This window comes from Herpailurus yagouaroundi, unplaced genomic scaffold (genome assembly GCF_014898765.1).
Source record: "Herpailurus yagouaroundi ecotype Mexico unplaced genomic scaffold, PumYag 308, whole genome shotgun sequence".
NCBI classification, from domain to species: Eukaryota; Metazoa; Chordata; class Mammalia; order Carnivora; family Felidae; genus Herpailurus; species Herpailurus yagouaroundi.
Window position 1 is genome coordinate 560,815 of NW_024412525.1, and position 72,089 is coordinate 632,903.

At 36.7% G+C, this 72,089-nt stretch overlaps 1 long non-coding RNA gene across 1 annotated transcript; it reads right to left on the minus strand.

Moving 5' to 3' along the window:
* Window positions 1-7,666: 7,666 nt before the first annotated feature.
* LOC121021675 (uncharacterized) lies at window positions 7,667-24,273 on the minus strand. The gene is made up of 3 exons (XR_005786644.1): window positions 24,238-24,273; window positions 16,170-16,172; window positions 7,667-7,678 (listed from the first exon to the last, which is right to left on the minus strand). It is a non-coding gene; the product is annotated as an uncharacterized LOC121021675 (long non-coding RNA).
* Window positions 24,274-72,089: the final 47,816 nt, after the last annotated feature.

Here is a 72,089-nt window from a genome sequence, read left to right on the forward strand (position 1 = left end):
TGGATTTATCAAAACTAATCCCTCAGAAACACAAGTAATTATCAGAGCATACTATGAAAAATTATATGCCAACAAACTGGACAACGTGGAAGAAATGGACAAATTCCTAGACACCCACACACTACCAAAACTCAAACAGGAAGAAATAGAAAATTTGAATAGACCCATAATTGTGAAGAAATTAAATCAGTTATCAAAAATCTCCCAACAAATAAGAGTCCTGGTGGGATGGTTTCCCTGGGGAATTCTACCAGGGATTTAAAGTAGTTAGAACCTATCCTTCTCAAGCTGTTCCAAAAAACAGAAAGGGAAGGAAAGCTTCCAGAGTCATTTTATGAAGCCAGCATTACTTTGATTCCCAAACCAGAGAGAGACCCCACAAAAAAAGGAGAATTATAGGACAATATCCCTGATGAACATGAATGAAAAAATTCTCAACAAGTAAATTGAATTCAACAGCATATAAAAAAATATTCACCATGATCAAATGGGATTCATTCCTGGGCTGCAGGGCTAGTTCAATATTCACAAATCAATCAATGTGATACATCACATTAATAAAATAAAGAATAAGAAGTGTATGATCCTATCAATAGATGCAGAAAAAAACATTTGACAAAATATGGCATCCTTTCTTAATAAAAACCCTCAAGAAAGTCAGGATAGAAGAAATATACATAAACACCATAAAAGCCATAATGAAAAGCCCACAGCTAATATCATCCTCAATGGGGAAAAACTGAACATGATAGGGATGTCCACTCTCACCACTGTTGTTTAACACAGTGTTAGAAGTCCTACCATCAGCAATCAGGCAACAAAATGAAATAAAAGGCATCAAAATTGGCAAAGAAGAAGTCAAACTTTCACTTTTCACAGATGACATGACACTCTACATGGAAAACCCAAAAGACTCCACCAAAAGGCTGCAAGAACTGATACATGAATTCACCTAAGTCACGGGGTACAAAATCAATGTACAGAAATTGGTTGAATTTTTATACACCAATAATAAAGCAACAGAAAGAGAAATCAAGAATTTGATTCTCTTGACAATTTCATGAAGAACCATAAAATACTTAGAAATAAACCTACCCAAAGATACAATAGATCTGTATGCTGAAAACTATAGAAAACTTATGAAAGAAATTGAAGAAGACAAAAAGAAATGGAAAAACATTCCGTGCTCATGGATTGGAAGAATGAATATTGTTAAAATGCCAATACTACCAAAGCAATCTACACATTCAATGCAATCCCAATCAAAACTTCACCGGCATTCTTCCCAAAGCTAGAACAAACAATTGTAAAATTGGTATGAAACCACAAAAGACCATGAATAGCCAAAGTAATATTGAAAAAGAAAACCAAAGCTGGAGACATCACAATCCCAGACTTTAGCCTCTACTACAAAACTGTAATCACACTCGATCTTAGCCAAAAGGCTAAGAAGCGATACAACAAAACTGTAATCATCATAACAGTATGGTATTGCATAAAAACAGACACATAGACCAGTGGAATAGAATAGAGAACCCAGAATTGGACCCACAAATGTATGGCCAACTAATCTTTGACAAAGCAGGAAAGAGTAACCAATGGAAAAAGGTCAGTCTCTTTAGCAAATGGTGCTGAGAGAACTGGACAGCAACATGCAAAAAAATGAAACTAGACCACTTTCTTATACCATACACAAAAACAAACTCAAAATGGATGAAAGATCTAAATGTGAGACAGGAAACCATCAAAACCCTAGAGGAGAAAGCAGGCAACAACCTCTTTGACCTCAGCCACAGCCATTTCTTGCTTGACATGTCTCCAAAGGCAAGGGAATTAAAAGTAAAAATGAACTACTGGGACTTCACCAAGAGAAAAAGCTTCTGCACTGCAAAGGAAACAATCAACAAAACTAAAAGGCAACCAATGGAATGGGAAAAGGTATTTGCAAGTAACATGTTGGATAAAGGGTTAGTATCCAAAATCTATAAAGAACTTACCAAACTCAGTATCAGAAAAACAAATAATCCAGTGAAGAAATGGGCAGAAGACATGAATAGACACTTCTCCAAAGAAGACATCCAGATGGCCAACAGACTCATGAAAAGATGCTCAATGTCATTCATCATCAAGGAAATACAAGTCAAAACCACCTCACACCAGACTGGCTAAAATTAACTCAGGAAACAACAGATGCTGGCGAGGATATGGAGAAAAAGGGACCCTCTTGCAATGTTGATGGGAATGCAAACTGGTGCAACCACTCTGGAAAACAGTGTGGAGGTTCCTCAAAAATTTCAAAATAGAAGTACCTTACAACCCAGCAATAGCAGTACTAGGAATTTACCCAAAGGATACAGGAGTGCTGATTCATGGGAGCACATGTACCCTAATGTTTATAGCCACACTTTCAACAATAGCCAAATTACAGAAAGAGACTAAATGTCCATCAACTGATGAATGGATAAACAAGATGTGGTTTATATAGAACTACTTGGCAATGAGAAAGAATGAAATCCTGCCATTTGCATCAATGTTGATGGAACTGGAAGGTATTATGCTCAGTGAAATAATTCAGCCAGAGAAAGACAGATATCATGTGTTTTCATTCTTATGTGGATCTTGAGAAACCTACCAGAAGACCATGGGGGAAGGGAAGGGGGAAAAATAGTTACAAACAGAGCGGGAGGAAGGCAAACCATAAGAGACTCTTAAATACAGAAAACAAACTGAGGGTTGATGGGGGAGGGGGTGGGGGAGAAGGGAAAATGGGTGATGGGCAACGAGGAGGGCACTTGTCAGGATGAGCGTTGGGTGTTATATGTAAGCTATGAACCACAGAAATCTATCCCCAAAACCAAGATTATATAATTGGGGATTATATAATTTACATATTTCATAGAATTTCCTTTTTTTTACCTTCCTGTGGACATTTCTTATCTAAAGCTACATTAAAAGCTGCCCTTCCTCTGGGAAAATCAATGAGGTGGCATTACACCAGGGAGCAAAGAACTCTAGGCTTGCAATGCCTCTCCTTTGGCCTTGTATAATGAGACTAAACAGAGGGTGTTTTCTTGGCATTGGCAGTCTAGCAACTTCTGGAGTAAGATCAGTGAGTAAATTTCATTTTAAAACTTACCACTACTTCTCTTTGACTTTTATAGGCAGAGGCAGATGTGAACTTGTAATAAATCTGAAAGCATAATTCCATTCTCATAGCCACGAACCAAATCTGAATTTTCCATTGCTGTTCTGTACTCGGCCATAATTTTTTGGTATTTAGTGCAATCCAGTCTGATAATCTACTAGAATTCTTCCAATTCAAATTAGTTTAAATACTGCAATTCCATATTTTTACCTTTATTGATATATAATTTAAATACCATAGAATTCACCTGTTAAAATTTTACAATACAATGTTTTTAGTATATTCACAGAATTGTACAGCCATCACTACAATCTAATTTTAGATTTAGATTGTGATATTCTTTATCACCTCCAAAAGAAGCCTCATACCCTTTAGCAGTTATTTTCATTCTATACTCCCACCCTAAGCAACCACTTACTAGTTTCTAGAAATTTGCCTATTCTGGATATTTTACATAGTGGAATTATAAAATTTGTAGTCCTTACTGACATATTTTTTATACTTAGCATAATGTTTTGAAGGTTCACCTATGTTGTAGTATGAATCAGTACTTTGTTTTTTTATGACTGAATAATATCACATTATATGGATACACCATATTTTATGTGTCCATTCTTAAATTAATGAAAATTTGGATTGTTTCACTTTTGGCAATTATGAATAGTAGTACTATAAACACTCAAATACAAAGTTTTGACTGAATGTCAGTTTTCAATTCTCTTGGGTATATATCTAGGAATGAAACTTATGGGTCATGTGGCAACTTTATGTTTAATATTTTGAGGAACCATCAAAATATTTTCCAAAACAGCTGCACAATTTTACACTCTCACCAGCACTGTGTAAGTGTTCTCATTTCTCCATAGTCTCTCCAACGTGTTATTGAGTACCTACTTGATTACCACTATCCTAGTGAGTGCAAAGAGGCATTTCATTGTGGTTTTGGTGTGCATTTCCTTGTTGACTAATGACGCTAAACATCTTCTCAGGTGCTTACATTTAAAATTGTGTTCTATGTCTTTTTATTATTGACTTGTAGTTGTTCCAAATATATTCTAGGTACAAGTACCTTATCAAATAAGTAATTTACATTTTTCCCTATTCTATGATTTTTTTACACTTTCTGCTATTTTCACTATTATGATGTTTTTGGCACTAAATTTTTTTAGTTTGATAAAATCCAGTTTATTTTTTCCCCTTCAGTTCTGTTTTAGTGGTTTGTTTAAAAGGCAATTACCTAACTCGAGGTCATGAAGATTTATTCCTATTTTTTCTAAATATTTTATATTTTTACCTGTTGCATGTAGTCCAATGATCAATTTTGAGTTAATTGTATATATCGTATATGGAACAGGTTCATCTTCATTCTTCTGCATGTGGATATTCGGTAGTTCCAGCATCATTTGTTGAAAATATTATTTTTCCTTCATTGAATAATTTGATACCTTTGTTGAAAATAAATTGCCCATGAAGATAAGAATGTATTTCTGGACTCTAAATTTTGTTCCATTGATCTGTAAGTCTGTCCTTATGCTAGTACCACTCTTCTTTGATTTTTCTAGATTTGTTAAGAGTTTTGAAATCATGAAGTGTAGTGGCTTTACAATTTTGTTCTTTTTCTAGATTGTTTTGAATACTGTGTACCTCTTGTAATTCCATATGGCTTTCAGGACTATGTTGTAAATTTATACAAAAAGGAAGCTGAGATTTTGATAACAGTGAGTTGAATCTATAGATCCACTTGGTGAGTATTGTCATCTTAACATATTAAATCTTCTGATCTATGAATATGGGATGTTTTTCCATTCCTTTAAAATTTTTAAATTTCTTTCAACAATTTCCTGAAGTTTTTTTAGTATAAGATTTGCATTTCTTTGGTTAAATTTATTCCTAAGTATTTTATTCCTTTTGATGCTATTGAAAATAAATTTTTTTATTTTTTTCAGATTGCTTATTGCTAATTTGTAGAAATATAATTAATTTTTATATATTTATATTGTATCCCCAAACCTTGCTTAATATGTTTTTTATTTCTAAAAGTGTGTGTGTGTGTGTGTGTGTGTGTGTGTGTGTGTGTATTCTCTCAATTTTTATATATGCCATCATGTCACCTGCAAGTATAGAGATAGTTTACTTCTTCCTTTCCAACCTTGGTCTTTTCATTTTATTGCTAGCTTAATTGCCTTGGCTAGAACTTCCAGTAAAATATTGAATAGAAGTGCTATGAGTGAACATACTTATTTTGTTCCTGATCTTAGGGAAAAAACATTCAGTCTTTCCCTATTAGGTATTATCTGTCAGTTTTTAGATATTCTTTATTCACTTGAGAAAACTCTATTCCTAGTTTATTGAAAATTTTTATCATGAAAGTATATTGTATTTTCTCAGTTTTTTTCTGTATCTACTAACAATGATTATGTTGTTTGGTCCATTATTCTATTAATATGGCATATTACATTAATTTTCACATTTTTAACCAGCTTGGGATAAGTCTCACTTGGTTATGGTGTGTGTGTGTGTGTGTGTGTGTGTGTGTGTGTGTGTGTTCTTTTTATGTTGCTAGATTCAGTTTGAAAATATTTTGTTGAGAATTTTTGTCTCAACAAACAAGAGATATTGGTGTATAGCTTTCTTTTCTCTGATTGTGGTATCAAAATAATATTGGCCTCACAGAATGAGTGTAGAAGTGTTCCATCCTCTCTCACTTTTCAGAGAGGCTTAGGAAGGATTGACATTGATTTTTAAATTTTTTGGTAGAAATTACCAGTGAGGTCATTTTGGACTAGAATTTTCTTTATAGGAGTTTGAAAATTAATTTTTATGTTTTTATTTAAATTCTAGTTAGCATACAGTATAATATTAGTTTCAGGTGTACAATTCAGGGATTCAATAGCTAGGAGTTTTAAAATTCCTAATACAGCTTCTTCATATTCAGATTATAGGTCTGTTTAAATGGTCTAATTCTTATTAAGTCAGTTTTGGTTGTTCTAGGAACTTGGTCATTTCATCCAAGTTACTAAACTTAATGGCATATAGCTGTTCATAGTTTTTCCTTGTAATTATACTTATTTCTGTAAAGGCACTACTAATATCTACTCTTTCATTCCTGGGCTTAGTAGTTTGAGTCCTCTCTTTTTAGCATGGTCATACTATGCTAAAGGTATGTCAATTTGTTGATTTTTTAAAAAAACACCTTTTTATCTTGTTTATTTTCTCTATTGTTTTATTCACATTTTTTGGCATGCTGTATTTCATTTTCATTTACTTGAAAGTATTCGTGTGTGTGTGTGTGTGTGTGTGTGTGTGTGTGTGATTTCACCTTTGACTGATTGGTTATGTAGGAATGCATTGTTTAATTTTCACATATTTGTGAGTTTCCCAAATTTTCTGTCATTGATTTCCAATTTTATCCCATTGTGTTGAGAGAACATACTTTGTATGATTTCAATACTGTTAAATTTATTCATACTTGTTTTAAAGCCCAGCATGTGGTCTCTCTGGTGAATGTTTCATATGTGCTGAGAAGAACGCATATTCTACAGATTGGAGTGTTCCATATATGTCTGTTAGTTCTAATTGGTTTCTGGCATTTCTAAATTTTGTATTGTCATTGATGTTCTAAAGAATTGTTTTGTCTGTTATTGATAGTGGGCTATTAAAGTCTCCAGATAGGGGGCTGAGTTAAGATGACAGAGTAGTAGAAGTATTTTATGCTTCCCTCAACCCTCGAACATAGGTAGATGATTATCAAATCATTCTGGACACCCAGGAAATTGATCTGAGAGAACAAACTGCACAACTAGAGGGAGAAAAGAGATCAAATAATGGAAGTAGAAGGTGCAGTGATGTGATTTTGGAGAGAAAAGAACCACCAGTGCTGTGGAGGGGAGGGATCCCTGATCATAGACAGAGGAGAGAAAGAAAGAGAGAAAGAGAGGAATAAGGCAGCATGCAGGGGATTGCACAAGAAAAACACGCACAAAACCACTGAATGGGAAAATAAGAGGGGCTGATTATCCCAAGTTTTTACAAGTAGCAGAACTCAAAGTCTGAAGTTTTAGAAGTCCACGCCATTGCTAGGGTCAAACCTGGCAGATGTAGCAATGCTCTTCTGCAGAAGGATGGCAGAGGGACAAGAGAAGACCCTGTGCTCTAAGGATCCCATGGGTTATGCTGGGAGAGACAGTTCATCTTGGAGTGAATTTGGGAGATGTGGCACTGCCTCTCAGGGGACAAGAGCCAGAAGGTTCTATTGAGCTGACCCATTCATTAGCATGAGAGCAGAGATATCTACTGATGGCAGCTAACCTGGATGCTGGATTTTTTCTATGCTTTAGCAAAAAATCCAAGCCCCTGAATGGTCATACTACCGCTTTCGTGGGACAAACTGGTAAAAGCCACAGCATGGCAAGACCCTCCCCCAGAGGATCAGCATGGGTCCACACCAGGTCAATTTGGAGTGTTGAAACCAGCCATGTGTCTGAGATTAAAAAAAAATAAGAAAAAGAAAAAGAAAAAAAAAAAACAGGAGCACTACACTGCTGGGAGGGCAGGGAAGATTGCTTAGACACAGACAGGGTGAAGACGGGGATCTGATAGAAACCTGGGACACAAGAAGGGAGATTGTGTCCTCTTCCGGGAGGCTTCCTGAACAGCAGCAGGCATGAATTGCGCTCTCTGACGTTTTTCACCCCTTCCATCAGTATGAATGGACTTCAGGGAGCTGCACGGTGCTCATAGTGGACGCTGTTTACACCAAGTTCCACTCCCCTGCAATCTGCAGGTGCCTTTTTTTTACTAGGGAAAGTGGGATTGAGAGCCAGGGCAACAGAGGCCTTTCCCCAAGAAGACCAGAACAACTCCCCCTCCCCATGCATACACCAGGTCTACTGATCATAGCTAGTGGAAATAAGACCAGGCACAAGCTTTCCTATCACACAAAAGACAGAGACCTAAAAAAAAAAAATGCCAGTGGAGGAATTCATCTGCAAAGAAAGAATAAGAAGAGGTCATTGCAAGGCGCTAATCAAAATAGATATAGGTAATATGCCTGAACCAGAATTTAAAACAGCAATCATAAGGATACTAGCTGGACTTGAGAAAAGTCTAGAAGAAACCAGAGAGGCCCTTGCTGCAGAAATAAAAGACCTAAAAACTAGTCAGGCTGAAATAAAAAAAAATGCTATAACCAAGATGCAACTGACTGGATGTGATGATCACAAGGATGGAAGAAGCAGAGGAACAAATAAGTGATATAGAAGATACAATTATGGAAAATAATGAAGCTGCAAAGAAGGTGAAATGAAAATATTGGATAACAAGTGTAGACTCAGGGAACTCAGCGACTCCATAAGGCATAAAAACATTTGTATCATAGCAGTCTCAGAAGAAGAACAGAGGGAAAAAGGGACAGAAGGTTTATTCAGCCAATTACAACTGAAACTTCCTTAATCTGGGGAAGGAAATAGACATCCATATCCAGGAAGCACACATAACTCTCATCAAAATCAACAAAAGCTGGACAATACCAAGACATATCATAGTAAGTTTTACAAAATACAGAGATAAGGAAAGAATCGTGAAAGCAGCAAAGAAAAAGAAATCCCTAATATAGAAGAGAAGACAAATCAGGTTACCAGCAGACCTTTTCATAGAAACTGGGAAGGAAAGAAAGGAGTGGCATGATATATTCAACATGCTGAATCGAAAAAATATGCAGCAAAGAATACTCTACCCAGCAAGCCTTTCCTTCAAAATAGAAAGACAGATAAAGAGTTTCCCAAACAAAAACTAAAGAAGTCTGTGACCACTAAACCAGCTCTACCAGGTACATTATTTTTTTAAATATATGAAATTTATTGTCAAATTGGTTTCCATACAACACCCAGTGCTCATCCCAAAAGATGCCCTCTTCAATACCCATCACCCACCCTCCCCTCCTTCCCACGTCCCATCAGCCCTCAGTTTGTTCTCAGTTTTTAAGAGTCTCTTATGCTTTGGCTCTCTCCCACTCTAACCTCGCTTTTTTTTCTTCCCTTCCCCCATGGATTCCTGTTAAGTTTCTCAGGATCCACATAAGAGTGAAAATATATGGTATCTGTCTTTCTCTGTATGGCTTATTTCACTTAGCATCACACTCTCCAGTTCCATCCACGTTGCTACAAAGGGCCATATTTCATTCTTTCTCATTGCCACATAGTACTCCATTGGGTATATAAACCACAATTTCTTCATCCATTCATCAGTTGATGGACATTTAGGCTCTTTCCATAATTTGGCTATTGTTGAGAGTGCTGCTATAAACATTGGGATAAAAGTGCCCCTATGCATCAGCACTCCTGTATCCCTTGGGTAAATTCCTGGCAGTGCTATTGCTGGGTCATAGGGTAGGTCTATTTTTAATTTTTGAGGAACCTCCACACTGTTTTCCGGAGTGGCTGCACCAGTTTGCATTCACACCAACAGTGCAAGAGGGTTCCTGTTTCTCCACGTCCTCGCCAGCATCTATTGTCTCCTGATTTGCTCATTTTGGCCACTCTGACTGGCGTGAGGTGATATCTGAGTGTGGTTTTGATTTGTATTTCCCTGATGAGGAGCGACGTTGAGCATCTTTTCATGTGCCTGTTGGCCATCCAGATGTCTTCTTTAGAGAAGTGTCTATTCATGTTTCTGCCCATTTCTTCACTGGATTATTTGTTTTTTGGGTGTGGAGTTTGTGAGCTCTTTATACATTTTGGATACTAGCCCTTTGTCCGATATGTCATTTGCAAATATCCTTTCCCATTCTGTTGGTTGCCTTTTAGTTTTGTTGGTTGTTTCCTTTGCTGTGCAGAAGTTTTTATCTTCATGAGGTCCCAATAGTTCATTTTTACTTTTAATTCCCTTGCCTTTGGGGATGTGTCAAGTAAGAAATTGCTGCAGCTGAGGTCAGAGAGGTCTTTTCCTGCTATCTCTAGGGTTTTGATGGTTTCCTGTCTAACACTCAGGTCCTTTATCCATTTTGAGTTTATTTTTGTGAATGGTCTAAGAAAGTGGTCTAGTTTCATCCTTCTGCATGTTGCTGTCCAGTTCTCCCAGCACCATTTGTTAAAGAGACTGTCTTTTTCCATTAGATATTCTTTCCTGCTTTGTCAAAGATTAGTTGGCTGTAATTTTGGTGGGTCTAGTTCTGGGGTTTCTATTCTATTCCATTGGTCTATGTGTCTGTTTTTGTGCCAATACCATGGTGTCTTGATGATAACAGCTTTGTAGTAGAGCCTAAAGTCTGGGATTATGATGCCTCCTGCTTTGGTCTTCTCCTTCAAAATTACTTTGGCTATTTGGGGTCCTTTGTGGTTCCATACAAATTTTAGGATTGCTTCTTCTAGCTTCGAGAAGAATGCTGGTGCAATTTTGATTGGGATTGCATTGAATATGTAGATAGCTTTAGGTAGTATTGACATTTTGACAATATTTATTCTTCCAATCCATGAGCACGGAATGTTTTTCCATTTCTTTGTATGTTCTTCAATTTCCTTCATAAGCTTTCTATAGTTTTCAGCAGACAGATCTTTTACATCTTTGGTTAGGTTTATTCCTAGGTATTTATGCTTCTTGGTGCAATTGTGAATGGGATCAGTTTCTTTAATTGTCTTTCTGTTATTTCATTATTAGTGTATAAGAATGCAACTGATTTCTGTACATTGATTTTGTATCCTGCAACTTCACTGAATTCATGGATCAGTTCTAGCAGACTTTTCGGTGGAGTCTATCGGATTTTTCATGTATAATATCATGTCATCTGCAAAAAGTGAAAGCTTAACTTCATCTTTGCCAATTTTGATGCCTTTGATTTCCTTTTGTTGTGTGATTGCTGCTGCTAGAACTTCCAACACTATGTTAAACAACAGTGGTAAGAGTGGACATCCCTGTCGTGTTCCTGATCTCAGGGAAAAAGCTCTCAGTTTTTCCCCATTGAGGATGGTGTTAGCTGTGGGCTTTTCATAAACAGCTTTTATGATATTTAAATATGTTCCTTCTATCCTGACTTTCTTGAGGGTTTTTATTAAGAAATGTTGCTGAATTTTGTCAAAGGCCTTTTCTGCATTGATTGACAGGATCATATGTTTCTTATCTTTTCTTTTATTAATGTGATGTATCACGTTGATTGATTTGCGAATGTTGAACCAGCCCTGCATCCCAGGAATGAATCCCACTTGATCACGGTGAATAATTCTTTTTATACGCTGTTGAATTTGATTTGCTAGTATCTTATTGAGAATTTTTGCATCCATATTCATCAGGGATATTGGCCTGTAGTTCTCTTTTTTTACTGGGTCTCTGTCTGATTCAGGAATCAAAGTAATACTGGCTTCATAGAATGAAGCTGGAAGTTTTCCTTCCCTTTCTATTTTTTGGAATATCTTGAGAATGATAGGTACTATCTCTGCTTTAAACATCTAGTAGAACTCCCCTGGGAAGCCATCTGGTCCTGGACTCTTATTTTTTTGGGAGATTTTTGATAACTGATTCAATTTCTTCACTGCTTATGGGTCTGTTCAAGCATTCTATTTCCTCCTGAGTTTTGGAAGTGTGTGGTTGCTGAGGAATTTGTCCATTTCTTCCAGGTTGTCCAGTTTGTTGGCATATAGTTTTTCATACTATTCCCTGATAATTGCTTGTATTTTTGAGGGATTGGTTGTAATCATTCCATTTTCATTCATGATTTTATCTATTTGGGTCATCTCCCGTTTCTTTTTGAGAAGCCTGGCTAGAGGTTTATCAATTTTGTTTATTTTTTCAAAAAAACAACTCTTGGTTTCATTGATCTGCTCTACAGTTTTTTTAGATTCTATATTGTTTTTTTCTGCTCTAATCTTTATTATTTCTGTTCTTCTGCTGGGATTGGGGTGTCTTTGCTGTTCTGTTTCTATTTCCTTTAGGTGTGCTGTTAGATTCTGTATTTGGGATTTTTCTTGTTTCTTGAGATAGGCCTGGATTGCAATGTATTTTCCTCTCAGGACTGCCTTCGCTGCATCCCAAAGCATTTGGATTGTGTATTTTCATTTTCGTTTGTTTCTATATATTTTTTAATTTCTTCTCTAATTGCCTGGTTGACCCACTCATTCTTTAGTAGGGAGTTCTTTAACCTCCATGCTTTTGGAGGTTTTCCAGACTTTTTCCTGTGGTTGATTTCAAGCTTTATAGCATTGTGGTCTGAAAGTATGCATGGTATGATCTCAATTCTTACATACTTATGAAGGGTTGTTTTGTGACCCAGTATGTGATCTATCTTGGAGAATGTTTCATGTGCACTCGAGAAGAAAGTATATTCTGTTGCTTTGGGATGCAGAGTTCTAAATATATCTGTCAAGTCCATCTGATCCAATGTATCATTCAGGGCCCTTGTTTCTTTATTGATCCTGTGTCTAGATGATCTACCCATGGTTGTAAGCAGGGTATTAAAGTCAGCTGCAATTACCACATTCTTATCAATAAGGTTGTTTATGTTTGTGATTGTTTTATATATTTGGGGGCTCCCATATTCGGTGCATAGATATTTCTAGTTGTTAGCTCTTCCTGATGGATAGAGCCTGTAATTATTATATAATGCCCTTCTTCATCTCTTGTTACAGCCTTTAATTTAAAGTCTAGTTTGTCTGATATAAGTATAGCTACTCCAGCTCTCTTTTGACTTCTAGTAGCATGATAAATAGTTCTCCATCCCCTCACCTTCAATCTGAAGGTGTCCTCAGGTCTAAAATCAGTCTCTTGTAGGCAGCAAGTAGATGGGTCTTGTTTTTTTATCCATTCTGATACCCTAAGTCCTTTGGTGGCGCATTTAGTCCATTTACATTCAGTGTTATTATAGAAAGATATGGGTTTAGAGTCATTGTGATGTCTGTAGGTTTCATGTTTGTAGCGATGTCTCTGGTACTTTGTCTCACAGGATCCCCCTTAGGATCTCTTGTAGGGCTGGTTTAGTGGTGGTGAACTCCTCCAGCTTTTGTTTGTTTGGGAAGACCTTTATCTCTCCTTCTATTCTAAACGACAGACTTGGTGGATAAAGGATTCTCAGCTGCATATTTTTTCTGTTCGTCACATTGAAGATTTCCTGCCATTTCTTTCTGGCCTCTCAAGTTTCAGTAGAGAGATCCGTCACGAGTCTTATCAGTCTCCCTTTATATGTTAGAGCACGTTTATCCCTAGCAGCCTTCAGAATTTTCTCTTCATCCTTGTATATTGCCAGTTTCACTATGATATGTCGTGCAGAAGATCGATTCAAGTTACGTCTGAAGGGAGTTCTCTGTGCCTCTTGGATTTCAATGCCTTTTTCCTTCCCCAGATCAGGGAAGTTCTCAGCTATTATTTCTTCAAGTACCCCTTCAGCACCTTTCCCTCTCTCTTCCTCCTCTGGAATACCAATTATGCATAGATTATTTCTCTTTATTGCATCACTTAGTTCTCTAATTTTCCCCTCATACTCCTGGATTTTTTTATCTCTCTTTTCTCAGTTTCCTCTTTTTCCATAATTTTATCTTCTAGTTCACATATTCTCTCCTCTGCCTCATCAATCCGAGCTATGGTTGTCTCCATTTTATTTTGCAGCTCATTTATAGCATTTTTTAGCTCCTCCTGGCTGTTCCTTAGTCCCTTGATCTCTGTAGCAACAGATTCTCTGCTGTCCTCTATACTGTTTTCAAGTCCAGCAACTAATTTTATGACTATTATTCTAAATTCACTTTCTGTTATATTCTTTAAATTGTTTTTGATCAGTTCGTTAGCTGTCGTTATTTCCTGGAGATTCTTTTGAGGGGAATTCTTCCGTTTCATCATTTTGTATAGTCCCTGGAGTGGTGCGGAACTGCAGGGCACTTCCTCTGTGCTGTCTTGAATAACTTGCATTGGTGGGCAGGGCCACAGCCAGACGTGATGTCTGCCCCCAGCCCTCTACTGGGGCCACATTCAGAATTGTGTGTACCTTCTCTTCCCCTCTCCTAGGGGCGGGATTAACTGTGAGGTGTCATGGCCCATCTGGGCTACTTGCAGACTGCCAGGCTTGTGGTGCTGGGGTGGATTGGCATGGTGCATGGGGGCGGGAGGGGCAGGCTCAGCTCGCTTTTCTTTCAGTGATCTGCTTCAGCAGGGGCCCTGTGGCACCGGGAGAGAGTCAGACCCGCTGAAGGGATGGATCCACAGAAGCACAGCGTTGGGTGTTTGTGAGGTGCAAGCAAGTTCCCTGACAGGAACTGGTTCCCTTTGGAATTTTGGCTGGGGGGTGGGTGAGGGAGATGGCACTGGAGAGTGCCTTTGTTCCCTGCCAAGCTGAGCTGTCATCCGGGGCTCAACAACTCTCCCTCTCATTGTCCTCCAGCCCTCCCGCTCTCTGACCAGAGCTGTTAACTTATAACCTTCCAGATGTTAAGTCCCACTTGCTGTCCGAACACACTCCATCCAGCCCCTTTGCTTTTGCAAGCCAGACTCGGGGACTCTGCTTTGCCAGCGGGCTGCCCCTCCATCCCAGTTCCCTCCTGCCAGTCTGTGTAGTGCGCACTGCCTCTCTGCCATTCCTACCCTCTTCTGTGGGCCTCTCGTCTATGCTTGGCTCCAGATAATCCATTCTGCTAGTCTTCTGGTGGTTTTCTGGGTTATTTAGGCAGGTGTGGGTGGAATCTAAGTGATCAGCAGGACGCGGTAAGCCCAGTGTCCTCCTAGCTGCCATCTTCCTCTCTCATTCCCTACCAGGTACATTAAAGGGGATTCTTTGAGTGGAAAAGAAAGACTAAAAGCAACAAAGACTAGAAGGGAAGAGAGAAAATCTCCAGAAACATCAACTTTACAGGTAATACATTGTCACTAAATTCATACCTATCAATAATCACTCTGAATGTAAGTGGACTAAATGCTCCAGTCAAAAGACATAAAGTATCAGAAAGGATTAAGAAGAAGAAGAAGAAGAAGAACAACAACAACAACAACATCCATCTGTATATAGCCTACAAGACACTCATTTTATTTTTTTTTTAAGTTTTTTTTTAATGTTTATTTATTTTTGAGACAGAGACAGAGCATGAATGGGGGAGGGGCAGAGAGAGAGAGGGAGACACAGAATTGGAAGCAGGCTCCAGGCTCTGAGCCATCAGCCCAGAGCCTGACACGGGGCTCGAACCCACGAGCCGTGAGATCGTGACCTGAGCCGAAGTCGGACGCTCAACCGACTGAGCCACCCAGGCGCCCCAAGACACTCATTTTAGATATCTAAAGACACCTTAAGATTAAATGTAAAGGGAATGGAGAGCCATCTATCATGCTATTTGATGTTAAAGAAAGCTGCAGTACCATACTTATATCAGACAAACTAGATTTTGAACCAAAACTGTAATAAGAGATGGAAGGGAACTATAACATAATAAAGGGGTCTTTCCAAATAGAAGATCTAACAATTGTAAATATTTATGACCTCTACTCATAAACACCCAAATAAATAATTAATAATAAACATAAAGAAACTCATTGACAATAAGACAATAATAGTAGGGGAATTTAACACCCCACTCACAGCAATGGACAGATACTTAAGCAGAAAATCAACAAGGAGACAATGGCTTTGAATGGCACACTGGACTGAATGGACTTAACAGATATATTCAAAACATTTAATCGCAAAGCAGAATACACATTCTTCTTGAGTGCACATGGAATATTGTCCAGAATAGATCCCATACTAGGTCACAAATCAGCCCTCAACAAATACTAAAAGATTGATATCATACCATGAATACTTTCAAACCACAATGCTATCAAACTTGAAATCAATGACAAGAAAAAATTTGGAAAAACCACAGATGTATAAGGTTCAAGAACATCATACTAAAGAATGAATGGGTTAACCAGGAAATTAAAGAATAAATTTAAAAATATGGAAAGAAATTAATATGAGAATACGATGGTCAAGAAATTTTGGATTTGAGTAAAAGAGGTCATTAGATAGAAGTATATAGAAATACAGGCCTACCCCAAGAAGCAAAAAAATTCTTAAATACACAGCCTAAATCTACACCTCAAGGAGCTAGAAAAGGAAGAGCAAATAAAGTCCAAACCAGCAGAAAAAGGGAAATAATAAAAATTAGAGCAGAAATACATGATATAGAAACAAACCAACAGCAACACAAACAACAACAAAAACCCATTAGAACAGATTAACAAAACCAGGAGCTTGTCCTTTGAAGGAATTAATAAAATTTATAAACCCATGGCCAGAGTTATGAAAAAGGAAAGAAGGACCCAAATAAATGAAATCATGATGGAGGAGGAGAGATCACAACCAACACCTCAGAAGTACAAATAATAATAAGAGAATGTTATGAGCAATTATATGCCAACAAATTGGGCAATCTCGAAAAAAAAATGGACAAATTCTTAGAAACATAAAAACTACCAAAACTGAACAAGAAGAAATAGAAAATTTGAACAGATCCATAATCAGCAAAGAAATTGTATCATTAACCAAAAGTCTCCCCACAATCAAAACTCCAGGGCCAGATGGCTTCCCAGGGAAGTTCTACTAGACATTTAAAGAAGAATTAATACCTATTCTTCTCAAACTGTTCCAAAAAATAGAACTGGAAGGAAAACTTCCAAACTCATTCTCTGAGGCCAGCGTTACCTTGATTCCAAAACCAAAGACCCCAATAAAAAGGAAAATTGCAGGACAATATCCCTAATAAACAAGGTGGTAAATATTCTCAACAAGATACTAGCAAATCAAGTCCAACAGTACATTAAAAGAATTATTCATCACGATCAAGTGGATTTATTCCTAGGCTGCAGGGGTGCTTCAATATTTGCAAATAAGTCAACGTGATATGCCACCTTAAGAAAAGTAAGGATAAGAACCATATGATCCTCACAATAGATGCAGAAAACCTATTTGACAAAATACAGCATCCATTCTTGATAAAAACCCACAAGAAAGTAGGGATAGAAGAAATATACCTTAACATCATAAAGGCCATATACAGCTAATATCATCCTCGATGGGGAAAAGCTGAGAGATTTTCCTCTATGGTCAAGAATAAGACAAGGATGTTGAATCTCATGAGCATAGCACTGGAGGTCCTAACCTCAGCAATCAGACAACAACAACAAAAAAATAAAATAAAAAACATCCAAATCAGTAAGGAGGAAGTAAAGCTTTCACTCTTAGCAGATAACAATATACTTTATGTAGAAAATGGAAGACTCTACCAACAAATTGCTGGAAATGATACATGAATTCAGCAAAGTCGCAGGATATAAAAGCAATGCACAGAAATGTACCACGTGTCTATACACCAATAATGAAGTAGCAGAAACAGAAATCAAGGAATTGATCCCATTTACAATTACACCAAAACCCAGAAGATACCTAGGAACAAACCTAACCAAAGAGGTATAAGTTCTGTATGCTGAAAACTATACAAAGTTTATAAGAGAAATTGAAGAAGACACAAAGAAATAGAAAAATATTCCATGCTTATAGATCAGAAGAACAAGTATTGTTAGAATAGCAACACTACCCAAAGCAATCTACACATTCAATGCAATCCCTATCAAAATAAGACCAGCCTCCTTCAACAGAACTAGAACAACAGTCCTAAAATTTGTATGGAACCAGAAAAGACCCTGATTAGCCAAAGCAATCCTGAAAAAGAAAACCAAAGCTGGAGGCATCATAATTCCAGACTTCAAGCTGTATTACAACATTGTAATCATCAAGAAAGTATGGTACCAACACAAAAACAGACACATAGATCAATGGAACTGAATAGAGAACCCAGAAATGGGCCCACAAATGTATGTCCAGCTAATCTTTGACAAAACAGGGAAGAATATTCAATGGAAAAAAGACAATCTCTTCAGCAAACGGTGCTGGGGAAAACAGGCCAGTGACATGCAGAAGAATGAACCTGGACCACTTTCTTACACCATACACAAAAATAAATTCAAAATGGATTAAAGACCTAATGGGACACAGGAAACCATCAAAATCCTACAGGAGAAAACAGCCAGCCACCTCTTTGACCTCTTTGAGCAACTTCTTACTTGCCATGTCTCCAGAGGCCAGGTAACCAAATCACAAAAATGAACTATTGGGACCTCATTAAAAAACTTCTGTATGGGGGCGCCTGGGTGGCGCAGTCGGTTAAGCGTCTGACTTCAGCCAGGTCACGATCTCGCGGTCCGTGAGTTCGAGCCCCGCGTCGGGCTCTGGGCTGATGGCTCGGAGCCTGGAGCCTGTTTCCGATTCTGTGTCTCCCTCTCTCTGCCCCTCCCCCGTTCATGCTCTGTCTCTCTCTGTCCCAAAAATAAATAAAAAACGTTGAAAAAAAAATTAAAAAAAAAAAAACTTCTGTATGGTAAGAGAAACAATCAGCAAAACTAAAAGGCAACCAATGCAATGGGAGAAGATATTTGCAAATGACATATTGGATAAAGGTTTAGTTTCCAAAATCTATAAAGAATTTATCAAACTCAACATCCAAAAAACAAATAATCCAGTGATGAAATGGGCAGAAGTCATGAATAGACACTGAATTTAAATTAAAAAAAATAAATGAATAAAAACTGAAAACTAATGTGTACTTTAAGTTTCAGTTCCTACATATAAAGTGCTTTAAAGTTGCCACCCCAAATGTTACAACATTAAAAAAAAAAAAAGCTAAAAATTTGGCGGCTGAGGAAAATAACTTTCTTGAGGTCATAGGGCACACTGGCATCCAAAAATCTGGAGACACAGGCAAACAGAAGGACGCACAGCTGAGTTTAGCTTACCCGGAGCAGAAACTGCTAGAGCCATAAATTTAAATGGTAAATATACATTTCAATTGTAATTTTGATGAATTGATGAACACGGACTTCCTTGAGAGTGAAAAAACTTCTCAGGACTGTAATCTTGGGGGATTCTCAATACTTTCATTGTTTTTACCTCCAGGAAACCCACCTTTTTGAAGAGCCAACATATATCACCTCCTATCTTGGCAGAGGGATGGGAAAAATAACCATTTTGAAGTATGACCAGTTTGGAGTATGCATACTCCATAACAAAGGCCTACTCTCCAATGAAAAAGACCTTACCAGAACCTTATCTCACATAGGCAAAAAGGTGACTTCAACTCTCTCTAGCTTTCCTGTCTCACCTAAGGGGTAAGGGGTAGGGTAAACAAAAATAAGAAACACTTGAGAAGGTCACAGCTTTGGGACTTATTACAAAGAGGTTCCATGACTCACTTGCTCATGGTCATAGAGCCAGTCAATGCCCAAACTAAGGTGTCAAAGAATTTTTAATAGCTGCAAAAGGGATATTATTGAGACTTTTAATAGAGAATCAAGTTTCAAATAAAAATATTTAAGGTTTGTAAAATAAAAATTTAAAAATTCCATTTATCAGTGTAACTAATAATAGCTCAAAATACTTAACTATATTTTGAAACACAGCAGCAAGTATTTGTAGATTGGCAGAGGTCCCAGGAGCCAAGTCTTCTGGAAGGTGTGGTTGATCAAACTATTTTTATTTGGTCAATGGCCAAAGGTAGCTATAAAGTAGGGCAAGAAATTTTCAAATGTGTGCTATAAATTAGTTGCAAAAGAATATAAATTTTAAAAGTAAGTTAGGTTTCTAATCTGATTGGTATCATTCCATACTGCATTAATCTAGAAGATTGATAAAGGTAAAAACAATGGAACTAATAAGGTCATTGTGATGGAAATAAATTATTCTCATTGGCTCAGCTTTCATCTCCAGAATTGCTGTCCCCATGGACACTCCTACCCTCTGTTCCATTTTTACTAAAAGAGTCTGGAAATCCCAAAAGATGTCTCATATAGTGTCCATCATAGATCTCCAGGCTACTTTCTCTTCAGTATGCTCCTATCTGACCCCCAGGAAAGGCTCCAATGATACCAGGTCACTTCTCACAGTGGCCCCAGTACTGACCCAAGGGGAAATGCCTGTCTACAAAGTTGAAGTGCCTATTTCTTACTCAGAAACCTTAATAATGATGGTATTATTTAAACAGCCACTACTCCTCTCCAAGACACTTGGCCAATATCTCAAATTGTGGGTGACAAATAGAAGAGATGAAAAAGATCAAGACTAAATCTGAGTAATGCACATTGTGATCATCCCATATCTTTCCATCTGTCCTTGGATCAGGTTGCATTTGTCTTGCTTACAATGAATTTCTTCCCATGAAAAGTTTAGCCTTTCCTACAAATAGAGCTGAAACAGTCTTGTAAATATGGCTAGTTATAAAGCTGTATTTTTAGCAGGTTATATGTTGGATCTGGAACTTTTTGATATACCAATACCAATCAAACCGTAAGATCAAAGGATTTTGGATTTTTTCTATCATGAAATGTGTGCTATTATTTTCTTAATAGAAATATTTATATTTAAAATGTGTAAAAACCTGTACAAACAGAAAGGAAATAAAGAAGTTAGTTTTGCTTTAGAAGTTTCTGACTTATCAGCACATACCATGAAAAACATTTTTTTTTTCAGAGCAGGGTAGAAATGATTTGAGGTTTTGAAGATTGTCTTCACAAAGCTTTTTACAAATCATAAATTAATACCCTTCATTAAAATTTTTCTAATGTTTCTTTGCCCAATATTAAGTACCAAACACTCATCTCTTGAAATGAGACATTTTCCTTCAGTCCTAGATTAACCTATAATGTTTACACTTCTTAGGAGACATTTATACTATGACCTCAACCTCAGTCTTCTTTAAAGAGCACACACTGCTTCAAATTTTGTTCCATATCATCTCTGTTGGACATGAATTCACGATGGCTATTAGGTACGAAAAAGCACTTATAGATTCCTCCCATCTCTGAAATTTTGTGTTCCATGACCTGAAGTAAATTTCCTTTGATCAACGAATGCTTTTTGTGTTGCTTTTATTTTTTTTATTTTTTTTTTAATTTTTTTTTCAACGTTTATTTATTTTTGGGACAGAGAGAGACAGAGCATGAACGGGGGAGGGGCAGAGAGAGAGGGAGACACAGAATCGGAAACAGGCTCCAGGCTCTGAGCCATCAGCCCAGAGCCCGACGCGGGGCTCGAACTCACGGACTGCGAGATCGTGACCTGGCTGAAGTCGGACGCCCAACCGACTGCGCCACCCAGGCGCCCCTTGTGTTGCTTTTTCAGTTCTATTTAGTTTAAAACATTTATTCAGCATATACGCTGGGGTCAAATTATTTTTTAAAAAATGTAAAAACTTGGAGATCTTATAGTCAATTTGGAAATAAAAATTCACATGTAGGTAAAATCATTTGAGGCATTGTATCACAATGGGGGGGGGAATGGCCTTTTATTAAGAAATAATAATACCATACACAAATGGGTGGTGAAAATCATACTAAACTTTCTTAAACAATTATGGTGATGTAATAGAGCATATTTCATTTCAAAGGTCAGATTTCTCACTCACATTTTTTGTAAACAATATTTGAAAAGTCCTATTTTTTAAAATATAATTTATTGTCAAGTTAGCTAACATACAGTGTATACAGTGTGCTCTTGGCTTTGGGAGTAGATTACCATGATTCATTGCTCACATACAACACCCAGTGCTCATCCCAACAAGTGCCCTCCTCAATGCACATCACCCATTTTCCCCTCTCCCCAGTTCCCCCCATCAACCTTCAGTTTGAAATTTCATGGAAAATAAATATTACTTCTATTTCCTTTTCATTTTTATCTGTAGTTATTTGCTTGAGAATAGTATCTCATTATCAATTGTTAAGATTAGGTTAACTTTATTAGTACATATAGAAATAAAAAAGCTTAATAGTATCTTAGGTTTAATACTGTGAATGAGACTTTATTTATGCCTCTTATTATTAAAGGTATATCTGTTGCTTTAGCAGTACTGCTCTCCCAATATGGAACCAATTGTTTAGACTGAAGATGTGAACGTCAAATTTTGACCATACTGAAGGTACGTGTCAGAATATGGAATATTCCTCCCTTCTCCTTATTTCTCTAAGTACAGATAAAAACCTTGGGTATTATATATAAAAGAAACATAATAAGACTCTGAAAGTAGAGAGAAAAGACTAAGGACATGGAAACTAAGAAATTAATAATATGGTGGTGAGTTTCCAGAATTTTCTTTTTACTTCATATATTCTGGATTGGATGCTAGGGAATCCAGCAACCCAGAAATGCCATCGGATATAGACAAAAGATGTCACAAGAAAAGCATGCTCTCTCTAACCAAAGGACCAGAAAAGAGGCCTAGCAAAACAGGACACTTTTAGACAACAACCACACAATTCCACTCAAACATCAAAAAACTGACAAAAAATCCTGCAGCCTCACCCCCAACTAATCAGCAAAGGCTAAGAAGGGAGCCTAAACTCTTGGACTATAATAAAGTTCCCAATTCCACAATCATGGTCGTGTCAGAGAAGGCTGAGTGGCAAGGAGTTGGGAATTTTATTCCAGCCCCAAAATAGCATCCCCACCCCTCTGTGGTGTCAGTGGATACCATGTGGAGAGTCTGGACTTACATTCTGACCTGGGAGTCATGGCATACCCAATTCCCTCCTTGCTTAGTGTCAGAAAAGAATGGACAGGGATTAAGGACTTTTGCAACCTCTCAGAATTAATGAGGACTGCTCCCCCTATCCCTGTATCAGTAGAGACAACATGGGAAGCAGTAAAGAAGCACCTCTCCTCCTTCCAGACAGGGTGGTATCATCAGGGGCCAGTGGGAACCTCAACTCCCATCCCTGTTGACTGGTAATAAGGCACCCTTCCCCCTTGGAGTGTCAATGAAGGCCAGATGGTGAACCACTCCCACCCAGCACTAATGATGTAGTGCTACCTTTCTTCTGTCAGAGAAAACTTGCTAAAACAGAAGATTTAAATAAGACCTAGATCTTCATAGCATAATACCACAAATATCCAGAACACAATAGAAAATTATTTTCATACCAAGAACCAGGAAAATCTCAACTTGAATGAGCAAAGGCAATCATTGCCCAAATGAACAGAATCTCAGGGATATGTGAACACCTTTGTTATTAAACAGAGTCCCAGAAGGAGAAAGAAAAAAAAGTGGGACTTAAAATGTACTTAAAGAAATAATGGCCACAAATTTACCAAATTTGGCAAAAGCTATAAATTACAGATTCAAGAAGCATAGAGGAACCTAACCCCCCCCCAAATTCTGTGCCAAGACATACCATAATCATACTTATTAAAACTAAAAAGAAAGAAAAAATATTGAAAGCAGCAAGAATACCTACACTTTAGCTATAGGGGAAAAATTTGAATAACAGATTTCTCATCAGAAATCATAGAGGACAGAAGAAAGTGGTACAATTTCCAAGTGCTAACAGAAAAACTATTGTCAACCAGAAACCAATATCCAGTAAAAATATCTTTCAGGAAATAAAGAGATATCAAGACTTTCATAGATAAAGTAAAACTAAGAGAATTTGGTGCCATCAGTGGTATCTGGAAAAAAATTGCTAAAGGAAAAAAAACTTATTTTTCAAGTTTTAAATTGTAGGGCAACAAAAAGAACAAAAATATGGGTAATAAATGTAATACCCTTTCCTTTTCTTCCTAACTTTTCTAAATAATGTTTGATGTTTGAAGCAAACATTGTAACACTGCATGAAGTGGTTCTCAGTGCATGTAGTGGAAATGTTTAAGGCAATTTTATCACAATCAGAAAAAAATAAAGGAAGATAAAGTTATCGTACTTCACTTTAACTGGTGAAATGTCAATACTAGTAGATGGATAAATTACTTATATATCATGTAATATATCAAAAATAATCACATATATGTATAAATCCATATCTTTTATATTTATATACATATATATTTATCTATACACACAAAGATATAATAAAAAACATAGTCTAAAGAAAAGTTCAAATCATCCACAGGAAGGAAGAAAAAAGAAAATAGAGAAGTGAAAAACAGAGGGAGCAAGCAGAAAACAAGAAAATAAAATGTCAGATGTAACCCCTAACAGATCAATAATTACATCAAATGTAAATTGTCTAATTACATCAATTAAAAGACAGAGATTTGCAAAGTGGATTACTACTGATACAAACAACCACTTGGATGGATTTCAAGGGCATTATGTACCTCAACAGAATGCCAGTGAATGCAGCTGTCACAGTGCCTCAACCACCTGTCCCAGGAAACAGCAGCCTTGGCAATGTCATCAGGAGTCTCACAGAAACCATCAACAGCAGTAGCAGTGATGAAGAATGGCACTCAAATGTCCTCCTAAGTGGTGGACACTAACAAGGGGGCAGAAAAAATGACAAAAATGAGTGAACATAACTGAGACCTTCATGGCTTTCCATATAATGACTGGGATGGAGTCAACATTAATTAAGTTAATGAGGCACAGAAAATCTATGATGAGATGATACTTTACATTTTATCAATATTATTTTTCACTTACCTCTATTAACATTTTTACTGCAAAGGAAAATTCAGAAGAAAAATGCTCAGATAAACATGCCCACACTGGAATCTGAAAACATTTTTTTTAATGCAGAAAAATAACACCTCAATTCAGGAGGTGTTAGCTTACAGACCAATGCTATCCATAAACTAACATATATGCTATGAAAAATAAATTGAAAATGTTAATGAGCAAGTTGATTAAAATAAGTTGAGCTTTAGTTCAGCACAATAATAAACTTCAGAGAGTTCACTGTAACTTGATGTTTGGTTAGACTCCTGATCCATGTGAAATGATAGTAACGTAACTAAGCTCAAACAAGCATAATGAATGGTAGGTGAAACATTATAGTTGCCCAATTAAAGAAATTATGAGTCTATAGTTGAAACCCATGAACCTAAGGGTAGATGAATTTTGCCTGACATTTATGAGGGGAAAAAAAAGAAAAGATGAATAGGACTAATATGCTTCAGGCATATATTATAAACTACAAATCCAGATTCAGAGAATGAAGGGTATTTTCTGGATGAAATGCACTAAATTGACAAACAAATACAATGTTTTAGAGATTCAAAACTAGCTGGAAGATTCTTTTTAGAAAACAATTCAGAACATTTAAAAAATCATTTCCTTGTCTTGCTGAAAATTATAACTACTATGAATTATATTTTAGTGAGGAATGAAGGCAACAGACAGGTAAACAAATTAAAAAAAAAACTATAGTTAATGATAAGTGTCTCTGAAGAGAATAAAGGCATGGTGATGCAAAAAAAAAAAAAAGATATAGCTGCCATCAGTCACTGACAAAAGATGATATAATCTTTTGCTTCCAACTTCTGTGTCAAATAAAATCATTTTTCATAACAAAAAGAACAAAATATTTTGATAGAAGGAATTTATGTCTAAGATTGGTAAGATGATTTTTTAAAATGCAGTTTGATTCTCTTTTAAACCTCCAAAACATATTATAAATGGAATGGGATATATTGTATACCAGATAAGTATGTTGTCATCAGGGTAGACTGATGATCAGTTAAACATAACATGATGTAATCTGATATCAATAAACATAAAAATTTTCACTACCTACCAAAAAACACAACTGTAAAAGTACAAAATAGGGAAAATATGCTGCTTTTTATATCCAATTTCATCACTAGACAAGGTCATCATAATATTTTGAGTGATGAAAGGCTAAGAGCAAAGATGAAAATAGCAACTGTTATGTTGGATCATGGAGAATGGGGTGATGTGGACCTTGATAAGAAGCCAAAATGTTGTCAATGATGAAGCAGAGATTGGTTAGGTCAGATACTGTGGTTACTTAAAAATACATAGCAAACTGAAGCATGGATACACCAGAATCAGAATTGCTAGGAAAATCAATGATCAAACTACAAGAAGACAAAACAGAAGACCCTAAGCAGGCATGCAAATAAATAATCCAGACACATAGTTATGGACAGCATTTCTGTTATGTAAACATCTTCCTTAAGGACACATAGATTTACCCCTGTACCTAAAATTTAATATGACATCAGGTAGATTAGCATGAATGGAATCAAATGTTTATTCTGGAGTAGAGAAACCTCAGCAAAAACAAGGTAGCTGTGTTCAAATACATGCTGATTTGTCATATGTAATCTCAAAGAGAGGATCTAAGACTAGTGGTTGATCTAAAAGAGATGCATATCTTAAATATAAAAATAAACCCTTTGAGAGCTTCCTTTCAAAAGTTGAGTAAGTTAGATCAGTACATATGAGTTGAAAGTATAGATTGTAATAAAAACCTTATTGGTAAAAAACTCAAATCCTGAATAAAGTGATCAGTCACTTCAAGTAGATGACTAAGACTTTTTTGACCCAAAGATCCATAATTTTAGTCATTAAGTGTCAAAGTGACTAGTTTAATTTTTTTTTATTTCATGTCCTTAACTCAGCATTTGAAGAAGTATAGAGTGAGAGACTAAAAAGAAAGTATATGAAAGTCAAAAGTAATTCCAAGAAAAATCACTTCTGTTCTTTTTATCTTATCCATCATTATCACTATTATAATCATGTAATTCTCCTTACAATTCTTCAATGATTCTTGACTTCTCATTCAGTGTAAGTTCTCAGCCTGGTGTTCCAATGTTTCTAATAAGTATCTATAACAACTCTCCAATCCAAGCTTTTAATTCAATTCAAATTCATTCTGATCTTTCAAAGCTTATTTCCTTTCTGTGTCCTCTATTTCTAATTTGTTCCCATTAAAATACATAGCAAAATACCAGTCAGAGAGCAGATTCTTAGCAAATAATTTTTGAGTTGTCAATAGCTGACTATACAGCTTATGGCTCCTTATAAGCTTCATTTTTTTTTTCCTCCAGCTTTAAGAATCCCTAAATAAATATCTACTTAGTTGTGGCATCACTGATGAAGTTATAATGTACTTTTCTAACAGTTGGTACCTGAAGATTCAAGTTTCAATCACAGAAACAAATATTTAGTGAATATCTTAATACCAGAGATACAACAGCACAGGCTCTAAAGGAATGCATAATCAAAGACGGAAGAAAAGAAAACAGAATTTGAAGTGCCTCAACATAAGAAGGTGAACGTGCACTGGGGGAGCTCTTAACAGCAGTGCTTAATCACATTGTTGTGAGAACCAGTCAAGAACTTGTCACAGGGAATAAACCTAAGTTGGTTTGAAGCAAATCTAAGTAAAAATATGTTAACAGGGCAATGAAGTATGGTAAGAGTCTGGAAGCAAATGAAACTGTACGTACAAAGAGCCAGAAGAAAGAAGAAGAGGCATGCTCAGTGATTTGAAAAGTTTTCAGTACATAGGGGAGAAATGAGAGAGAAAACTGAAAAGGTAAAAAGGAGATCATGTAAGATCTTTGATGCCACACTTAAAAGTTTTTTTCTTCTGTAAGTGATAACCCACAAGATAGTATTAATGTAAGAAGAAATGTTTGAGCCATAGAGCAACATGCTGTCTTGGTGTCTTGCTACAAGAGATCTGTGCTTTTAGATCTTTAATATTTTAGTTTAGCTTCTCATATCATGGTGTCACTAGCACTACGCCAATACAGGTAAAACTTCACCCAGTGACTAACGTGGCTGCAAATAAGGCCATGTGGCAACACAACTCAGACCATGTTCCTAGGGGTAATTGATAGCTCTTCCTAAGAGAAATAGGTTAATGAAAGGAAAAATGCATGGATCCATCCTAGATAAAAAGGTATTAATATACTTCTGGTCCCCCAAACAGAAAGAGTGTTGTTCTTAAGCTATTTATACATCATTAGTTGAAATCCATGAAGCATTTCCCCATAGAAACATTGTGGCAAATGGTTAGATCTTCTTCTTATCTTTCAGCCAACAGGAGCCAGGAACTCTGACTTCCCTGACACAGAGTGAGGCTTCATTAATAAAGACAGATAATAACATAGATGAAGGATATGGAGATAGTAGGGTAAGAAATAGAAGGCAGAAGACAGAACAAGTATTCCAGGGAGATATATCTGAAAGCATCCAGAATATGCTTCTTGTGTAATTATCTGGAAAACCTCTCTTTCCATCCTGTTCCCATCTTTGGCTTCTGATCAACCATACTTTCCCATCCAAGCCAATGCAGTAACTGAAACAGTCATCTAGCTTTGTGTGCATCTGAGTGTAGGGGTGTGTGTGTGTGTGTGTGTGTGTGTGTGTGTGTGTGATTTTCTAAGGGTATTGCTATTGTTATCATTCTGCTGTCAGAGAATGAGATAAGGCTAATTCAATAGGCTAAGTCACAGAACATCAACCTTATTCTGTTCCAAGGGTTTTAACCTAAGAAGGAAGTGATGCAAGACATGAATCCTAGGGATGTAAGCAGGGAAATGGTGTGAGGGACATAACTTTGTCATAACTAATCTCCCCCCAGTTCCCTGGCCTGAGTCCTCACCTTGTGGTGAAGTGAGAAATTGGAACTATACTTCTATGAAGGGCAGAATTAGAGAATTGTGCAAACACAGATAGCTAAATAATTAAAACCAGATTTAACAAAATAGATACATAGATCAATGGAACAGAATAGAAAACCCAGAAATGGACCCACAACTATATGGTCAACTCATCTTCAACAAAGCAGGTAAGAATATCCAATGGAAAAAAGTCTCTTCAACAAATGGGGCTGGGAAAACTGGACAGCAACACGCAGAAGAACGAAACTAGACCACTTTCCTACAATACACAAAAATAAACTCAAACTGGATTAAAGACCTAAATGTGAGATTGGAGGGGCCCCTGGGTGGCTCAATTAAGTGTTTGACTTTTGATTTCAGCTCAGGTCATGACCTCACAATTCATGAGTTTGAGCCCCGTATCAGGCTCCATGATAACACTGTGGAGCCTACTTGGGATTCTTTCTCCCTTTCTCACAGACCCTACCCCACTCATTTGTGAGCTTTCTCACTCTCCCAAAAATAAATAAATAAACTTTAAATGTGAGACAGGAAACCACCAAAATCCTAGAAGAGAACACAGGCAGAAAGCTCTTTGACTTTGGCCATAACAACTTCTTACTAAACACATCTCCAGAGTCAAGAGAAACAAAAGCAAAAATGAACTATCGGGGCCTCATCAAGATAAAAAGTTTCTGCACAGCAAAAAAAAAAAAAAAAAAAACAAATTAATAAAATTAAAAGGCAGCCTACAGAAATGGAGAAGATATTTGCAAATGGAATATCTGATAAAGTGTTAGTATCCAAAATCTACAAAGAACTTATCAAATTCAACACCCAAAAAATAAATAACCCAATTAAAAAATGGGCAGAAGACATGAACATTTTTCCAAAGAAGACATCCAGATGACAAACAGACAAATGAAAAGATGCTCAACATCACTTATCATCAGGGAAATACAAATCAAAACCACAATGCAATACCACTTCACACCTGTCAGAATATCTAAAATTAGCAACATAGGAGACAACAGATATTGATGAGGATGTGGAGAAAGGGGAATCCTCCTATACTGTTGGTGGGAATACAAACTTGTGCAGCTACTCTGGAAAACTGTACGGAGGTTCCTCAAAAAGTTAAAAATAGAACTACCCTACGACTCAGCAACTGCACTACTAGGTATTCACCCAAAAGATACAAAAATACTCACTTGAAGGGGCACATTCACTCTAATATTTATAGCAGCATTATCGACAATAGCCAAACTATGGAAAGAGCTCAAATGTCCATCAACTGACGAAGGGATAAAGAAGATAAGAAGGAATAAGAAGGAATATTATTCAGCCATCAAAAAGAATGAAATCTTGCCATTTACAATGATGTGGATAGAGCTAGAGTATAGTATGCTAAGCAAAATAAGTCAGAGAAAGACAAATACCATATGATTTCACTGATATGTGGAATTTAAGAGACAGAACAGATGAACATACAGGAAAGGGAAAAAAAGAGAGAGATGGAAGCAAACCATAAGAGACTCTTAAGCATAGAGAACAAACTGAGGGTTGCTGGAGGGGGGGTGGGTGGGGGACAGGCTAAATTCTTGGTGGGTATTAAGGAGGGTAGTTGTGATGAGCAATGGGTGTTATATGCAAGTGATAAACCATTGCATATATGCCTGAAAACAATTTTACCATATGCGTTAGGTAGCTAGAATTTAAATAAAAACTTGAAAACAACCGCTGTAAATATTTAATATTTTGTTTACTTTAAAGAATTATTTTAAATATATTTAATTTTAAAATCATTCTGTTTTAAAGACAAGTACAATATAAAGACAAAAGTCAAGATTAAAAAACTAATTCATGGTTTATAATAATGTTCAAGTTATTTTCCTTGCATAATTAGACCTTATATATTTATAGTTTTGGTTAACTCTTACTAACTGGAATATAAGCTCTTATTTTTGGCTACAACTTCCTCAATAAAAATGCCTTTTTAGTGGGGGAAAGTATCTTCCTGTCTGACAAATGCATAATGCATAAAATATTAAAGATCTTAAAATAGCAAAGTGATATGATCCCTGAGAGAGGACATCTTTATGCACATAGTAACTCCCTCATCAAAACAGATATGTTCTGTCATCTCTGAAATCTAAGCTGAGATTTGGTCTCCTTGACCTTAACCAACCTGCACAATAAACCAACAATTATTTAAGTAGTGTTTCCAGTAGCTACAACATTTAACATGCAGGAAATCAAATCCCAGCTCCAATTAATAAAATGCAACTTTAATATTGAGCTATTAAACAAATTTTCTAAAAACCCCATTGAATCCAATGAAAAAGAAATTTTCTTAATCAAAACATCATTAGTGTGAATTAACTAATTCTAGCCAAGGGAGCATAAGCTCTTTAAAAACACAGTTTTTAAATATTATGGTAAAACATTGATTTAAAAGATATATATTATTAATCACAAATATCAGCTGTTAAGGTGGTGTTAAGGGAAGCTAAATGCTTGAAACTACAAATTCACACCATTTAGAATCTGGCACAGTAAAATTAAATGTTTAAGAAGCAAGTTGATACCCTTAAAAATTTGGGATAGAAGTGAGTAAGATGTTAATAATTTTATCTTTTAACACCTCTCTTATGACAATTAGGTTCTTCTTTTCTGTTTTGTAATAATGTATGTGTTTAAGTTTTTCTGGAAAAAAAAGGGATTGAGAACGGGAAAAACACACATGCATTCAGTTCGATGTATGACAAACAATTTTGTGACAATTCAATCTCATGCCACTCTTCAAAGATGGGTAATAGTCAAGAACCATTATCCCTGGTGTCTATTTTGTTGTACTCTATACACTGTGTCTTGTCTATGATAAATTGCTACAGGTCTTTAGAGATTTTAACTATTTGGTTTTGACTTCCACATCACATTCCTTGATTTAAAGGCTTCACCAGGTATACGGCAAGCCAAGTTTCCCACTGCAGGGCTATGACCCAAATTACTACTCAGCTGCCATAATTGATAGTTGCATTCCTATTCTCTGAAGACAGTATCGTATCCTCCTTGTCTTGGTGGTATTGAATAAGTATGTTTATCACCACTTGATTAAATAGTTCAGTACTCCTGGGATTTCTACTCCCATATTTTCTATGATATGGGCATATCAAGAGCTGAATCGCTCTATCTGATAAAAAAGAGATCACCTCTGGCAGTAGAAATCAAAGCTACCATTCAGCAAAATGACATATTAAATATACTTCCTGGAAAGATTTTTCACATGTTGGAAGAATAAAATCAGATCCAGTAGTAAGGATTCTGCCAATATTTACAATCTACTTATTCCTTCGCAATGCCTGATACCCACAAATGAAGAAATCCCTCTTTATGAGGTGCTTGCCTAATCTATAAATAATACTCACTTAGCAGAAAATAATTTGTGCATGCTGTAAATGTGGCAGGTAGAATGAAATTAATTTGGGAAACTGACAATAATAGAGCACTTCTATAATACTTGAACTGAGGAAGAGACATTAGATTAATATTCATTTAGTTCTAACTATGTGCCAAGCACTTTCACATATAATATTTCATGAAAACTTCTCATCTGCCCTAGGAAAATTGTATTTAATCCTATTTTTAGGAACTAAACCCCACAAAATGCAAGTAATTTCCCCAAGATCACAACTGCTAATAAGTGGCAGAGCTGGGATATGAATAAACTCTACCTAAACTTAAAGTCCTATCATCTTTCCTCTGTACCAATAAGGAAAACTCTGTCTCTACTGGCTTTGCAACATTGAGTGCAATGCATAGTGCTCCACAGAGGAAATAATGGCTGGATCCCCAAAACAGACTAGAGTATTACAAGGCTTATTGTAACAGGGTTTTTAACTTTTAAAGTCTATAAATCTCCCAGTTTGAGGCTAGATGCATAGACTATCTCTGTGGTCTCACAGGGAAAGTGACAAAGGATCCTTCCAGGGAGATTTCCACTTGTCCTTTTAGGCAGAGATCTGCCAACTATGTCAAGCGAGTCTAGAAAATACAGAATTGCCTAAAATCTGCTTTCCTGAAATATACTCCTTTGATAGGGTTAAAATCAAAATCAAAGTACCTGCATTTTATCTTGAAATAGTTATAAATGCCTTCAAGAAATGGAAAGGAACCACTGCAGTCTTCACATTTAGTGCTATTTGAAAAATTTCCCCGGCAATCCTGTGTTCTAGCGTACAACACAGCATATTCAAAATAGTTGTGGGAGAACAGCTGTACTGATCAGACACAGATTTTAAAAGTGGATGAAATAGCAGTATTGTGTCATCAAATCTTCCAGCCCCAGGAGCAAGTGATAAGACATGTTCTTTTTTTTCTTTCCCTTTGCAGGTGCAATCATTTACAACTAAATGGAAGGAATGTCTCTCACACAAGCAATTAATACACACTAGAATTTTCCCAGTAACCAGATGGCATGCATTTCATACCAAGCTTTTTGAAATAAGAACTAAAATCATCTGCCAATAAGTTGCATGGAAGTTTTCCACAGTCTCCTTAGGTGACCTCCTTTAAGATTTTGAATTTTTTGAGGTCAGAAAGCTTATAAATATTCATTTCTTGGTGACTCACTTTCAGGGCTGTGGTGGAGTAATTATAGAATAATTCTAGTTAGCCATCATTGAAAACATTCTGACTTTAGCTCATGTTAGGTTATGCTTTTTTTTTTTTTTTTTTACTTTCTGCTTGTTTTCAATATAGTTCTTACTCAGAGTGCCACATAAAGAAATGTAGATAAATCTACAAGGCTATGGACAATGTTATTCTCTTTGACTAGAGACATTATTGCTTTGAGTCCAAAACTTTAGAGAATGTATGAGAGTATTGAAATTATACTTCAAAATTTTTCAATATACGTAAGCATTATTTTGGTCTAAATAGCATCTGTTGCCTTCTCATCTGCAACTGATGCTCTAATTTTCTTTTGGATGATATCCCTACCTTCTTTCTACCAGTCCCTTATTGAAGGGAGGATATGTGATCTGGATCTGTCTGGAGGGGTACACCACAGGATTCATTCAGAATGGTCACATGTCCCAAGTCAGGCAATCAGAGCCATAAAACACATCTGTGGGGTTTTTGTTGAAACAGGAAGAAATATCTTTTTCTTTAGACTTAAAACTTATAGAATATAAACACAGAGATGCTGGTGGACATCTTGTTACCATATAAGGGAGCTTATTTAGGAATAAAGCCAGAAAAGTAGAAAGATCTCAGAAATGGAGTAAGAAAGAGGGAGAGAGAGATGGAGATGGACACAGAGACAGAGACAGACAGACAGAAAGGGAGGGAGGGAAAGGGAGGAGGGAGGGAGGGAAAGGGGGGAGGGAGAAAGGGGGAGGGAGAGAGATGCTGCTGGAACCTAATTCTATATATTTTAGATATATTTTATATATATACATATATAAATATACATGTGCATGTATATGTATATGTGTGTGCGTGTGTGTGTGTATATATATATATATATATATATATATATATATATATGGCAAATTACATTTGTGCTCTCTCTGACTCTGGAAAAACAATAGTGTGCTCCCAGGCATTGATTATACTATTCTATGGGAACGTTCTCTTCAGATTTGGAATAAATTCATTTCCTTAGAAATATGCGTCAAAATTCTCATTCTATCTAAATTAACCAAGATACGGATTGTTTGCTTGTCCAGTCTCATATTAAGAGATGGTCTAGTGAAGATGAGTGTGGCCCTGGAGGAAAATTCTCTTACTCATGAATTATTCTTTATCTTTGCAGCATTTATACACATGGATAGTGGTATCATAAACTGCAGGATGGTTGTTGTTTTCTATACATGAAGGAAACCACATAACTTTAAAATACAATTTTTTTCCTAAGGACAAAAAAGGGAGTAAAACCCTATTTCAGATGCCATCTCGACTTATGATTTCCTTTGTCATTTTGGGCTCAGCTTTCAGCTTCATTTGTTCAGTATGGTACTGACTGGATTTATGACTGGTACTGACTGGACCATTCTAGTCTATTTCCCACAATAAATGTTTCAGGCTTTCCCTCCCTTTTCTCTCCAGCATTTCTTTCTCTCTATGTCTCACTCTCAAAATTATCAGACTCTCAGAGGATTTGTCCATTCCCAAGTTGTTCCTTTTTCCATGTTCTTTATCATGTTCCTTTCCACCTCTCTAAAACTTTGCTGTCACTTCTACATGTGTTTTATATTTACAGTCTTTCCCATTTCAATCAACTGGCTCTTTTTCTTTTTCCTTCAAGTATAAAAAATATATATATCAAACTTGCCTTGGGAAAAGAAAAATCCCCTGTATTATCACCCCATTCAGGTCCCATACTATGGGGAGTCATTAGTATAATCTGCCTGCCCATGTCTGGTTTGGGTTTCCTAATGGGAGTCTTATGATTAGGTGGACCTGTGTGACTAGATCTGGCCAAAGAGTTGTGAGTAGAAGGGACATATGTCACTTCTAAGCCAAAATACATAATCGTCAATGCAAGGCTGTCCAGAGCTCCCTTTCTATGTGCTGATACGTGTCAGTACTTGAAATAATGGATGTTCCATCAACTTGAGACCCAAAGCAAGAAGATGTGGAATATAACATCAGCCAAAGGACGTGTAGTGAGTGAAAACTTGTGTTAATCCATTAAAATCTGTGGTTACTGTGGTTTAAATTGGCTTATTCTGATTGATACACTTACTATTCTGTTTCTTTGTCAGTTTATTTATTTAACTTCTAATCTCCTAAACAGAAGGTTTTTTTTTTACATGTTTCCACTATTTTCTGAATGTCTCATCATTTCTAAAGGTAAATGTGGCTTCCAAAATAATGAAGGTGACAAACTCTTGCAGCCCTAGTCTGTTGCTCTGCCTTTATTCTGTGATATTTGACTTTCTGCTGCATCTCATACCACAGATCATGACTTCCATCTTGAAATTCCCACAGCTTCCATTGCCCTCAATTTGTCTGCCTCTCCTATTTCCTCTCAGATTCCCATTTCCTACATCGATTCTTCTTCCTTTGCCCAGCATTCAGTCCTGGCAGGTTAGTGTGATGAAAAAGACAAGACTCTGGAATGAAACGAACTGGATTTAAATTTCATCTTCACCACTTATTAGTTATGAGACCCTGAGAAGGTCACTTAACCTCTTTAAGTCTCAATTTCCGTTTCAGGAAATAGGGATGATAATTGCTAACTAACAGCATTGGCATAAGGATTAGCAATATGATGAATGTAAAACACCCAATTCATAGTAGGGACTAAACGATGAGGGTGCTGATTTTTATGTAATTCAAGTGTCTCTACTCTCTGCAATTTCAGAGTGTGACATTTTTCTTTAAACATGGTGGCTGCAGTACAGAATCCTAGAGGGCACCACTCACATTATGTTTAAATATTGGTTCTCTCTAAAGAACAAGTCCAATGTGAATGTTGCCTCTGTTACTTTCCTTTCTCATATAGCTTCTCAGAATTCTTGCTACATCAATGTTGAATATGTTCATAATCTGTGATGGCTGTTACTTTGATGGTCTGAACAACTATGGCCACAGAATCCTGCAGACCCTTCTTCACCATCTCATAACTGGCTACTTTAGACTGATGGTGCTTGGCTTATACTTGTATCATTCTCCCAAGTACAGCTAAGGCATGCTGAAATGTTTAATTCACTCCTCCAGAAGTTCAGATGACTAAAGTACATCACAAAGAGTAATGATGGAATTGGCTCTAAGAAGAGACTAGACTTAGGGCCCATTGTTCCAAACCTAGTGCTTGGGAGGCTTTCACAAAGCTCAGCATCTAATAATGGGAAAGCCCCAGCTTGGAATCTGGAACCAACTCTCTTAGGACCCAGAGGGAAAAAAAAATAATTCTCTATCCCATGTCAAGGCCTCTTTCCCGTAGGAGGATGATTAGCAGAGGACAACAGAATTGATTAGGGTGCAGTATCAGATGGGATGGGTTTGAACCCCAGATCTATCACCTATTAATTGTGACTTGGGGAAGTCACTGTAACTTCCTATACCTCAGATTCTTCATAATGAAAATAAGGGTAATAATATTATATATACCATAGAGTTTTATGGAGATTGAATAAGAATGCACATGAAATACTTAGTATATTGACTGCTTATTATAAGTACTCCCTCCATATCAGGTATTATTATAATTATTAATCAAAATATAGCACTTGCAGAGTGCCTATTCTGTGACAGGGTAGGGTTAAGAACTTTACATATGTTGGACACTATGAGGTAAATACCATTATTTATTTATATCAGAGAAAAAGTTAAGTGGTTTTTGCAAGGTCAGAGTTGAGGCTGAGAAACAAAACCATCTATTTAGGTTCTCCCCGTTGTCCTGAGAATGCAATCACAAAGCCCAGGAGTCCATCCCAAATTTACAGTGTACTGGGGGCACAAACAAATCATCTAGAAGTTTCCAGCACTGCTTGTCCAGCCTCTTGCTACCAGAATAAGAAGATACACCTTTCACCTTTCTAGGTGGTCTGTAAGCCTGATTTCCTGTTCAGGACACACACACACACACACACACACACACACACACACCTCTTCCCAAACTGCAATTTTTAGGAATATGGAAATATAAGTTCACAGTTAAGAAGTGTATCACTGCTAAACAATCCAATATATGTTACCAAGCAGAGGACTCAGTAAATCAAGTCTATAGGAAGCATTCCAAAACCATTATGTACTTAACTTATAGCCATTTGACTAAAACACTCTTCCAGAAAGGAAAAAAAAATCAACATCTACCCTAAAATGTAGAAACGTCCCGCACCCTCTAAAATGGCAATGTTTTAAATATCTTCATATCCAGTCTCCACTAATGTGTTTCTCCCACTTACTTGAAAGTATAATCCACACTTTTAACATCAAGTATTACTACCATATTGCTAACTCCTGAAGGAAAACAAACTTGTCTAAGCCCTTCAGCCAAGTTCTAGTTCCATACACCTTTTCTAGGGCATCTCCATTTGGATGCCCAGCTATCAACTAAGAATCACTGGTAAAGGGGAGAAAAGTATCACAAACTGATTCAAAGTGTGGCTTTAGAATCATCCAGCCTGGTTTGAATCCAAGTCTTATCATATATAGCTCTGTGACCTTGGGCAGCTTATGAAACCTCAAGACTGTTTCCTCAGCTGTAAAACGGGACTAGTAATAGACACTATATTACAGACATGTGAGATAGAGATAATGTAAGTTAAGAATAGCAGGATGAGGGCCATGTTTGTACTTCTCTAATAAATATTTTTCTATTGTTTTTTACCTTACTATCATTATGCACAAATTAAATTTATCTCTCATTATTCACATGTAAATTTCTATTCAACACAATTGTATCTGTTCCTCAGGATCAAAATCTTAGAGCTTTCTTTAGCTTATTTTCTCTTGTTTGTATGTTACTTAAATTCTTCATAGAATGATATGACAAAACTAATGAATAAACTGAATCATATGAAAAAATGAAAAAATAAAATATGATCACCAAGTGCTAATTTCTTTTAAAAAATTACCTCACTCTCATTTCTGCCTTCAAGATCCCAGTTTGGACTTGTACCTTCCAATGCATAATTACTCTATGAAGCCCCCAAACTGAACACTCAGCCTCTAGGTTTTTGCCCTACAATTCATTGTCTAATCAAGTTTTCTAAGACATGGTTTTCATTGCCCTATAAAGGCTCTTAGTTTTCCTACCTGACTTTAGTCCAAACTGCTCATTTTGGCATTGAAAGACCACCATCAGCAGGACTTCCCCCCAATCTGATCTCTAACTGCTCCCAGCATTGACCTGTTCCTGAACCTGGGGTCCTCACCCCTAACCCATGCCAAATACATTAGACATCATCCTGCCTCTGTCTTAGCCACCTGGAATCCTTTAAGCCTTTGAAAACATAAATCTAATTATGCAACTCCTCTTTACTTTATCCTGCAATATCTCTTGCCTTCAGAATAAAATACAATTTCTTTATCAGCATGTTTATATAGAGTCAACCATGTTTCAAGCATTGTGCTGAGCAACGGTGAGCAGGATTCAGTTCTGGCTCCTAAGGTCCTCACAGTCTTACAACAAGATGTAAAAATGTCCTGTGAATTTGGTCCCTGCCTAACTCTGGCACACTTGCCACTCTTTGCTTGAATCTCATTTTTCAGCCTTAATTAATTGCCAGCAGTTTTCCACATGGGTCCTGCTCCCTCACTTTCCCAGATCTCCCAATACCCACCCCCACCCTTGTCTAGTTTGGTATTCCTCTTCTGCATTCCTATAGCACTCACTTTGTAATGGGTTCTTCCACAGTATTACAATACCATATGGAAGGTCTTCCTAACCAGACAGTCAACAGGAACTGTGCTAGTTAACTCCTGTGGTAGCTAGTACATATCATTACGTGATGGCATGTTGCTCTATTCTGATTATTGATGTTTATGGAATGACAGTCTGATTCTCTCCAGAAAGAGAAAGGTCGATGTATTTGAAAATTATTATGAGCTATCCCTTCACTGGCTTCCTTTCTTAAAGAAATTTACCTTCCCTTGTAGGCCCCTCACTGCTCTTCCCACAGAGCTTGTGTTCCTACCCCTGAGTGTTCTTTATTACTCTCCTCTGGGCTCCTTCCTTATAATAGTTTGTGCTTCTCTCCTATTTAGGATTGGCTACTCTGGATCACATTTTCTGGGCATATTACTAAATGACAAATGGGCACAGGAGTCAAACAAACCTGCTTTCAAATTCTAGCTCTGCTGTGGTGAAGTGCAGGTTACTTCCCCTTCTTATCCACAGAGCTTTCATATAGGAGGTGGGATAATAAAATAAAATACTGTCATACAGAATTCTTTGGAGTATTAAAGATATACTCCATCTAAAACGCCACAGTAGCCATGACTTTTGGGAAACCGAAGTCTGTTTATCTATCTATCCATCTATCCAATAATGCTGTTTTTTGCTAAGCTCTTACTTTCTATCATAGTCATTATTATAAAGACCACAGAGCTTGGTTTTTAATTCCTTTTAGTTTTAGACAGACATCCTTTTTTTTTTTGTTTGTTTTAGAGACTTTCCAATCACTGAGCACATGAATAAATTATCAGAGCATTCAACTTCCTCCTGTACTCTCAGCAGAGATCTTGGTCTCCTGCTTCCCAGAGAAAATAATAGCATCAAACAGGTACTGCCTCAACATCTCACTCCAAAACCTCTGGGTCTGCAGTGAGAGAACATGCCTCCAATCAAGCACAGGATTTTACCTCCCCCCAGCATTCTCAGCAACATCTGCCATCAAGTTAACCTTCATACTCTCTCTCTAATAACTTTAACCATCTACTCCACTGATTCCTTCCCATTCATGGGGAACTGTCACTTAGCTCTATATCCTGAGTCCTCATACTTAGTAGCTGGTAAACTAGTAATGACTTGGTAAGCATTTGTGGTGTGAATAAATAAATCAGGATCCCTGTCTGCTGGAAATTGATCTCCTCCACAAAGTTGGTCCAGTTGGTGCTATTCCTCCCTATCTATGAGGTTCTGCTGCATTTGTTTGACCACATCATCCCAAATCAAACTTTCCAAACGCTTCTCATTTCTTTCAGAGTAAACACCAACATCCTGACAGTGGCCTATGAAACGGTGCTCCTGCCTCAGGGCACTTGTACTTGCTCTTCCTTCTACCTGGATCTTCTCCCCAAATACCTGCTTAACTACCCCCTCATTTGCTCCTAATTCTTGCTCTCTTCTAATGTCATCATCTCAATGAGGTCCACCACCAACATTATGACTCTCTTCTTATCCCTCTTGCTTTATTTTCCATAATGATGCTTCTCACTATCTAAGCTATCATCTCTTTTATTAATTTGTTTTATTTATTGTCTGTCCCACACATGCACAAACATAAGCTTTATAAACAGTTATGTTTGCCTATTTTATTTTTTGCTTCATCTCCAGCACTTAGAATAGTGCCTGACACATAGCTGATGATCAATATATATTTGTTGAATGAAGGAATGACCCTGTGATTGGTTGTTTTACTTCATTAACTCATTCCACAAATACTTATTGAAGTTTTGCTATGTACAAAGCACAGTTCTAAATAAACTCTGGGAAAGATTAATGAACATGAAGGGCAAGGGCCTCAAAGTTATGAAATTTACATTATCTTTAGCTATTATATATATATATATAGTGTGTGTGTGTGTGTGTGTGTGTATGTGTGGTTGTGTGTGTCTGTGTGTGTGTGTATAGTAAGATTTCTGAAAGAAAGGAGCCAAGACTCCTATTTCTTTTGTGTAGCCAGCAAAGTCCTGCTGAGAGCAAGTTTATGGGGAAAATCCCATAAACTTAGTGACTATTTGAAATCTTTTGGTCCTAAAGTCCACAAAAGTAGAAATATGAAAATATCTGTGGGATAGATTTTGGGGGATAGAGGATCATATGGAGACTAGTTAGGAGCCCATTGCAGTTGCCACACGGAGAAGACTATTGCTTGAACCAAGAGCAGGGAGTTGAAAGCAGACTCTGTAACAAGATTAGACATGTAGAAATTGTATTAGGAGAAATACTGTGTGAGACAAAATAGAAAGAGTCAGCAGAGGCTGGAAGGTAAGTCAGTCTACAATGCAAGTGCGACTCTCAAGTGAAAGAGAGGGGAAAGGGAGGTTGGTAGAAGTACCCTAGACAGCCATGCAGTCTAAAAAAAGTAGTTCAGCAAGGCTGTTAAGGAGACCTCAAGCTGTCAGAGACATTGAGCCTGCTTACTGTATATTACAGCACTTATTATTTGCTGGAAGCAACCCATGGAAAGCATGGACCCAGAATAAACCTTTTCATGCACTGAGGATTTTGGAACCAAACTATGCCATTCTTTGGAGTTAATTACACTATTTTTTAGATACAGTTTCTGACTTAACACTGGATCCTACTAAAGACTGAGCACTTGATCACAGACTACCAAGTAGTCAGGTCATATGAGCTGCCCATGCATATGAGTTGTTGGCCTACCAAGCCATAAAGCTGGGCATGCATCACTGAACTTCATCATCAAGAAATACTGCATATGGAATCAGGCATGACCAGATCCTGAACACACAGATAAGTTTCTGAGAAAGTAACCTAGATTTTCATGTCTCCTACTCTCGCAAGATTACCTTCTCTCTCTTTCATAATAATGAATAAAATGTCAGCTTTAATTTATAGATAGTTCCACATGATATGTCAAAAGTAAACAACTGCATCACTATAGCCTTACTCAGGAGTAATCCTTAAGGACAATTGTTAAGGGAAATTGTTCCAGTGGGCAGAAATTCAAGCAGTGCAGCTATCTGTTAATTTGCCTCAAAGAAGAGATGTATGAGGTACAGTCTATACTTATTAATGTCCAGTGGCTAAACGTTTGAATAGTCAAGAATTTGGAAAGAGCATTATTGGAAAATTGGTGGTAATGGTGTCTGGGCCAGGCATACAATTGAATACTTCTCAGCAATAAAAAAAAAAAAAAAAAAGAACAAACTACTGACCCATACAACAATGTGGACAAACCCCCAAATCATTAGGTTAAGAAAATCATGCAGAATCAAAAAGCAACATATTCTATGATTCCATTTGTAGAATATTATAGAAAAGGCAAATTCTAGAGACAGAAAACAGATGAGTTGTCACTAGGAGCTAGTGGAAGGAAGAATTACCCATAAAGGGACATGGGGAAATTTTGGGGGGGTGATAAACTATTCAATATCTTGATTACAGTGGAAGTATACAAGTATATGTACTTGCAAAATTATGAAACTACATAGTAAGATGGGAGAATTTTTCTGTGGATGCATTTTACTGAGTGGAAGAAAAGACACCTAGATGACTATATCAATATCTGACAAAGTAGACTTTGCATGAAGATTATTACAAAAAGGAAATATTTCACAAGAACAAGTATCAATGCATCAAGAAGACATAGCAAGCCTATACATACTTGAGGCTAGTAACAGCTTTAGTACACATGAAGCAAAAACTGATAAAACTAAAAGGAAAAAAATTTAAATACACAATTATGGTAGAAAATTTCAGTATTCCTTTTTCAATAATAGTTATGAGAAGTTGGTGAGAATTCCATCAAATATATATAAAAGAACTGAACAACCACTCTTAGGCAAATTTACCTAACTGAAATGTATACAATACTCCCCCGACAACAACAGAATATATACTCTTTTGAAGTATACATGGAACAGTCACCAAATAGACCACATTATGGGCCATTAAAATACAGAAAAAAGAACTGATAAAATCAATGAAACCAAAAACTGATTCTTTGATAAGATCAATAAAGTTAATGAACCTCAAGTAGACTGATCAGGAAAAAAAGAGAAGACACAATTAACCAACATGAGAATGAAAGAGGGATATCACCATAGATCCTTCAAACTTTCAGAACGTAATAAGGTACTATTGTAAACAATTTTATACCAACAATTTTGACAACTTAACTATTGGACAAATTTCTTTAATAAGGTACAAACTACCAAAGCTCAGTCAAGAAGAAATAGATAAGCTGGATAGCTATCTATCTATTAGAAAACTTAAATTCATAATTAAAAAGAAATCTCCCAACAAAGACAACTTTAGGTCTCACAAGTGAATTTTACTACAGTTTTAAATAAGAAGTAGTGCCATTTTTACACAAATGCTTTCAGGAAACTGAAGAAGGCCAGTATTACCCGAGTATGAAAACTAGATAGACATCACAAGAAAGGAAATGACAGACATGTTTCTCATGAACACACATGCACACAACATCTGTAACAAAATGTCAACAATCAAATCCAACGTTGTCTAAAATTATAATATTTAATGACTATGATGGTTAATTTTATGTGTCAACTTAACTGGGCCACAGGATGCCCAGATATCTGGTTAAATATTATTTCTAAATGAGTTTAAAAGGGTGTTTCCAGAAGAGACAAGCATTTGAATTGGACTGAGTAAAGCAGATTGTCCTTTCCAATGTGGGTGGGCATTGTCCAACCTGTTGAAGGCCTGAATTTAAAAAAAGGTGGGGAAAGGTTAGAAGGTTGAATCCTCTCTCTCTTTCTGCCTGACTGGTTGAGCTGAAACATCAGTCTTCCCTTGCCCTCAGCTGGGACCTACACCATCAATCCTTATAAACTACACCACCAGTTTCCTACATCTCCAGCTTATAAACAGCAGACTGTGGGACTTCTCAGCCTACACAATCATGTAAGTCAATTCCTTTTAATAACATATAAAATTACTAAGATAATAATTATACATATTTATTTTTATTGTTTATATATATTACAGTTATTTACATATAACTTTACATTTATTACATTACATGTAAATACTAATACATACAACCATTAATATCATTTGTGATTTGGAAAAAAAACATTTAGAAATATAGGAATAGAATTAAACTTTCTAAAAAGTTCATCTAAGAAAAATCCAGAGCTAACATCATATTTAATGTTGAAAGTCTGAATGCTTTCTCCCTAATATTAGGAACAAAGCAATCTATTCTCATCAGTTCTATTCAACATTGTACTGAAAAACTTAGCTACTGCAATAAGGCAAAACAAAAATTCCATGTTCATACTAGAAAGGAAGAAGTGAGACTATCTTTAGTCACAAACAATATTTTAATCTATTAGAAAAACTTAAGAATTCTAAAAAGTCTCCTATATCTCATAAGTGCATTTATCAAGGTCTCAGAAAACAAGGTCAACATACTAAAATTAAATGTACTTTACACAGTAACAATTAACAAGTAGAAATGAAATTTGAAACCCAGAATCACCTGCAATAACATCAAAAAGATCAAATACCTAAGAGTAAACAGCAAAGATTTTCAAGAACTCTATCCTAGCAATTATAAAGCATTATTAAAGAAATTAAAGACCCCAGAAAATTATAGCTTATTACTATATTTATGAATTAGAAGACTCAAAACAGAACAGTTCTCTTCAAATTGTTGTATTTAATGTAATCCATGTCAAAGTCACAGTGGTTGTTATTTATTTTTGTTTGTTTTCTGTAACAATCCACAAACTAGTTCTAAAATCTATATGGAAAGGCAAAGGACCTAGAGCAGTAAAAGCAGTATCAAAGAAGACAAGAAATGGAAGATTTATATTACTAGATATCAAGACTTATCATACATCTATATGATATATGATATATCTTACTATATAGCTATAGTAATTAAAACAACATTGTCTGGCACAAATATAGACCAGCACATGGAGAGGTCAGAAACACCCACACAAATACAATTATCTGATTTATAACAAGAATTTGAAATTCACTGGGGGAAAGAATGAATATTATATTTATACTGAACAGTGCTATGTCAATTATATACCCACATGGAAAATAATGAACCTTGACTCTTACCTCACCCCCACCTCAGACACACACAAGTGTGATAACTCATAGACCTACATCTGACAGCTTCTAAAGTAAACCATAGGATAATATTTTTATGACCTTGGGAAAGGCAAAAGTTTTTAAAGCAGGATAAATAAATAAAAAGCACTGATCATAAAAGAAATAATCAGTACACCAGACTTCATTAAAAGTAAGAATTTCTATTAATCAAAAGACACTATGAAGACAGTAAAAGGCAAACATGCCACAGACTGGAAAATGGTACTTCAAATACATAAAATACATAAAGCATTTTAGGATTTCTAAAAAGTAACTTTCAAGTTAATAATAAAAAAACATTCAAAAGAAATAGAAGCAAAGACTTAAAAAGACACCTCTCGAGGGAAGATATAAAAATGGACATTAAACAATATAAAGATTCTCAATATCATTAGCCATTAGGAAAAAAATCCAAATTAAAATTATGAGATACCATTTTACAATCCCTATGGCTAAAATTAAAAATCACTATAAAATTCTAGTGAAAATTTAGATTAAAGAAAAGTCTCTCATGTTGATTATGAGTACAACTTGATACAAACATTTTAGAACTTTCTGGTGGTACCTACAAAAAACTAAATATGCCTATATCCAAGAGTGGAATCCTTGGATATGAATAAATGAAAAAATGCCTATATCCAAGAATTCCACTCTAATGTATAAGTGCTTATATCCAACAAAAGACCTGATAAAGAATATTTATAACATCTTTATTCATAATATCCCCAAACCATGAACAACCCAAATTTCCATCAGCAATAGACAGAGAATAAAAAATTGTAGAATAGTCATACAATGGAATACTACACAACAATGTTAAAGAGCAAACCACTAATACATGCAACAATAGCATGCATGATTCCCAATGCTACAAAGATAGGCGAAAGAAGTCAGGCATATCTAGTATTAATATTCTGGTGATAGCTGTGAGAATAGTGCATGTCCTTATGCAGGGAGGCATAAAAAAAGACACAGGGTTAAATAAAATCACCAAGGAAGACAGAGTAGATAGAGAAAGGGAGGAATATACGTACACACACACACACACACACACACACGGAGAGAGAGAGGGAGAGAGAGAAAGAGAGAGAGAGTATGAGCATTTAGTCAAGTCAAAGAATAAAAGTCAAAGTAGAAGTCAAAGATAAAAACCAGCACTTGTTTATGGAAGACTAATGCTGAGAAGTTAGGGCATAAAATGTCAGTGAAAGAAATGACAGAAAATTCAACACTAGGTTGGGAGAACATAGATAACATTTGTGAACTTGACTAGTGGTGTTAAAAGGAACTGAAGTAGGATTGGTATGTTAAAGAGGCTATGGATGAAAAGAATTGGATGCAGGGAATATGGATAACGTTTTTTTAAAATAAATTTTGCTATAAAGGGGAACAGAAAAATGGAGCACAAGCTAGATTAGAATGAGAGGTCAAGAGACTCTTTTGATAGAAATATTATAAGATTACACGCTGTTTCAGTTAGAAAAGAAATTTTAAAGCTGTATGGAGGCAAAGATGGAACAAGGTCAGAAGCAAAGTCCTTTTAGATTTAACAGAATACAACCCTGGTTATTTCCAATTGGAGTTCTTTTCTGATGAAACCTCTATTCAGTCACAATTATTTATGATTCCTGTCACCATTGACATAACTCTAAATGAGCATTAGGTCATTCTCAAAGAACTTTCATTGGGCTTTAGGTTGCTGCCTTCACGTGAATTATCATGCTGACCAGCTGATAAGTTGTGCATACATTCTTTGCTGTTGTTGTTGTTGTTGTTGTTGTTCTTGTTCCTGTTCTTGAAGCTAACTGTTTGGAACTTAGAAAGTATTCATGCCAAAACTCTTCTTGGTGACAAGCAAACTATTACATTAAGAAAATAAGAGTCAGCATAACTAAAGTGTATTCCTTATAGACATTTTTTGGATGGTGGGCTTTAGTGGGGACCTTTTACTCTGGGATAAAAAAACAGGCAAGAATCCCTTCAGCATGATTTTGGGTTCTCGTGTCTTTTTAATTTGATAATTTGTGCCTTCAGCTTATTTGTAGATGACACAATGGGGCATGATTTTAGGTTTTAAGCTGTATATTGACAACATCATTGTCATACAATTTGGGGATCCAATTTATACTTATTTTGTGTCTTATATTTATGTTCCTTCCTATAATATATTTTGCTAAAATCATAACACACACCTTATTATAACATAATAATTAATATTCAGCAGACATAATTTAAAAATTGGTATATATATGTATATATATGTGTATATATATATAATCAATAAAGTCCAGTTTTATTCAACACCCATATTTGTGTTAACCATACACATAACTGATGGAATTTGCATAGGGCAACCCCCACACACAATTCCTATTTTTCTCATGTTTTCTCATGTTTGTAAAATAGAGAATTGGACTCCAAAGATATGGTATTACTCCAAATTAAATTTTAAATAATACATAACTAGATTTGTATTTGCTTTATAAATTAAAGTTATATTCTTGGCAACAGGAACCAGGGATTTGGCTGGTGGTAAGAAATAACAAATTCTTCCTTCCCTTGTTTTGTCTGAATTCCTTCCTTTCTCTGTCAAAAATCACAATGCCCTCTTCAAAAAGAACACACCATGAGTCAGAGAGATCCTGACTCTCTTGCTTTCATTCTGAGTATACCAGCATCAACAAATGACACAGTTCAATGCCAGGGCCCTGCCTGCTTGTCTATTAACCTAATTGACAGTGCCTGTGACACGTGTTGGAATGACTCCTCTCTGAACAGCTCACAGATTTGAGCAAATAGGAAGGGATGGGGAGGGAAAACCTAATCACTCCTGCTCCTTCATCTCTGGGAGAATAAAGTGCCAGCCTGACAGTTCAGGATCATGTCAAAAACTCAAAAAATTATTTGCAAGTAACATATATGCGATGAGGGGAACTTCCCAGGATGGAAAATAGGAGCTGTGAAAGAGTATGTTATTAAGGGCCTTCAACTTGGTCTTAGGATCAGGATACAGCTGTGTAACTGATCAACAAAAGAATTTTCAAAGGCTTCCTGGACAGTGATGAATAAAATTATTCATCTAAAGGCAGGTGTATTAAAAAGGAGAAACACTGTTAACTCCTAATATGGAGAATAAATATAAGGGCCCAAAAGCATGAGAGCAGGAGAATTATACAAAGCAAGCTCAGATATGCATGGTAAGGTTGATAAATTAGTAATATAGCCTCGGGCTTTTTGCCAAGAAAACTTCCAACACCATGGCTCAAACTGTCGTGAGACATGTTTAGTAGTATGTCAAAAAAGTCAAATTTCACTCTCCTTATCTAGCAGAGAACAAGAATATGTATATATTTTAAATGTCCCATTGCAGCCTAGCCCATAGGTTATATGAAACTTGTGATTTTCATGCCTTATATTTCCCAGTATACTACTAAGCTTTTTCTTGTTTATCAAGACGGAGAAATTAATTTTTTGTAAAAATCTACTAATCAATTCTTCTTTGAAAGGGGTCATGGAATGTCCCCAAATTAAAATGAGAGAATCCCAGCTAAGTTGGTTGTCACTTTTGGATCCTTCTCCCACACATTTTCAAATAGCGAGACAGACCATGCCAAACACTAGTCAGTCTAACCAGGAATTCTTGTAGAAAAACACCTCATGAACACTGTAGGTATTAATGGTTCTTATCAGTTTAAGCTCTGAAAATACTGTGACCGTTTCTTAGAAATAATGATTGTATTCCTTTGCTTCCAATTTCCATTACAGGCATTTTACAAACTATTCATTAGTTTATCCAACTAACATTTATTGAGTGTTTATTATGTGCCAGACCCTCTGAGAGAGGCTTGTTATTGCTACTCAGTATAAATGTAAACTCTTTATGAACCCAAACTTTGCAATTTTTTAATATGTAGAAGCCATTGAATTAATCCCACCATTAGGATAAGAATTTTAAGGATGATTATTGATTTTTAATTTGTTTCTTCTAAAATTATAAGCTTTGGGACACAAGTATTGAATCACACAAGTATTGAATACTTGAACACAAGTATTGTTCTCATTTTTTCTCCTAGACATCACCTCACATAGAAGACCTTCAATATTTTCTACAGACATTGAGTTTACAAATTGATAAGTATATAAAATATAATATAATCATCATTTTTCAAAGAAAAGTGCAACATGTTGGTTGACAGAGTATAATTAAGTAGAAAATGCCCATTGTTTATATTTACCTATTTTATTCATCCATCCATCTACCCATCCATTCATCCATTCATCCCTCCATTTATTTCTTCAACACTTTTTATTGAGATTCTACCATGTGTCAAAAATAATGCCAGATGCTAAGGACAAAATAGTACATAAAACATAGGTGTCTGAGTAGCTCAGTCGCTTAAGCATCCAACTCTTGGTTTTAGCTCAGGTCATGATCCCATGGTCATGAGATCAAACCTTGTGTCACACTACTCCACACACTGGGTGTGAAGCCTGCTTGAGATTCTCCCTCTCCATCTCCCTCTGCCCCTCCCTCACACTTTCTCACTCTCTCTCTCAAAAAAGAAAAAAGTACAAGGGTTCTACAATCTCAGGAAGATTGTATTCTTCTAAAGGAAAAGAAACAAATAATCACATGTTGTAGTAAATTCAAAGAAGGAAACCAAAAGACATACTATAGAAAATAATGAGGACTTCAAGCTATATTACAAAGTTGTAATCATCAAGACAGTATGGTACTGGCACAAGAACAGACACTCAGATCAATGAAACAGAATAGAGAACCCAGAAATGGACCCACAAACATATGGCCAACTAATCTTTGACAAAGCAGGAAAGAATATCCAATGGAATAAAGATAGTCTCTTCAGCAAGTGGAGCTGCGAAAACTGGACAGCAACATGCAGAAGAATGAACCTGGACCACTTTCTCACACCATACACAAAAATAAACTCAAAATGGATGAAAGACCTCAATGTAACACAGGAAGCCATCAAAATCCTTGAGAAGAAAGCAGGAAAAAACCTCTTTGATCTTGCCAGCAGCAACTTCTTACTCAACACGTCTCCAAAGGCAAGGGAAACAAAAGCAAAAATGAACTACTGGGACCTCATCAAAATAAAAAGCTTCTGAATGGTGAAGGAAACAATCAGCAAAACTAAAAGGTAACCGACACAATGGGAGAAGATATTTGCAAATGACATATCAGATAAAGGGTTAGTATCCAAAATCTATAAAGAACTTATCAAACTCAACACCCAAAAACCAAATAATCCAGTGAAGAAATGGGCAAAAGACATGAATAGACACTTCTCCAAGGAAGACATCCAGATGGCCAACTGACACATGAAAAAATGCTCAACTTCACTCATCATCAGGGAAATACAAATCAAAACCACAATGAGATACCACCTTACACCTGTCAGAATGGCTAACATTAACAACTCAGGCAACAACAGATGTTGGTGACGATGAGGAGAAAGAGGATCTCTTTTGCATTGTTGGTGGGAATGCAAGCTGGTGCAGCCACTGTGGAAAACAGTATGGAGGTTCCTCAAAAAACTAAAAATAGAACTACCCTATGACCCAGCAATTGCACTACTAGGCATTTATCCAAGGGATACAGGTGTGCTGTTTCAAAGGGACACATGAACCCCCATGTTTATAGCAGCACTATCAACAATAGCCAAAGTATGGAAAGAGCCCAAATGTCTATCGATGGATGAATGGATAAAGAAGATGTGGTGTATATATATACAATGGAGTATTACTCAGCAATCAAAAAGAATGAAATCTTACCATTTGCAACTATGTGGATGGAACTGGAGGGTATTATGCTAAGTGAAATTAGTCAGTCAGAGAAAGACAAAAATCATATGACTTCACTCATATGAGGACTTTAGGAGACAAAACAAATGAATATAAGGGAGGTGAAACAAAAATAATATAAAAACAGGGAGGGGGACAAAGCATAAGCGACTCATAAATATGGAGAACAAACAGAGGGTTACTGGAGGGTTGTGGGAGGGGGGATAGGCTAAATGGGTAAGGGCCATCAAGGAATCTACTCCTGAAATCATTGTTTCACTATAGGTTAACTAATTTGGATGTAAATTAAAAAAATAAAATTAAAAAAAAGAAAGAAAATAATAAGAAGAGATTACCTTAGATTATACTCCTCTTTCAGGGAGTGGCATTTAATCTAAGAAGTAATAAGAGTTAGAGAATTTTAGTTATATTTGCAAGTGCAAAGGCTCTATGAAGAGAAAGAACTTGATGATGCCTGATGCCTGGGTTGAATAGAGTTCCCCCAAAATTCATGTTTGCTCAGAATGTTGGGATATAACCTTATTTGGAAATTAAGTCCAAATGAGGTTATTCTCTGTTAGGGTGGGCTCTTATCCAATGACTGCTATTTTTATAAGAGAGAAAATTGAACACAGACACAGGGAATAAGGCCATCTGACAACAGAGGCAGAGACTGGAGCTTTGTTGTCATAAGCCAAGGAACACCAATAGCTAGACAAGGCACGGAAGGATTCTACCTGAGACCATTCAGAGGCAGCATGTCTCTGCCAACACCTTGATTTTGGACTTCTAGCCTCCTAAAACTGTGACATTTCTATTTATTTTATTTTAATTTCTATTATTTTAAGCCAGGTACTTCATAGTAATTTGTTATGGTAGCTCTAGGAAACTAATACACCTAGAAAATGTCGGGAGGCTTTGGCTAGAACCAGTGAGAATGAAAACTTTTCTTTGCTGAAGCTGCTAATCTGGGTGATTCAAGCCAGAGTACTTGCCATGGCTAGGGGACACCTTTCCAAAGAATAAAGGCATCATAGACAAAACTGAAGCAATAGGTAGAGAAATCCTTCACTGGACATCTGGATTCAGCCTAAGGCCTTTTCTTATGTAAGTCAGTTTGAGTTGAATTTCTCTCATTTATGTCTTAAAAAAAAAAAACACCTAATGATACAGAAATCAGTACTTGGAAATAGAATATTATACATGACAGATCCTAAATTATGGGCTTGTCTACATCAAGATGGAGTTCTGAGCAATGAGTTCTCTGTTTTAGACTGAGAAATTTGAAGCTCCTGTGGATGGCAAGAAAGCAACTGATTCAGCTGATGCCTGTTGTCTCTGAAGACAAAAACACTATGTTTCACTGAGCCTGGATATGAGTGACGTCATAAAAAGTATCAGGTTGTAATTATAATTTGTTGAAGATTTGGCAAAATCCAAGGCAAAGGCAAAACTTAGATTGAAGGAGGCAGAAATGGAAGAAAATAGGTTTTAACTAGACTGCATCTACCTTTGGCCAGAAATTTATAGTCAGTGAACACCTAGAAAGTTGTGCATCTGACCTTAACTGAAGGACAGGGGAGCCAAGATAAGAAGGCTCGAAACAAAGGGGGTGGGGACCTGGGAGGAGTTACTTACTGATTCCCCATGCCCTTCATAAGTACCTCTGATCATCACTCCTTGCCTGTCCACAGCAACAATAACCCTCATCGTAAAGGGTCATTCCTGGAATGCAGCCTATAAGCAGTAATGAATCATGACTTCCTCCCCAGCAGGCTTTCCATTGACCCAAGATATTGGCTAACGTGGAAACAATTCATCTAAGGACTTGAAGTTTGGCCAGAGAGCACTGAGTCTAGTTTTTAAGAGATGGACAATCCCAAGTCATGGTTTAATTTTAAGGACAACAGTGTGACAAGATCTGACTTTGGGTATTAGACCATGCATTAACAAAAATTGACTAAATCCCCAGATAAAACCCAGCCTGAAAAACAAAGACTTGCAGTTACTTAAATGCTAAGGTACTCCTTAGATTTCCAGATCTGCACCAAATGAGCACAAACTTCAAATGAGTGTCTTCCTAGTAACTCACCCCCAGTGTGGTCAGAGAGAATAATGAACAATGGACAAGAAGAAAAAACAGGAAAATGCAGGTTGGTAAATTTTTGCTCCTTATTTTTGCAGAATATGCTATATTCTGTGAAGTTGTAAACTTCAGATGTGAGTTTATATTTGAATTTGTTTGTTTTCCTGCTACTGGGAAGTTGAGTGGTTTGACAGTAGTTGCAGTGAGCATTTTATTTACAGGTCTCCAGACTATGAGAAGCTCTGTTGAATCTAATCAAGGTGAGTGAACCTTATCTTGAGTTGACTTGGAGTTCAATGCCACCGGATATGATTTTGGTTTTCTCCTGCCTAGGAGGGATTGATGGTCTCTTGTTGATGGCATAATGGCATAACATTCAGTGGAAAAGATTTTGAAATTCTATATATCAAAAGAAAAATTTATGTGGATCATAAAAACCTAGAAGTTACAGCCTGTTGGGCATATTGGACATATTCTCTTTGCCTTTCTAACATCCACTTCTACTTTTTCTGGTTCTTTATTTATTACAGAGTCGTTTTATCCCTATTTGTAGTCCATGCCATTTAGGGGTGGGACCTGCCCTACCCCAGATCAAGACATCAGCGTAAGAACCACACTCAAGTCTTCAGAGTGACTAGCTCAGAGATGGCACACGGCAAGGGGAATCATTAAAATTTGATAAGTTTGAGCTCCAAGCTTGTTTATAATATTCTGTTAGCTTATCAACTTAGAAACTTCCTTTCTTGATTTATTGTCCTGGAAAATTCCTAATCTTGTGCAACCAAATGTAAATGTCACCTCTTCAAAAACCTTCTCTGCTTCCTTTTCACAATGCTAATCACTCTTTTTGCTAGTTTTTCTTACCTACTTTTTAAATGTATTATTTATTAAGTACCTACAATGAAGCACAAAGCCACACACTAGAGATTCAAAGAAAAATAAGTTATGGTTGGTGTTCTTGGAGAATTTGTAAACAATTTAGAAAGAAAAAGTAAACTCATACTTGCAACATAGCATAAAACATGGTATGATGGAGTGGATATTTTCAAAAAAAAATTACTCAACTGGTTTCAGGTTGTCAATTGACAGCAAGAACCACATTGTTGATAAAAGTATAATTTTTCATATGATGAATGTACATGTCATGAGAAATAAGCCACATTTGCATGAACCAGTGAGTCAGAGAGACTGAGCAGAGAAGTCAGGTAAGATGAGGTATCAGAACTAAGGAGAAAAAGAAAATGATTACATATATGAAGGCGACATTAGAATCAGCACAAAGGAGAAGACACTGCCAAAACATCTTTCATGTCTTAAGAAGAAAATGGAAATGAACAGGAAGTTTCAAATGAGTAGAGAAAATACCAATATATATGGAAAATATAAGAAGGAAATTCTAATATATATAATTGTTATCCTTTAGGAAGAACAAAACCCCCACATATATGTCATATTTTCTGAGACAGAAAACATATTTAAAGAAAAATAAAAATCACTGAATAACTGACACACATACATACCTAACAGAATTATCAGACCACAAAGAGATAGGAAGGAAAACAGAGAAAGAAAGAGGGGGAAGGAGGAAGAGGGAGGGCATCCATACTCCCTGCTCTCCTCCATTTGCTTCTTCAGAATTGAAGAAATAGTGGTAGCTACTAGAGAATCTCTCAAAGTGACATCGCACCTGGTTGAAATGATGCTAATAATGGGTATGTAAGATTAGGACCTTGCACTCTAAATACAATTGGTGTTGCATGTGCATATATTACCAATGCAACTATGAACACCATTCCCTCATTGTATGAGTAAATAATAATTAACAACATTTTTCTGGACAGTCTTTTAAGAAAATCCCTGCACTCCAAGAAGATCAGCAGCATGAAGTGCCTTACCTGGGCATCTCAATCTGCAGTCATACAACAGATTTTTCTTGATACTTTCAAAATAAGAAAATCAAGTTTGTCATCCCCTCACCAGTAAAATTACCAGTATGATTACTTGAGTACATTCGAAAAGCTTCTCCTGAATACTGGGAGATGGTAAGAGGATAACTGGTTCAGTTTAGGTAGGACACTTTGAAATTGTCAGCCACATACTATAACTGCCTAATGAAAACCACTTCTACCACCTCCTAGGAGAAATGCTGTCCCCAGTAGTTCTTCCTGCAAAAAGCTACCAGGGCCAATGCCATGCATGAAAGGAGAAACCAACATTGCATCTCTGTGAAAACTGATGGAGAGGGATTCACAGTAAATCCAAAGGTAGTAAAAAACAAGGATAAGCAAACATTTTTGTGTAGAGCCATTCAAATATGAAGTTTCTGAAATAAGAACAATAATAAATACAAGCAAAATAAAGTTATTATTTCCCTTCTCCTACAACCCTCTCCAAATCTCAAAAGGAAAAAAAAAAATGAATCTAGCAAAACTCAGGTTCATCCAAAATAATTTTACTCCAAAGGGATGTAAATGAAAGTTCAGTTGAGCAAGTGGTCCTTCTGACTTTTTGTGTTATGGGTCACTGGAGAAAATCACGAAGTTTGAGCAATAAAAGTAAAGTTCTGACTTCAGATTGCCACGGAATATTAAAACTGAATTAACAGGAAACTCAGCACTGCATACTATATACTGAATCAATGTGGCTGGTTAATATTTTCACTAGTAAGGGGAAATTCAATACAGAAAAATCTCTCAGGAGACTTTAATTGAAATGAGGTGCATAGAATTAGATCACAATCCACAGGAACACGGAGGAGGCATATCCAAGTCAGCCTGAGGTTTTCAGAAAGTTTTCCTGAATGAGAAAACTTCTCATGAGCTGAGTTCTTTAGGACAGAGTAACAAGATGTTGGATGAGGGAAAGACTATTTCATACTAAGAAAGTAAAAATAGCAAGGAATGGTGACATAAATAGCCTGGCATTTTTGAAAAACCACAAGTTATTTGGGAAGATGATACCCAAAGGATAAGTAAGACTTAGCTAGGGAAAACGTGAGGGGAAGAGTATTTTAGGCAGAGAAAACAGTGTGTGGGAAGACCCTGGGGAAAGAAAGAACTAGGCACATTTGCAGACCTGAACGAAAGCCACTGTGGTTAATGCATACTGAGGAAGGGCGAGAGCAAATCGAGGTCAGGTTAGGCAGATAGAAGGGGCCAGCTCATGCAGTGTCCCATGGGTATGTTAAAGACTGTACTTTGTTGTTAGTTCACAGAGAAACTATTAAGAGTTTTACAGAGGAGTGATATTTTTAAATGATTACACTGGATACCATGTGGAGAATAGATTATGAGGAGACAAGAGAGAGAACAATAGCAAGACTTAATTTGTCCAGAAAGATATGACATGATTTGGACCAGGTTTGTGGTCTTGGGGTTGAAGAAAGACAGATAAATGAATATAAATGATAAAACATAAGAGAAGATAGAAACATAAGAGAGAAATGATAAAACATAAGATGGAAATGATTGATTTATTCTATAGCTAGAGGGAAACATTAAGAAATTTTAAGATTTTAAGCAGCAATGTGACTTGATTTTGCTATTCTGTGACAACAGTGTAGAAGACTAGAAGAGGAAAGGCAGACTAGAATTGTTTTTAAAAATATCAGTCAATGAGAAAGAAAAAGAGAGAAATAGAGGATATAATGACAGAAGATACATTAAGGAGATAGAATATCTAGTTCTTGATAAGTTGCTATAAGGATGATGGAGAATGGAATGTAAAATGAACAGATCTTTCGCTGAGTTTCTAGATAGATAGACAGTTGTGACTTCAACTGATGTATAAGCTATAAAAGAAGACAAGAAATTTGGAGAATAAATAATAAATCATTTTCCAGATTGCTCAGTTTGTGGGACATCCAAGAATGTGTAGAAATGGTTCTGGGTTTTGGAAGGAAGGTCTGGATGAGTCAGAGAGAATCAATGTCATCAATGTAAAGGTGGTATTTGAAGTTACAGATTTGCACGATTGTCTAGGAAGAATGTTTCAAACAATTAAACCTCATTTTGGTGTGTTGTTTTTCCCAATATATCGAAAGCTTAAGGCATATACATCTCATTACAAGTGATTTTAACCATGTTAACAAGCTCACTCACATAAATGTAGGAGGGTTAACAACAACAAACAAAAGGAAAATAAACTCATATTTTTCATACTTTCCATCTTACTCCCAAATTATTGAAAGCCAATAATAGATTTATAGATGCAGGCATCCCTGAGGAACATCAAAGTTGCCTAAGATAGTGGCCCTCACATAGTAGGCTCTCAAAAATTATGTGTTAAATGTTGACCAGAACAATGAAAGATCCCAAATGGGACAAAGAAAGTAAATGGTTGAAGAGGAAGAAGGAAAGATGGTGCTAAAGAAGCCAAAGGAAGAGATAAAAACTGTCAAAAACATGTGGTGACTTTATCACACTCTATTTTTCTTTCTCCAAATTTAAATGACACATTTCAGCCTGTTGTCCACCAAAACTAATAATACTCACTTAGACAACCATCTCTAAGCTGCATGATAAACAAGGCAAAATTGAGGATGAGCTGTACTTTTGCTCAGTACATTAGCCTTCCCTTAATGCTTCCCTTTTATCTATCACCCAAAACAATCACCAGAATGCTAGTGAATGAGAATGATTTCATTTCACGGATAAGCTACTGATAATAGCGAACATTAAAACACTCACACCCATACACACACACACACACACACACACACACACACACACACAAACCATGTAACAAATCGTGTGAGATAAACTCCAGAAATGATCACAGTATCAGGACAGAAGTGTGGGGAGGTGTTGAAATTGAGAGTTGCTGGACTCGACTGTGACCTCCTTTGAATTTTTGTATTCTTAGTACCTGGAATATGATAGGCACTAAATAAATGTTCAATGATGTAGAGTGAATTAAATTTCCAAACTGAGAAGTCATGGTTTTCTTTTCCTTGTACCTTCAAGAATGCCTTCTAATGTGGTCTGTATTGCCTCTGGCTGGCTACTACCTGCTCATTCTCAGAAACTATGCTCATACATCTCCAAAAACCTTCCTTCAGCCACCTCCTCTTACCCCCCTACAGTGTCCCCTCCCCACCATTACCTCAGGGCTGAGTTGAGGTGCCCTTTTGCATACCCCAACTCTGTGATACTTAGCAATGTCTGGGGACATTTTTGGTTGTCAAAACTTGGCTGGAAGTGGTACCATTAGCATCTAGTAGGCAGAGGCCAAAGATGTTGCTAAACATCCTACGCACAGGACAGCCCCTCACAACTAAAAATCATCCAGCTTAAAAATTTTAATGTCTATAATGCTAACATACAGAAGCCCTGTGCTAAAGCATTTTGCGTGTGTATCTCTCCTTGTACTTTTTGCATTGTATTACACTATATACTCTTTAAAGGAAGGAATTTTTATCCATTTTATTCAAATTATCTGGCACCACAGATCACAACACTGCACTTATCAACCAAGGATCATGAATTAATTTGTTGCTGGAGCCTTCTGTTTATTTCTAGTGTCTGGCCTCAAACTAAAAAGTAGTAGATGGTCAATGAATGATTGAATATGTTACTTAATTCTTGACCACTTCAAATTCATTTTTCATCTCCTAGCCCATTCACATGACCTTGAAGGATTGTTATGTTAGTATTTCAAATTAGAATGTGTTGTGTGTAAATGTGGAGTTTTTATTCTTTAAGACCATGTATAAAAATTTAAAGGTAAACTTTTTCCGAGCATTAATCCTTGGGGTACCATACCACTCACATCTCTCCATTATATAAAGTATCTCTTTCTTTCCTTCATTGGCTTTCTATCTTTCTTATAGTTCCCTAGACATGCTAAAACAGGCTACAAAACTTATGGTAATTATATTGCCCAATGGCTTTCACTAGGGAGAGATTATTGAAAGCCTAAATCCATCTTCAGTTACAGCCACTGCTTCTTCCTTCTCTGCATGTTTATTTACCTACTCCAAGAACTTGCATAGGTTAGTTAGGCATAATTTCCTTTTACAGAGTGCCATGATGCCTATCCCTCCATTAGTTTTGTGTTTAAATGTTCAATAGATTTGTTTTCCATTCCTTTTATAGCTGGAACTTGTGAGGCCCCCTCAAGGGATGATATTAGCTCCTCTGAACAATCTGGACAAGAGATTACAACCCACTGGGCAGAGAATGCTGGCAGTGTAGCTCCTGGGAAATGAGCATCTGTCTGACTTCCTACTGAGCTCATCTAATGCTGTGTCCCAAGGTACGTATTTCCCCCTAACCTCAGTGGCTCCACTGTTAAAGCAAGCATGATATTTACTACTACTCTGTAGGAAAAGGAAGATCATGGCATAGTAGCACAAACAAGGACTCTGGAGTCCAGAAGACCTGCCTTTGAAACTCAGAGCTGCTATTCTTTAGCTGTGTGACCAGGAACATTCTTTTTTGTTTTTGTTTTTTCTTTTCCAAGTCTATAGTTTATTGCAGGAAAAGGATTCAATACAGAAAAAAACATTAAAGTAAGGATATGCATCACAAACAACAGCAAGGGGTCCAGATGGACCAGACTCAGGCTCTAAATGTTTTCTCTCTGTTAAGGACTATACAGGACACAATTTTTCTCTCCAATTAGGAACCAGTGTATACATGGAACACTTTAGAACCAGGAGCATGAAATGGAATCTCAGATGTTAATTTTTACAATTTGCTGGTCAAGTAAGCATATTCCTGCTTTGTAACCAGTTTCTGATAGTCTCAATAAATGAGGTGTGAATCATCAGCATCACTCTTATCAATAATAATGCTGATAAACTGAGTACAAACTACCTCAAAACTTCTTAGACTTCTGATTACAAAGGAACACTTGGCAAATCAATAGGTTTCATGGCTTGATGGGGGGGTCACTGTGATGCAGAAATTTCAGCAGAACAATTTAGTGATAATTCTAGGCCTGCTGGAACTAGCCTTTATAGCACTATTGCTGTGAACAGTCACGTTGCTATCTTTTGATAGACATGTGCACATTTCTCTTGGGTGAAATTGTGCTGAATTACAGGGTATGAATATATTCAACTTCAATATATAATCCCAAACATTTTTCAAGTGGTTGTACCAACTTACGGTTATACGGACAATGTAAGAGGATTCTCATTGCTCTATAAGATTATATTATTGTTCCCTTGAGGTTTAGTCATTCTGGTAAGTGTACAGACATTCATTGTATTTTTATTAGAAGCAGGAGATAATATCTACTTCAGATGCTTAATGAACTAACACATACAAGTATTTAGCAAAGGATTGGGCCAAAGTTAAGTAAATTAGAGCTCCTTTTTCTGGTAACTTTGTTACATGTTAGCCAATAGCAGTGAATTAGAGAGTTCAAGAGTAAGATCTAATTTTAAATCCTTTTTTTTTTTTTTTAATGAGAGCAATGAGTGCACTGAATCACACCAACAAATTTTATCCTCTGCAGGAAGAAATATAAAATGTAGCAATAAAGCACAGTGTGGATTTTCTTGGTGGGGCTTCACATCTGGTAATAGAGCTCAATGAGCCCCTCTGATAAAGTATTCCCAGGTAACTCTCTTTTGGATTAGTAGCCTGCAAGATTTTTATTCTTTCTAATTTTCATGTGGCTGCCTCTTGTCTCTCAATCACAAGGACCAGAGATTCCAGCTGGCTAATATGTTGCATACTGTGAAGTGGATGCTATTTTAAATTAAGGCACTATATGAGAACATGTAAAAAGCATATAAAAATCATTTGACTTTTTTTGACATTCCCATATTTTTTGCATAAATACATAGAGGACACCTTCCAAATCTCCCCAATGGTCTGTCACAGTTCATCTCAAGGGGAATACAAATCACAGCAGCCGAATCCCAAGGAATACTCTAAAAGCAAGTGACTCAAAATCTCAAGTGGCTCCATCTTGTTCATTTGCTTTTCCACAGACTAGATTTTGTGCCTGGGTGATCACTTTTCCTTTAGCAAGAAGTAAATTGTATTTCAGCTGCTGCTCTTGCATATTTGGGACTTCACAGATCTTTGATTGCTGAGACGTTGCATATTGCATATAGAGCTGGCTTTAATGACGTGTTCATGGGAAATTAATGTGCCTCGTCAGGAAATGACATTCATCTCAACTGCTCTGGTAATGGGAGTTGCTGATCTGTTTGCCAAGTGGATGGCTTCTCTGAGATCAATATTCAAAGGCAGCATTATTAGTAATAATAATATATTAAAGCCCATGCTATAAAGCTCTTCAAGTACTCAAATTTATTTTTCTCTTTAAGTCTGGCAAATGCCTTCAGTATTCAATAATCTGTATTTTAACCAGGACCTTAGCTCTGGTAAGTTTTCTTGAAAATTTTTAAATGATGGCCGCTTAAGAACTACCATCTTGGTAAGTCGCGGACCATTTTTATATAAAGTAAATGCCTAAAACTCATTTAAGAAGAAACCATTCTGGGGCGCCTGGGTGGCGCAGTCGGTTAAGCGTCCGACTTCAGCCAGGTCACGATTTCACGGTCCATGAGTTCGAGCCCCGCGTCGGGCTCTGGGCTGATGGCTCAGAGCCTGGAGCCTGTTTCTGATTCTGTGTCTCCCTCTCTCTCTGCCCCTCCCCCGTTCATGCTCTGTCTCTCTCTGTCCCAAAAATAAATTAAAAAAACGTTGAGAAAAAAAAATACTTTAAGAAGAAACCATTCAGAGAAACTTTGCTTTCCAGTATCCATTCTTGTGTGTTTCTTTGTCAAGAATATTAATTATTTCTCAGGTACCACTAATGAAAATGGAGGCTTAAAAATATAATCAATCAGCCAAATTGAGAAAAAAAAACCTTACTGTGGTTTGTAGTCAATGCCAAAGAGACTATTATACTTCTGAATTTGTAACAAATAGGTCTTACAACCTTTTAGAAATTTGCTATAATACTATAGTATAATAAATATAGCAAAAACCATTCTTAACCCACTAACTCAAAAGTGTAAGAAGTAAACTTCCTTCCTATCATTGAATCTATGTTTCTATTTTTAACCCCAATTTCCCTCTGTTTTCATTTTGGTCGTGGCTCTCTAACAGGAGATCAAAGCTGGTGGGAGGGGAAGGTCTGATCTGGACCTTGGTTTCAAGATTGCTTATGATGATACCCTCTGCAACATCCTCATTCCCTCTGGTCCCATGAAAGTTTGAGCTGAAGTGTCCCTCATTCCTAAACTCAAGGCCTCATAGGATTTTGCCCCCATTACTTTGATGCCTTTCCTCTGTTTGGCATCGTTTTATTGCCCCTAGATAACACTACCCATGAAAATTCTATGGAATTAAAACCCTCTTGACCTCTAGGTCACCCTTGAGCATATTTATGACCGACAGTGTTCTCTCTTTTATAGGTTGCTGGGGCACAGGTTTCTGCTAATATTGACTTTGAAAAAATATCCAAGATTTGTATCTAGGATTCCTGCATTACGTGCAGGACTGATGAGGGAGAATGGTGTTTCTCACAAACCCAGCAGTTTAAGCTCTCCGGGCTTCCCTTCTAAGGAGCTTCCCACTCCAATCTGGGAAAAGTGAAATTAGTCTCTAGACAGCAAGCCCTACTCGAGTTCTTCACACATGTTTTGAATCTGTTCTTTGGGCGTCATGTCCCCTGAGGCTTCTGCTTATGCGAATGAAAAGGCAGAAATGGCTCTTTTCACTCCACTTTGTATTATAAAACTCCTTCCCTAAAGCACTGAAAGCTCAATGGCCTGAGTACTTACATTTGAGAAGGGTTAAGTAGTATAAGGAAACACAGGAATAAAACCTCGGTTCATATTTCAAGTATTGCCACATTTCACTAAATATTATTTAATTCCAACTCTGTGTCATGCAAAGTGATGAGGAAGTGTGGGGCAAGCTGAGGGCAAAGTACAGGCTAACAGCACCCTCCCTCCAGGTGGGATACATGTGATATTCCTCAGACACTCCTAGCTACCCAAGAACAAAGGAAAGGGGTTTACGTACTTGCCAGGGTAATGTGGGAAACTAAGGCAAATGAAAAATTAAATTCCCTTACTGCGTACAGCCCATTGACAAGTCCTTGAAACAGGTAGGGCGACCTCCCTCTAGGAGCTCAGCTGCCTGGATGATAACACTTTGCTAGGGGCATAAGGGAATTAACATTATCCTGACCCTCTCTAGGATCCTGTAAGTCTACTTTAACTTAGAAAAATTCCTTTGGAAACTTCCTTTACCTCAATTCCCCCAAGATATATGCTGGCAATCATATTCCAAGCTTAAGGACCCCTGATACACATCTGAAGGGTCTCATGACTGAGGTTTTACTAAACGGTAACAAATGGCATTTTCCTAACAGCAGCTACCCCCTCAAGGTCCTGTAAGTAAACCTGTTCCAAAATTTCTTAGAGACTTATGCTCTTCCTGACACCCTCCCAACCTGAGGGTATATAATCAGCTACCCACCACAACCCCAGTGCAGCTCTTTCTGCCCATGGATCCTGTCCCTGAAAGGGCGGACCTACACCGGCAGACTCCATCTTGTTCTGTGTCCTCCACCTTGAGTGACTATGTCCCCGACATGCCCCCTTTCCAGGAAAATCGAAGAAACCTCAGACCATGCCTCCTCCCCTTGAGTAACCTCCTGCTCACCAGTTCAAACTTCCCGATCAAAACATGCCCGGCGACCTGCGTAACAGGACTCCAACCCTTCCCCAGCCAATCGGCTGAGGCCACAGCCATAACCTCACCAACTGCCCCTAGACTCCTATAAAACCTTTGTGCTTTTGAAACTCGCTCTCTCTCTCCCGTATCTCACCACGGCGTCAGTGCAGGTAGGGGATTGAGCTCGAGCTAGCTCGAATAAAGGCTCTTTTGCTTTTGCATCAGACTCGGCTTCCTGGTGATCTTTGGGGATCACGAATTCTGGGCATAACAGTCCCCATGCTTTAATAAAATCTTTGCACCAAAGACATCTTCAAGAATTCTTTCTTGGCCATCAGCTCCAAATCTCCCACCATCTAAGTTTCTACATGTCTTTTTTTTTTTTTTTTTTTACCATGCATTACTGATGCCTATTGTAGCATTTGAATGCTCATTAAATGTTAAGTATAGAGGAAAAAGAGAGTCAGATGAGAGTAAACAGTGTCCTGGTAGAGCTGGACTTTAAAGTTTATTTATTCATTCAGTTATTCAATCAATCATCCAAAAATACTTATCGAGGGAGGCCTGGCTGGCATCTGACTCTTGATTTTGGCTCAGGTAAATTTTCAAAAAATACTTATTGAGCACCTACTATATGCTAAGCACTGTTTAGGCATTAGTTTTAGTACAGTGACCAAAATGAACAAAATCCCTAATGAGTTTGCCTTCTAAAAAGGGATGAAGACAATAAACAAACAAATAAATATGCAGAACATCACAATATGATCAGTGATGTGAAGAAAATAAAACAAAGAAGATATATAGAGTGCGGCCCAGATTGGGAGTTTATTTTCTTTTCAAGAGAGCAGGTCCAAAATGTCTATCTCAAATAAGGTTATATTTGGGCAAAGACCTAAAGGACATGCGAAAATGAATGATGTAGATGTTAGGGCTGGAGGGAGGAGGGACTATTCTATGCAGAGAGAACTATAAGTGCAAAGATACTGAGTAAAAAGATACTCATTGTGTTTAAGGAACAGTAATGAGGCAGTGTAGGTAAAGCAAGAAGGAGGGTAGGTAATTAGGTCTGAAAAGTCTTTTATGTAGGTATTTTTAGTCTGTGACAAAGATTATGGATTTTATTCAGAGTGTGATGGGAATTCATTAGAGGGTTTTAGAACATAAGATTGACACACTCTTAAATCTTGATTGACATAAGTTAAGTTTTAAAAGTATCATTCTGAATGTTGCAGTAGAAAAGCCTATATAGGATCAAAGTTGAATGCAACAATACCAGTTAGGAGGTTATTGGAATTATGGTGCTTAAACCTGGGCTCTGGGAAGTAGAATGACTCCAGATGTATTTAGAAGGCACAGCTCATAGAATTTCTTCATGGAATGATATGGATTCTTAGAAAAATATCTGAATTAAGGATTACTCAGGATTTGGACCTGGGCAACTTGGTAAATGGTGATACAATATCCTAAGAGAAGATATACTGCAGACAGAGCTATGTGGGGGGAGTAAGGGAGCAGAGGAATCAAGAGCTTTGCTCTGGACATTGTAGGAAAGGAAAAAGTTTTCTTCGCCTTTCTTAGGATCCTTGGCTGGGTCTGAAAATTAAATTGACAAAGACAGATTAACAAGTGAAAAGAATATAAATTTTATTAAATTTTTCATGCACATTGGAACCTTCACAGTAGAATGAAGACCTGAAGAAGTGACTCGAGCAGGAAGCTTTTAGACAAATAAACAATAAATATGTGAAGAATTGACAAGACCAACGAGTTTGGGCTAGGGGTAATAACTGGTAAAAAAAAAAAAAAAGTAACTAGGGAGATAAGAGTTAATTCAACAAGGTTTATTTGAACTGATTTCTTGGCCCCCAGTTCCACATCTGTGGTGATAAGAACATCTTCCCTCCTCCCAGTTACTGGGATGGTAACTTTCACATAGAAGATTTTTTTTTAAGTTTATTTATTTATTTTGAGAATGAGAAAAAGCATGAGCAGGGGAGGGGCAGAGAGAGAGAGGGAGAGAAAGAATCACAAGAAGGCTCCATGCTGTCAGCACAGAGCCCTATATGGGGCTTCATCTTATGAACTGAGAGATCATGACCTGAACAGAAATCAACAGTTGGACACTCAACTGACTGAGCCACCCAGGTACCCCCACATGAAGGTTTCATAATCTATTTCAGGGAAGAAGGGTGAGGGAGGGGTAGTCAAAGTGTCCTCCTTACTTCTGTTATTTTAATTTTCTTTAGCTTAAGATATTTAATATATCAACATGATGTATTTGGGGATAGCCTATCCTGAACCCCATCAACATGTTTACTTTGAGATATCTATCTGACATGCAGGTGGAAATTTAGAGTAGGGTGATAAAAATAAAAGTCAGCAGTGCAGGGGGAGAATGTGAGACGAGACACGTGAATCTGGGAGTCATTTGCCTATAGGAAGCTTTTCAAATTGTGGAATGGGTGAGATTAAATAGTGAGTGTATGTATAGAGAGATCAGAGGACTGAGGCCTGGACACTCTAATGTTTAGTCAAAATTATTCAAAAAGAAAAGAGTAGAGAAAAAGAAGGGCTCCTCTACCTCTAATGTCCAGGCAGCCAAAGTATGAAGGAGTTATGGGGTAGTATGGTCTGCTGGGGCAAAGGCTGCTGAAAGGCAAGTTAGGGTAAAAACTGAGAATTATGGATTAAATTTGGATATATAAATATGGATAAATTTGGATATATAAATATGGATAAATTAAATTATGGATTAAATTAAGCGACTGGCTTAAGCTCAGGTCATGATCTTGCCCTCCATGAGTTTGAGCCCCACGTCGGACTCTGTGCTGACAGCTCAGAGCCGGGAGCCTGCTTCAGATTCTGTGTCTCCCTCTCCCTCTGCCCCTCATCCATTCATGCTCTGTCGCTCTCTCTCAAAAATGAATAAATGTTACTTTTTTTTTTTAAAGAGTAGTGAGGACTAAAATCTGCCTGCTTATTCAAGAGAGAATTGAAGGAATAGTGGACCATAATTACATAGTTCTTTATAGGAAATTTACTATAAAAGTAGATAAGGTGCAGACAGACATGGATTTGGGAAAAAGGAAAGATTATTATACTTTTAACTTTTTTTTAAAAAAAAGTTTTATTTATTGGGGTGTCTGCATGGCTCAGTTGGTTGAGTGTCCAACTCTTGGTTTCAGCTCAGGTCATGATCCCACAGTTTGTGAGTTCAAGCCCCACACTGGGCTCTGCGCTGACAGTGTAGAGACTGTTTGGGACCCTGTCTCTCTTTCTCTCTCCTTCTCTCTCTGCCCCTCCCCCACTCGCTTAAACTTTTAAAAAAATAAAATTTTTTATTTATTTTTGAGAGACAGAGCATGACTGGGAGAGGGACAAAAAGAGAGAGGGACAGAGGACATGAAGCAGGTTCCGTGCTAACAGCAGCAAGCCTGATGAGGGGCTGAGATCATGATCTGAGCCGAAGTCCAAGACTCAACCAACTGAGCCACCCCTATACTTTTAACGTTTAATCTTGAAATGATAGTAGATGCACAAGATGTTGCCAAGGTATTACAGAGATCCTGTGTACTCTCCACCCAGCCTCATGTACATGAAAAATTAAAAAATAAGACATATTTTTTTGTTCTTATAAGAATTATCCAATATTGGGGAAAATGGATGATATAGAATAAATGGAGGTAAGTGTAGTGGTAAAAGCTCTTTAGTCGGTGAAGGGGTAAAATCTAGTACACAAGTAGAAATCTGAGATCTGGAAATCTGAGAAATCTGGATCTGAGCAGGGCATTGTTACTAGTGGAAAGACATCCTATACATGGTTTATATGTTTATTGGTGGGAATACATATGAATTTTCATCAAATTGCTCCCATTTCTTCAGGAGTATGCGGAAGTATGATGAGGTGTTGCTAGGCTGGGGATAATGTGTCATCTAGAAGAGGGGTAGGAATCTCTGGACTAAGAAAATGTGGTAGGGTTGTTAGCAGTAAGGCCTCTATAAGGTTTGTGGTCGTGATTTTAAAGTGAAACTAATCAGTCTTACAGCTTCTTTTTCTTCAGTCACATTCAATTGTTTGGGTGAAGGTGTAAACGGAGAGTCAGATTTTCGCCAGGGATGACATTTCAACCAGAAAGTAGGACAAAGAGAAACTGCAATAAGAGAATTGGAAATATATACTCAGGAGTGATTTCTATGATGGGCCATAGGATGTAAACCAAGTAAGGAGGGAAGAGAGGACATACATTGGAGAATGGTCAATGGATTGTAACTCCCAGCAGAGACAAACATTTCTGGAGCTTACACATTGAAGCAAATGAGCTTGAAATGTAGGAAGTGATGGTAAGAGATGGATATTTAGAGTTTGTGGAGTCAGTGCAATTGTTGGTAATGAATAGGTCTGGATAATGACCATGGGAGGAAAAGACTGAGATGAAAAATTACCAAGATTATGGTGGCAGTAGTTTTGGAGAGAATAGCAATAAGCCAGATAGTAAAAGATTTGAGGAATAAGGGGAAGTGACAGACATCAGTGGATGACAAGCCAGAACCACAAGCCCATAAGATGCCCATAAGCAAATTAGAAAGAAGAAAACAAAACAAAACAAAACAAAACCCAGTATCCCCACTGGGGAGACACTGCTTCACAAAAGGTCAACTAGGAAGTGAATGGTTCCTTCGAACACCTTTAGACAAGGAGCCTCATCCATGACATGGATGCATCCCTGAGCCAGGTCTCATGACTTAGGAAGAACTCTATGAACCCTTTAGATTATAAATCATTGTGTAGGCACCATTTTGTCCCTGTACAATCATATGGGATAGCCGTGGCTATAATAAATGATTGATATTGAAATAATCTGGGCATGTATAACGAAGGAAGAAGCAACCTTCTGGGAGCAGCAACTAAGAATAAGAATGCTAACTCCCTTCCCCTCAGTCTCACCAGCATCTGAGTGTGAAAGGGAGAATTTCTACAGAATCTATGTTCTCAGAAAATAGCCAAGCTTTAGTAGAAGAAGGTAATGTTACTTTCAGAAGAAGGTGAGGATATCAGGAATTACTCAGGAAAAGTAATGTGTTTCATAGATGCAGTGGAGGGAGGGGTTCAGGGATTTAAGAGGCTTTGAGAATGAATCTTGAACTTCGTGAGAAGATGTAACTAACTTTGGATGAAGAAAATAACAGGATTAATCTTCATTGCATTTTAAGAAAGATAGAAATCAATTCTAATTACTGCCTCCTTCTGAAGACTAAATTCTTTGGCATTCTTGATGAAATGGAAATGCTGATAGAGTAAAACTGGGGTTGGCCCAAAGAGGCTGCCTTTACCCATCTTTGCCTAACTTTGCCAAGGTTAGTGTGGAAGCTATGTGAGGGATTTACAAAGAGAATTAAGTACATGCCGAAATACAAATCTCTACTACCCTTAATAAAACCTCATTCATTCTGAATAAATTGATTTAGAATTTGTCTTATTTTGACCTGAGCTGAGCTAAAGCTTTACTATTCTGTTGTATTTGAAGGTAAGGTTTGCTCAGCAAAGTATTACTACAAATAATATTGCAGATGTTTAACTTACTTGGAAGTACTCGTTCAGTGACATTTACACATGAATGTGTTAAATTGATCCTGTTAATTTACAAGTGAGTCATTTAATTTGTTATAAATATATATGAGTGCATTTTCACACAGTAAAATCCTATTTATGATAAATACCCTGCCAAAAGTATGCCTCTATAAATATATAAATGCATGGTTATTCTAGTAGGGAGTATGTTCCCAATTTTGTCTCAACAACAGAAAACTTAATTCTGTACCCAGTTATACAATTTTAGATAGCTATTGCATTTATTTCTGCATCCTTTATTGTTTTAATTCTGTTGAATACCTAAACGTTTAATTTTGAAATAGCTTATTAACCTATAAGCTACCTCCAGACCTCTTCAAAGGACACAGCATGGTGTAGTATCAAAAAAACCCTACAATGGGACTTTAATTCAATGTTAATAAGGCTTATTAAAAAGTGAATTGTATACAAAGACCATATGATAGGCCACATATTACCATATTCTATACTGAAAAAAGCTTTTAGAATAACATCTAACTAAAAAAAGAGGCAAACTTATGTGATTAAAAATTTGCAAAAACAAAGCTACAGATGACAGAAAATTCATTACTAATTCCTACAGCCATCTTTTATTATATACACTTGTCTCCTTTCTATGAATATATATTAATAAGTTGTTATCCAAATGAATATATGTTTTGTATGTTGTTTTGCTTTCCATATAATAGGTATCACTAAAAGTATATATTTTAAAGGGATAATTTTAACTTTCACCTATAGTCATGATGGAGTAACTGTTATCAGATTTGCCTGATAGGAAAAGATTTAAAAACTGCACTAAATATGAAACGGTTGTTTACAGGCACTGAATGACAAGCAACACAAATCTATGATTACTAAGGAGGGCAGGGGAAACATAAGCCCTAAGATAGCCCTAGCTTTCCAGCTGGAGGCACTTTCCAGACTGCAATGCATGAAAATATACCCAAGCAGAGCATGTCTCATACAGCAGAGAACATACAAATGGAAATTTGGGGAAGCCAATATGAATGGAATTTAAAAAGCAAAGTACCAGAAAGTAAATAAATATAAGAAGAAAGAGAAGAAGGAGGAGGAGGGAAGGAGGGAGGGAGTAAGGAAGAAAGGAATGAAGGGAAGAAAGAAGGAAGGGGGGAAGGAAGAGAGGGAGGAAGAAAAGGAGCCCTTGAATTTTTGACTCAATACTAAGCTGAGTATTTGTAGGAAGATTCCATGAAGTTAAACAAAATACTATCCAGGAAGAAACAACTATTGGGAGTAGATTCCCAGAGCTGAATAAAAAAGGACTGAGAATTGTTTGAGCTCTGACCAGGGTAAAGATTACTTGTTCAAATCCCAGTGCATTCAGTAGAGACTCTAAAGGGTAAATTTAGTAGAACTAAACTATCTTTAAAGACTGCTATAGGACCTTTTTAAGAGAGTTTAAAAATAAGCCTCCCAAAATTAGGTTGACCCACAAGTTACTTACCTGCCTAACAAACCAACAAACAAATCTATACTTTTAAAGAACATCCAGACCTTAAATACATATCATTCATAATGTTAACCATCTGATTGAGAAATGCTAGATATATGAAGTAAATAGGAGCCATTGTAGCCAGGAGAAAAACCAGTCACTAAAAACAGACCCAAATATAATGGAAGTGAATAACTTTTATAAATTTAAAGAATTTAAAGGAAAGATTTAAAGATGAAAGATTTAAAAATGAAAGATTAAAAAAGAACCAGATGGAATATTAGTGCTAAAAAAATTAATATCTAAAATAAAAAAATATACTGATGGGCCTAATAGAAGATTGGACATTTTAGAGGAAAAAGTCAATTAACTTGAAGATTTTACAATACAAATTATCCAAATTGAGGCACAGAAGGAAAAAAGTGAATGAGAAAAAAGAATGAATAGACCTCTGATGAGGTATGGAACAATGTCAAGTGGTTTAACATGTGTTATTAACCCATATGAGAAATAAAAGAAAGGACGTCACGATAGATCCTATAGACATTTAAAGGATAAGAGACCTTATGAACAAATTTATCCCAATAAATTTGACAACTTAGAAAAAATAAATGGGTTTCTGAAAGATGGAAATTACCAAAATTGAATGGTAAGAAATAGAAATTCTGTATAGCTTCATACCTGAAGAAAAAAAAATGAATTTGTAATACAACCCTCAAGATAACTTCTGGTCTAGGTGGATTCACTGGTGATTTTTATCAAATGGTTAAGCAATAAATTATATACATCTTTCATCAACCCCCTCAGAAACTAGAAAAGAAGGAAACAATTCTCAACTCATATACTCTAATAATAAAGCCAGAGGAAAACATTAGAAGAGAAGAAAATTAGAAGACAACATCCTTCCTGAACACAGATGCATAAATCCTTCATAAAATATTTGTAATACTGTGATATATAAACAGTATCATGACTAAAGGGACTTATCCCATTAATGCAAAACAAGTCAGTATAAGCCACTATAATCAATAATCAATGTATTTTGTCACATTATGAGAATAAAAAGGGAAAAATAAAGAAAGAAAGAAAGCAGTTCATTGTATTAACAGATTAGGAGGAAACAAATACCCATTTCAATGGTTGTAAGGGCATTTGACAAAATTTAACACTGGTTTAAGACAAAAATCTTTCAGTAAACTAGATATAGAAAGGCATTTCATTAGTCTCATAAGGAGTGTCTACCAAAACATATAGATAATCCATACTTAAAGATGAAACTCTACGATTAAGAAAAATAAGAAGAATGTTTTTCCCTCACCGCCACTATTCAGCATTCTACTGGATGCCCCAGATAGCAGGAGAAGAAAAAGCAGCAGCTTTCAGTCTGGAAAGAAAGAAGTATATACAGCATGATCACATATGTAAAAAATTCTA